A 69,168-nucleotide genomic window follows, 5' to 3' on the forward strand; every position below is an offset into this window, starting at 1 on the left:
AAAAGGATATATAATTCAATAGCATATTTGAGCATGCATGACCCGGGGTACTACAATGCAATAATGATGATGATGATGATGATGATGAAGAACATGCATAAACAGACTCACAGTTGCTATAGTGATCATTATAACTCGTTCGTCTTAACAGTGGAAGCCGCTTTCTCTCCAAACCTCAACCTAAGCGCTGGGATTCCTTTTAGCTCTTTATAGTAGATGCTTGATTTTGCAACCACATCAGGGATTTGTTAGAATATGCAAATGACCTCTTCTACAGATAACATCAAGAAAGACAATAACCATAAAACAAAAGTTAAAAAAAAGGAAGGAATTTATGATGATCTTTAAAACAAGTCAGTAAATGTATAATATTTCTCAAAACTACTGTGGCATATTTTGTGTCACAGAAAAATGGATACAAAGTGGGATTTTTTTTTTTTTTTTTTTTAATGGGCAGCGTTAAATTTTCAGATGCTTCCAAACTTTTGCCGTGGGCTTGTTTCCGATCCTGTGTGCTTCACTCTGCCTCATTAAGGAGCACTATTGTTCTTTCCACTCGCCATTTCCAGGACCTTTGAGTGTGATGTGAATATCAAGTGGTCCTCTAAGGCAGAGCCCCTGAAAAGCTGTTTTAACATTTTAAATCTATGCTTGTGCTCCAGTAACTGCTGGATCTGTGCCTGTTTTATGGAGTGCAGATAAAGTGTAGTCAAATCTATTATACTGTGGTTGTATATCATCTGGGTTATTACATGCATCATCACGCGTCCATACTCGCAAAAAGACATTTTATTTGATTTGATTTTTTTTGGGTAATCCACGTTCAAAGGGCTGCGTGAGACCTACATAGGCATATTAGACAACTGACATAAACCTGCATAAGCAATTAGAAAGGAATGCACTCATCATTTATGATGTCAAGTTGATTTAACCATCAAATCGATTCTTTTTGACAAAAATCAAGACAACTGACAGCGTAGCTCAGTGCACATAACGATCACAAAATGGATCTCAAAACCAAACGTACTCTAACTTCGAGTCTAAGAAAACATACATCCCTCTGTCATTACTGTGTCACTGAAATCTTATAAGCAGATATACTGTATGAATCTCACTTTGCTAAAGGGAATGAGGAACAACAAGTACAAGAAACACTGCAGAATAAACCATACTCTACTCATTCATAGATTGTTGTGTATTTTGTATTTTCTACATTGTAGAAAACTAGTGAAATAACACCTGGAACATGTATAGAATTCAGGGTTCTAACTTGGCCTTTTCGGCGTATCGAGCCGATACGCAATGTTTCCTTAGCACTACGCCCACAATATTGCTGACACACCTGTAAAAGTTGCCGCTACACTCATAAAAAGACTTGTCAATCTTGAAAACGTAGTCTTTTGTTTAATATTTCTCTTGTTATCCCTATGCGGCAGCGATGGGGTGCTGCCATGCGAATGTTCTACATTTGGACATACTGCACTTCCCGTCCACGTAAGCACCTAGTACGTAGCTGCCCGAGTCGTTCCGTGTGGAGATCATGCTAGTCCGGTTTACCTCCTTCCTTATGCTGTGTTCGCGGTAAAGTGCCATCCGTGTGAAGAGGCGCTTACGTGTCATGTACGTAATACGTTCCGGTCCCCAAGTTAGATCTGGACAGTCATATAGTGTAATTGAATGGCTGAAGCTGAAAATAAAGCTGACACTTGGTGAACATCAACTGGTTGTTTTATTCTTATTCCATAAATATGTCACCAATCTCATCTCATCTCATTATCTCTAGCCACTTTATCCTGTTCTACAGGGTCGCAGGCGAGCTGGAGCCTATCCCAGCTGACTACGGGCGAAAGGCGGGGTACACCCTGGACAAGTCGCCAGGTCATCACAGGGCCGACACATAGACACAGACAACCATTCACACTCACATTCACACCTACGCTCAATTTAGAGTCACCAGTTAACCTAACCTGCATGTCTTTGGACTGTGGGGGAAACCGGAGCACCCGGATGAAACCCACGTGGACACGGGGAGAACATGCAAACTCCACACAGAAAGGCTCTCGTCGGCCACGGGGCTCGAACCCGGACCTTCTTGCTGTGAGGCGACAGCGCTAACCACTACACCACCGTGCCGCCATAATTATAATAAGTTTTCAATCAAAACAATCACAGCAACTTTTAATCTCATTAATATATTACCAAAAAAGAGTGACTTTCAGGGAGGCCTGCAAGTGCCAGGAAATGCACGAGAATGCATCTCCAAACATGTAGAACCCTGGCGGTTATGACTGGTGCCACTACGCTGATATTTTGCTCAAGTTAGAACCCTGAGAATTATGTGGTAGACAAAAAAATGTTAAAAAACAAATTATGTTTCGTATTTTAGATTCTTCAAAGTAGGGCGGCACGGTGGTGTAGTAGTGAGCACTGTCACCTCACAGCAAGAAGGTTCTGGTTTCAAGCCCAGTGGCCAATGGGGGCCTTTCTGTGTGGAGTTTGCATGTTCTCCCCATGTCTGTGTGGGTTTCCTCTGGGTGCTCCGGTTTCCCCCACAGTCCAAAGACTTGCAAGTTAGGCTAATTGGTGGCTCTAAATTGACCGTGAGTGTGAATGGTTGTTTGTCTCTATGTGTCAGCCCTGTGATGATCTGGCGGCTTGTCCAGGGTGTACCCCACCTCTTGCCCATAGTCATCTGGGATAAGCTCCAGCTTGCCTGCGACCCTGTACAGGATAAGCGGTTACAGATAATGGATGGATGGATTCTTCAAAGTATCCACTGTTAACCTTGATGACACTTTACACACTATTGGTGTTATCTTAACCAGCTTCATGAGGTAGTCACCTGGAATGCTTTTCAATTAACAGGTGTGCCTTGTCAAAAGGTAATTAGTGGATGAGTTTATTGCTTTCTTAATGTGTTTGAAATCATCAAACAGTAAATAGTAAATAATAAAAATACCCTATTATAAATAGCCCTATTCCAGAACTGTAGTAATCCATACAGTATTACTGTCAGTAAAGGTGTTGAGAACGACAGCTCTAACCGAACTACAAAGAGAGAGACTGGTGAAGGAATTGCCATAAGTGATAACAGGAACTAACCTGTTTCATGGATGTACTACAATATTTAATGTAGCTATAAATGGATAAAAAGTACCACGTGTGGTTCTTTAATAAATGAAAAAAGTAACTGTTGGCATGTTGATGATGTATAAGAGGAGTAAAACAGTTTTGGCATGTACTGTGATTGGAAATGTTATGTTACTGTACTGTACTGTACTGTACTGTTATTGGGGGGGAAGCCATGGCCAAATGGTTAGAGAAACAGCTTTGGGACCAAAAGGTCCCTGGTTCGATTCCCTGAACCAGCAGGATTGGCTCAAGTGCCCTTGAACAAGGCATCTAGCTCCCAGCTGATCTGGCAAGTGTGGTGGCATCCCATTATGTCTGATTAGCCAAAGGAAAACTGATGATGCAATTATCAGTTCGGGTAAGAACCCAGCCATAATAAAAAGTAGAAAAAAGGAAAATGCTCAACTTCAGGTCACCACACCACCTCATCATGATTTACTCCTTATGTAACTCTTACATACCTGCCATGTACTGAGCAACAAATTCACTTGCCAGTACATTCTCATGATGCGACAATGCGTTGACAAGAATCTACATCACTTTCTTTGGACATGATGACAAAATGACATCAAACATGACAAAAGCAATCTGTTATAAGTGATTCCAGTTATATTACATTACATGGCATTTAGCAGACGCTCTTATCCAGAGTGACGTACCACGAGTGCAAAAGTAAGGTACACAAAGTGGTGAACTTCTTGACAAGAAAGTTCTAGTGCCAACTGAACAAGTGCAGAATAACACAGTGTAATATTCGGTTGAAGTACCAACAGTCAGCAAACAGCCAAGGAAACAAACCAACCATACAAGGTACAACTAAATAGAGAACTCAAACAGTTAACCCCAGACTAGACCTTACACAGCCTGGGTTGCTCAAGACCGATGTGCAGTTACACTCTGAGCAGGGAAGAAGGGGAGAGGTGCAGCCTGAAGAGCTTAGTCTACAGTCTGTGCTTGAAGGTGGTCAGGGAGTCGGCAGTTCTGACCTCAATGGGAAGGTCATTCCACCAATGGGGAACCAGGACCGACAACAGTCTTGAGTGGAAAGGAGGAGGGGCCAGGCGACCAGTAGTAGCAGAGCATAGGGATCTGGCTGGCGTGTAGGGGGCAGATCAGACTCTGGAAGTATACTAGCCCTAACCCTTTGACAGCCTGGTAAACTTGCACCAATGTCTTCAATTTGATACGAGCTGCGAGAGGTAGTCAGTGCAGCTCAGCAAGCAGAGGGGTGACATGGGAAGAATGAGGGAGGTTGCAGACCAGGCGAGCTGCATTGTTCTGGATGAACTGCAGGGGTCTGATGGCAGGTGCTGGAAGGCCAGCAAGGACACAGTTGCAGTAGTCCAAGTGGGACAGGATCAGTGCTTGGACCAAGAGCTGAGTTGAGTAGGTGGTGAGGAATGGGTAGATCCTTTGGATGTTGGAGAGGAGGAATCTACACATCTGGGTCACTGCAGTGATGTTTGCTGAGGAGGAGGCTTTGTTGTCGAACATGACCCCCTAAGTTCATCACACTGGGTGAAGGTGACCTAGAGATGTCTCCCAGGGAGATGATGATGTCCAGGGGTGGAGAGGATGGAGTGGGAATATAGATTAACTCTGTCTTGCCTGGGTTGAGTTTCAGGTGATTGTTGTCCATCCAGCTCTGGATGTCATGCAGGCAAGCAGAGATGCGAGCAGAGATCTGAGTGTCAGAAGGAGGAAAAGAGAGAAACAGTTGGGTGTCATCAGCATAACAGTGGTAGGATAGACCATGAGCAGAGATAATCGGGCCAAGAGACTGTAGAAGTGGAGCAGACTCTGAAGGTATGCTGGTCCTAACCCCTCAAGAGCCTGGTAAACTAGCACCAGTGTCTTAAATTTGATATGAGCTGCGATAGGTAGCCAGTGCAGGGCAGTAAGTAGAGGGGTAACATGGGAAGAACAAGGGAGGTTGTAGACCAGGCAAGCTGCATGGGTCTGATGGCAGAAGCTGGAAGGGCAGCAAGGAGAGAGTTGCAGTAGTCCAAGAAGGAGAGGATGAGTGCCAGGGGTTTTGGACCAGGAGCTTATTAAGCCTTTATACCTCTTTACGTAGGTTTATGTCAGTTGCCATGAAGCACTGATACACAGACAGGTGGCAAGTTAAACAAAAAAAACCCAACAAAGTGTGCTAGTAAGTTAAGTTTCTACAAATTTCTGGAACTCTCCTGGAGTGATGAACACCAAAAGATGGATGAAACATACACTGGTGTTGTGATGATGGTAATAAAGACCACTGTCTAACACACCACTCCAAAATCTCCCATAGGTGTTCAATTGTGTTGTCTCATTATCTCTAGCTGCTTTATCCTGTTCTACAGGGTCGCAGGCAAGCTGGAGCCTATCCCAGCTGACTACGGGTGAAAGGCGGGGTACACCCTGGACAAGTCGCCAGGTCATCACAGGCAATTGTGTAGTTATGTAGTGAATGTGAAGCTCAAAACAAAAAATGTACATAATTTTCATCCTCATCGGACCATTCAGTGAGCCCTCATGTGCTGTTGATGTCAATACGGGCAGAGTCGACCACACCCACCATTGACATGTTTCATCACAGGATAATTGAAGGTTATTAGAGACAGGAACATTGAAATTGATTTGGAGTGAGTCATCCTTCTAAGAGAAAAAGTGAATGTAAAGCATGAGAACAAAATAAATAAGTGCCCCTACTGTATTCGAAAACAGAGACACTATTTTTCACTTTGGCACCTGTTTGTTTGTATCCTGTGTTTCTTTTATGGATTTTTAAAAATCTAGATCCTTCTACTCATTAATTTATGTTTAAAGGAAGAAAGTCGTAGGTGACTGGGTTATTACTTTCACTGACATTGATATTAATTACTCTCTCTACAAATGAGTTTCTGCTTTTCATTATTTTTCACCAAGTTTGCTCAAAGTGCATCATTTCTTTCAATTTGGTTTAAGTCTGTAATTGTTTGTTTTCCCTCAAAATGAGCTTGAGTCCGACTGCACCCACTTCTCATTATACTCAATCCTGTTACATAATACTGTATCATTTTTCATGGAAAGGTTTTAAGGTACTTAATACGTTTTAGTACACTGTGTTACTTTACTTTTACCAGCTATATTTCAAAGCAACTAGTGGTGCCATGAATTTCGCTCTCTCAGCATTGAAATTTGCCCTCATGTCATTTAAAAAAAAAAAGAAGTCATATCTAAAGTTCACTTTGTGCTTTTGTTTCTGTTCTAGTCCTGTCATTGGTCTGTTATCTGACTGTGTTCACCTGTTTCGTGTTAGCTTGTTGATTAGCTGTCTGTATGTACCTTTCAATGTCTAGGCTTTGTATTCTGCGTAGCATTATAACTCCTCCTTCTAACCTTTGCTTGTTTTGATTATGGACTGTTCTTGTGTAACATTGTCAATTCGTGCTCTGACCCCTGTTGAAATGTTGACGATGATATGACACTTAGATTATCGCTAATAAATACAACACTCAGATCTGATCCTGCTTTTACATTACAGGCATTTAGCAGACACTCTGATCCAGAAGGACGTACCACATACCCAGAGCAGCCTGGGGAGCAGTTAGGGGTTAGGTGCCTTGCTCAAGGGCACTTCAGCCATTCCTGATGGACCAGGGAACTGAACCAGCAACCTTTTGATCACAAAGCTGCTACTCTAACCATTAGGCCATGGCTTTACCTTTTACATTCTTCTTGCCAAAGTCTGGTGTAGTGGTTAGCACTGTCGCCTCACAGCAAGAAGGTTCTGGGTTCGAGCCCAGTAGCCAACGGGAGCCTTTCTGCATGGAGTTTGCATGTTCTCCCTGTGTCTGCGTGGGTTTCCTCTGGGTGCTCTGGTTTTCCCGACAGTCCAAAGCCATGCTAGGTTAACTGGCGACTCTAAATTGCCCATAGGTGTGAATGGTTGTTTCCCAAGCCCGGAAATGGGAGGGTTGTGGCAAAAAGGGCATCCGATGTAAAACTATGCTCCAATTAAGATGACATGTCAAGGTCCACATTATCAAAGGTTCGACATTTTGAAACTTTGAAAATGAGTCCATGTCAGAAAATCAAAAGCTTACCATTTTTATTTATTTTGAGATGAATTTTCCAGCAAATGTAGAGTGAGGCAATTTAAATTATCATTTATTTTTGCATGAATGAAACACAGCTCTTTATTCCTTATCCATATTGTTTTTCTGTATCAGAAAAAACTCACTAGTGTTTACATGGCTGAGTCAGAATCTGTACTTTGACTCACACCCCTTGAATACTCCTCTGATTTTCAGTTAAAGCTGATAAGCAGTAGTTCTTCCATTTACAGGAAAATCAACTCGGTATCTTTTACCCCACTGTGAGTTGGCCTAGTGGTTAGCGTGTCCACCTCTCGACTGGGAGATCATGAGTTCTACTTGCAGTCGGGTCATACCAAAGACCATCATAAAAATGGTACCGACTACCATCTGGCAAGGTACGCTGCAATACAGATGCGAGTAGGGAAGTCAAACTCTTGTGGTTACCAGAGGACTAGCCCCCTGCTGTAACCCTAACTGTATAGACAAGAGGCCGAGGGCTATCGAAACGGAGATTGATGTTGCACCCATATGCCTAAAGAGTTGGTTAGTACTGGGACAGGAGACTGCCTGGGAAGACCAGATTCTGGCGTGAGAGGGACTTCGACTTTTTGATCTTTTACCCAAGCCTGGAAAATGGGAGGGTTGCAGCAGAAAGGGTATCTGGTATAAAACTATGCTCCAATTAATATGACGTCAAGGTTCACATGGGGGCGGCACGGTGGTGTAGTGGTTAGCGCTGTTGCCTCACAGCAAGAAGGTCCGGGTTCGAGCCCCGTGGCCGGCGAGGGCCTTTCTGTGCGGAGTTTGCATGTTCTCCCCGTGTCCGCGTGGGTTTCCTCCAGGTGCTCCGGTTTCCCCCACAGTCCAAAGACATGCAGGTTAGGTTAACTGGTGACTCTAAATTGACCGTAGGTGTGAATGTGAGTGTGAATGGTTGTCTGTGTCTATGTGTCAGCCCTGTGATGACCTGGCGACTTGCCCAGGGTGTACCCCGCCTTTCGCCCGTAGTCAGCTGGGATAGGCTCCAGCTTGCCTGCGACCCTGTAGAACAGGATAAAGCGGCTAGAGATGATGAGATGAGATGAGGTTCACATGGCAGCGACCCCACACACATAAGTGGGACAAGTTGGAAGAAGAAAAAGAAGAGGATTCTTCTTGTCAAAGTCTGGAAACACCCCCCCCCCAATTCACTACATGAAAAACAGTGTTGAATCATTACATGAGGTGTTCTCTCTTCAACTTATTTCTGCAACTTATTCAGAATCACAGGATTGCCTTGTTTTCTTGGTGTACCCTAATTAAAATAATCTGCAGTCTGATTAACAACAGAGATACATCAACCCGGGGTTTACTATATTTGCATGCACCATTGAGATCTCCACCACAGCGGGAGAGAGTGTGATTAATTAATAATCCTGCTGTCGCTGCAGTGTATTGTGAGTGCATTTCTGAGTGTATGGAGCTGTATAGGAGACTAATTTTCCTGCTATCCAATCACACTGTGCACTAATGTCATGCAACTCATTTAACATGGGTCTGATCGTTACACTTTTCGTTCTGGCTGTCATAGATCTTTAATTTTTAATAAACACTGTAGCTTTCCCTAGGTGTGGGTGGAGCACAGAGGACGGCAGGACAGAGATCAGGTTCAACAAATCGTTTTATTGCTTCCACTTTTCAGGGAACACAATCGGTCTAAACCAGACACACACACACACACACACATCCGATGTCTGGTTCGGGAGAGATCTCCTCTGCTCTCGCTCTCCCTCCCTAAATAGGGCGCGGTCCCTGGGAAGACACACAAACACAGGTTAATTGCTCTCAGGTGAAATGAATCTGCCACTTACCTTCCCTGACTCCGCCCTCCTGTCACAGACCGGTGCTTGACCACGCCCCCGCTGCCACATACCCCCACCGCCCGACTCAGGCCGGGCAGCCGTCCGGCCCGCAGCCGACTCCCCCCCCCCTTGACGGGAGAGGAAGTCCGCCACGACCATCTGCGCCCCCGGCCTGTGGACCACCTTGAAATTAAAGGGTTGGAGTGCCAGATACCAACGGGTGATCCGCGCGTTGGCATCTTTCATGCGGTGGAGCCATTGGAGGGGCGCGTGGTCCGAACAGAGGGTGAAAGAGCGCCCCAGCAGGTAGTACCGGAGGGCGAGGACCGCCCATTTGATCGCCAGGCACTCCTTTTCGATCGTGCTGTAGCGCCCCTCACGCACTGACAGCTTGCGGCTGATGTATAGGACTGGGCGATCCTCCCCCTCCACCTGCTGGGACAAAACGGCCCCCAGCCCTCTGTCCGACGCATCCGTCTGTAACATAAAAGGGAGAGAGAAGTCAGGGGAGTGTAAAAGTGGCCCCCCACACAGTGCAGCCTTTACCTCAGAGAAAGCCCGCTGGCACTGCTCCGTCCACTGGACCGGATCTGGCGCCCCCTTTTTAGTGAGGTCAGTCAGCGGGCTGGTGACGTCCGAATAATTAGGTATAAACCTACGATAGTAGCCAGCCAGCCCCAGGAACTGTCTCACCCCCTTTTTGGTCTTGGGCCTCGGGCAGGCCGCAATCGCTGCTGTCTTATTAATTTGGGGACGCACCTGCCCGTTGCCCAAGTGGAAGCCCAGATACCGTACTTCCACCCGCCCAATCGCACACTTCTTTGGGTTGGCTGTTAGTCCCGCCCGTCTCAGCGACCTAAGGACGGCCCTCAGGTGTTGCAGGTGCCGCTGCCAGTCGTTACTATAAACGATAATGTCGTCCAGGTAGGCGGCCGCATAGGTGGCGTGGGGCCGGAGGACCCGGTCCATCAGCCGCTGAAACGTAGCGGGCGCCCCAAACAGCCCAAACGGAAGTGTGACGAACTGGTGTAAGCCGAACGGTGTGGAAAAGGCCGTTTTCTCCCGGGATAATGGAGTCAAGGGGATCTGCCAATATCCCTTCGTTAAATCCAGTGTCGAGTAAAAGCGAGCCGTGCCTAGTCGATCGAGCAGCTCATCAATACGAGGCATCGGGTACGCGTCGAATTTAGACACCGCGTTGACTTTTCTATAGTCCACACAGAACCGGACCGAGCCGTCGGCCTTGGGAACCAAGACCACCGGGCTGCTCCAGTCACTGTGGGACTCCTCGACGATGCCCATTTCGAGCATGGCCTGAAGTTCTTCCCGAACCACCTTTTTTTTGTGTTCGGGTAGTCTATAAGGGCGGCTACGCACTACCACCCCCGGGGGTGTCTCTATGTGGTGTTCTATGAGGTTAGTGCGACCGGGCAGGGGCGAGAACACATCCGAAAACTCGGCCTGCAACTGGGCGACCTCCGTGAGTTGGGTCGGGGAGAGGTGGTCTCCACAGGGGACCGGAGAGGTACGTGATGCCAAATCCCCTTTTTGAACCTCCGGCCCCAGCTCCGCCTTCTCCGGAACTACCGACACCAACGCCACGGGGACCTCCTCGTTCCAGAGTTTGAGCAGATTGAGGTGGTAAATCTGTAGCGCCCCACCCCTGTCTGTTCGCCTCACCTCATAGTCGACGTCCCCGACTCGCCGTGTGACCTCAAAGGGTCCTTGCCACTTGGCGATTAATTTGGAGCTCGACGTGGGCAAGAGTACGAGTACTTTATCTCCCGGTGTGAACTCTCTAAGGCGCGTACCCTTGTTGTACAGGCGGGCTTGCCGTTCCTGGGCCTGCCGCAAATTCTCCTGAGTTAGGTGGGTGAGCGTGTGGAGTTTTGCGCGCAGGTCCATAACGTACTGAATTTCATTCTTACTTTGTGAAGGTCCCTCCTCCCAATTTTCCCGCAGCACGTCCAGGATGCCGCGCGGCTTACGCCCATATAATAATTCGAACGGGGAGAACCCCGTGGAGGCTTGAGGGACCTCTCGCACTGAGAACAGCAAGGGTTCGAGCCACTTATCCCAATTACGTGCGTCCTCACTTACGAATTTCTTAATGATATTTTTGAGGGTGCGGTTGAACCGTTCTACTAAACCGTCCGTTTGTGGGTGATACACACTGGTGCGGATCGGCTTAATCCCCAATAACCCATACAGTTCGCGTAGTGTTCGTGACATAAACGTAGTGCCTTGATCAGTCAGAATCTCTTTCGGGATTCCAACTCGGGAGATGACGCGGAAGAGTGCCTCTGCAATACTGCGTGCTGAGATATTGCGCAGAGGCACTGCTTCCGGGTATCGCGTTGCATAGTCCACTAGAACTAATATAAAGCGGTACCCTCGTGCTGACCGATCTAATGGCCCGACGAGATCCATCCCAATTCTTTCAAACGGGGTCTCGATTAACGGTAGAGGGCGCAATGGCGCTTTTGGAATGGCCGCTGGATTTACTAACTGGCATTCGCGGCATGCCGTACACCACCTACGGACATCGCCGCGAATCCCCGGCCAATAGAATCGGGCCATTATTCGGGCTAGTGTTTTATCCTGCCCTAAGTGTCCAGCCATGGGATTAAAGTGAGCCGCCTGGAATACCAATTCCCGGCGGCTCTTTGGAATCAAAAGCTGCGTGACTCGCTCTTTAGTTTGAGTGTCCTGCGTCACTCGGTATAACCTATCCTTCATAATCGCGAAGTAGGGGAAGGACGGGGTGGCGTTCGGCTGGAGCGTTTGACCATCGATTACTCTCACTTGGTCAAACGCATGCCGCAGAGTCTCGTCTCGCGACTGCTCCAATGGGAAATCCGCGAGGGATTCCCCAATAGAGAGAGGAGGAGCCGGTGGCTCCTCACCCTGACGCGGAGATGACGTAGACGGCTCTGCGACAGCTGCTCCCGCCAAAACGACACCGGGACCTCCCCCTGTCAACTGGCAGGACCCACTCTCTACTAGGCGCGTCATTAAACCCCGAAATCCCGGCCAATCAGTCCCCAAAATTAACGAGTGGGTAAGGCGAGGATTAACCGCCGCCTTCACTATAAATTTTTCCCCTCTGAAAATAATATGGACCGACACCAAAGGGTAGCTGTGAACATCCCCGTGCACACACAAAACCTTCACCCCTTGTGCTCCCCCCAATGCCTCGTTTTGAACCAGGCTTTGGCGAATTGAGGTCTGATTACAACCAGAATCCACCAATGCCTGATATGTAGCCCCTTGGATACTCACCGGTATGCGATACGCTCCGGCCCGATCGAGGGCGGCCTCTGGCGCGTCGGGGATCCGAACCACCGCGCCCACTTCCATTGCTGTGCACTGCTGTTGAAGGTGGTCCGGTTCCCCGCAGCGCCAGCAAACCGGCCCGGGCTTTCCCTCTGCACCGGTGCTCTGGGGCTCACTCACCTGAGGTGGGGGAGAGACAGACACAGAAGGGAGAAACGGGAGGGCACCGCGGGTGCGGCGGGCCGGCAGGGGTGGTGCCGGCCCCCGCCTCCGCGGTGGGGGAATGGGGCGAGGACGGGACACAGAAGGAGGGGAGAAAGGGAGAGAAAGAGAAGAGGAGAGAAGAGATGTCGACATCTGCTGTCCTGCCGCCGAGACAGCCGCCAGATGATCCTCCGCCAGCTCGACTGCCTGATCCAGCGACGCCGGGCGGTGGCACTGGACCCACTCCGCGGCTCCTGCTGGTAAGCGGGCGATGAACTGTTCCAGTACCACCTGATCGACGATTCCCTCGGCGTCGCGATCTTCGGCCCTCAGCCACCGCCAGCAGGCGTCCCGGAGCTGCTGGCCGAACGCGAACGGGCTGCCGACTTCCTCCATCCGCAGCGCGCGGAAGCGCTGGCGCTGCTGCTCCGGCGTGCGCCCCACGCGCTGAAGGACAGCCCGGCGAAGGTCGGCGTAGGCCAGCCGGCGATCGGCGGGGAGCTGTAGTGCCGCCAGCTGCGCCTCTCCCGTCAGGAGGGGGAGGAGGCGCGCCGCGCGCTGCTCCATCGGCCACCCCGAGGCTTCAGCGACCTGCTCGAATAACGTGAAGAAAGCCTCGGGGTCATCCTGCGGGCCCATCTTAGTTAAGGTGAGGGGAGACGGGCCCGCGGCCGGAGCGCTGGTGGGCCCCGCCGACGCGAGGAGACGCCGGAACGCCTTGCGATCTTCTTGCTGGGCCAGCACCAGGGCATCGAAGCGCCGCTCTTGTTCCTTTCGGAGTGTGACGAGCGCCTGGTGCTGGCTTTGCTGAGCCGTGGCGAGGGCGTGGACCAGGTCGGTGAACGGGGAGGATTCCATGGGGCTGCTGGGTTGGTGCTCCATTTTCCCGGGTTTCGGCACCACTGTAGCTTTCCCTAGGTGTGGGTGGAGCACAGAGGACGGCAGGACAGAGATCAGGTTCAACAAATCGTTTTATTGCTTCCACTTTTCAGGGAACACAATCGGTCTAAACCAGACACACACACACACACACACATCCGATGTCTGGTTCGGGAGAGATCTCCTCTGCTCTCGCTCTCCCTCCCTAAATAGGGCGCGGTCCCTGGGAAGACACACAAACACAGGTTAATTGCTCTCAGGTGAAATGAATCTGCCACTTACCTTCCCTGACTCCGCCCTCCTGTCACAGACCGGTGCTTGACCACGCCCCCGCTGCCACAAACACATATCCAAACGCTTCTAAGGAAACAGCAGATTGCTCTCATAAAATTCATAGAATGTTATAAAAGTATTTTATTACAATCATCATAAGATATTAAAGATATTTGGGACGACGACAACATCTGCTCTAACAGAGTTACTGGGTATTCTTCTTTTGAAAGAGCAACCATATGACCCAGTAGCATGAAAAATATCCTTATAAGGTTTAAACCACAACAGGGCATGCTGTTCTAGGGAAATAATCAATGCCATGCTGGCGTGATACGATCCTGATGTAGATAATTTTCCTATCTGAATGTGTTTGATTCCGCTTATACCACAGCAATTTGCCAACAATTATCGTACAATGTTTAATTTATTAATGAATGACACATTGTGCTTTTTAACGGTTTATAGTTACATTGAATGCAGTTCATGTTATCACAGACACTGTAGCATTAAAACAGTCATCTTTTCACCAGGCTCTTTATCTTTCTCTCTGAAAGTTGAGAAGAGAAAACAATGCAGATTGTCTTGTTACTGAGAAAACCTCACATCTGTAATCTTGCATATCAAGAATCTAATAGTGTGAAGACACGAATGGGGACATTTGTTCAAATCATAAGATGCGGTGAATAAAATAAAAATAGACTAGATCCTTTTTAAGGCTCTATTTAAATGATGTTTGAGGAGCCAAGCTCTTAACTGACCTGCCTGATCCATCCTCATGCCCTACTTCTTGCTGGAGTCTCATCACATCGTTCCTGTGAAGGATGGCTCCATATGGACAGTTGAAAGATATACTTAGAAGATGGATCTGGACACTTACAGTTTTGCTATGATGGTTTAAGACTACAATCACAATGATAACTCTAGGACTGCAGTTGTTATAAACAGTTTGCACTCAAGTCTCCATCAATGAACAGTTGATAACTTCAACAAAACAGACTTCATGTTAAAACTATAATGAATTTCCTGGTTATACAGTTGTACTTTGTGACTACATAGGACACACTTATAGAAGCGAGTTATTATAATAATCATCTCATCTCATTATCTGTAGCCACTTTATCCTGTTCTACAGGGTCACAGGCAAGCTGGAGCCTATCCCAGCTGACTACGGGCGAAAGGCGGGGTACACCCTGGACAAGTCGCCAGGTCATCACAGGGCTGACACATAGACACAGACAACCATTCACACTCACATTCACACCTACGGTCAATTTAGAGTCACCAGTTAACCTAACCTGCATGTCTTTGGACTGTGGGGGAAACCGGAGCACCCGGAGGAAACCCACGTGGACACGGGGAGAACATGCAAACTCCGCACAGAAAGGCCCTCGCCGGCCACGGGGCTCGAACCCGGACCTTCTTGCTGTGAGGCGACAGCGCTAACCACTACACCACCGTGCCGCCCCTCCTCAGGCTTTCTTATTAGGAATAAATTTATTAGTTCATATATTTAAAGTCTTTATTTTTCTCTAAAGCTGCTTTGTGACAATGTATTTTGTTAAAAGCGTGAGACAAATAAATTGACTTGACTTAGCATTAGAAATTAGAAACATCCTAGTAGTCCAACTGTCAAAACAAGTCAAAGTCCTTCCCATGCCAGGACCAAGTCTTCCCAGGCAGTCTCCCGTCCCAGTACTAACCAGGCCCTTAAGGCACATTGGGCAGCACAGATCTCTGCTTCTATAGTCCTCAACCTCTCACCTATACAACTAGCATTACAGTGGGGACTAGTCCTCAGGTAAGCACGAGAGTTTGAGTCTCCACTCGCATCTGTATTGAAGCGTGCCTTGCCAGATGGCAATAGGTACCATTTTTACGATGGTCTTTGGTATGACTCGACCATGTGTAGATCTCACGATCTCCTGGCTTAGAGACGGACATGTTAACCACTAGGCCAACTCGCGGTAGTCCAACTGCAATAGATAGATCGTAATATTAGGATGAATGATTATATCATGGTGGCACGGTGGTGTAGTGGTTAGCACTGTCGCCTCACAGCAAGAAGGTTCTGGGTTTGAGCCCAGCAGCCGACGGGGGTCTTTCTGTGTGGAGTTTGCATGTTCTCCCCATGTCTACGTGGGTTTCCTCTGGGTGCTCCGGTTTCCCCCACAGTCCAAAGACATGCAGGTTAGGTTAATCAGTGGCTCTAAATTGACCGTGAGTGTGAATGGTTGTTTGTCTCTATGTGTCAGCCCTGCGATGATCTGGCGGCTTGTCCAGGATGTACCCCGCCTCTTGCCCATAGTCAGCTGGGATAGGCTCCAGCTTGCTCATGACCCTGTACAGGATAAGCGGTTACGGATAATGGATGGATGGATGGATGGATGATTATATCATGCCATTATGTTTTTATATGGTATACTTAAGTTAAATGAACTTTGTAACCATGATGTTCTTCCCTTCTCAGGTTATGTGCAGTGGCTGAGCTGTGATATGGCTGAACGGGCCAAGCAGGCCCAGAATTCCCTACTGCAGTGCTGTGTCCACCTCCACCTCTGCTCCCTGTGGCCCACTGCGAGTGCCTGATCCTGTCCGGTCCCCCTGCGCCCTCCCTGGGCTTCCCAGTCACCAGGCCTCCTGGCTTCACCGTGGGCCCACCATGGGAGGATGCCTCTCCAAACCCAAACCAGGTGACTCTCTCTCTCTCTCTTTCTCCCGTACACCCCCACCTACCCTACCCACACCCTCAAATCCTGTAATAATTGGCACTTGTTTCTCCGCCTATATATAGGTCAGTCTAACCTGCCCCCCTTGCCCCCCCGTGTGGCGTGGCTTTCTTTTGGTGCTGCAGGAATTTTAATACTCTCAATTGCTCTCTGTGTTTCATGAGGATTAAACAGAAATCTGAGTGGCAAGTGTTTGAATGTTGCACAATGTATCGCTGTACTGTTTTTTTATATCTTGAGTTGCTGAAGGGCAGAAATATGATTTCATCTGTCAATAGGCTCACTTTTTTAAACTGCGAGTGAGAACGTAGGTGCAGGATTTTTACAAAGCACCGAGATCAAACACAGAGTGAACCTACGCTACGCTACGATGCCTTATGCTTTTTATTATCATGATAAAAAACAAACAAACAACAACAATTTGATATTTCAGTGTACAAAAAGACTTCCAGTTCTTGTTTCTCACTTAGGATAAATGTATTGGAGAGGATACATGTATTCATGGGCGATATATAAATCTTTATAGATGGTATACTTGCGTCAAAGAACATTTTGAAGGCTACGGAAGAAATGTAATTATCGTCCACACCAATTCCAGCTTTCTGGCAAAATTTGACCCTCAAACATAATTAACATTAGAGCATTCTGTTACACTGTAAAGTTTTTCTCCTTTAAAAAAAAAAATACAGATAACAGTAAGTCACATTGTCTTCAAGAGCACTGGCAAATTTGAAAGACATCCCTGAAAAACTGTACATGCTTTGAGGCAGAAAAGATATTGACAGAGACAGACTTCTACCGTTACCTCATTATACCACATCGCTGTTGAATTCTCCAATCTGATTAGTCAGAAGGTGTTGATTAATTTTCCATAACAGCAGCTCTGCTCTGACAGTATAATTGGAATCGAAATACAATTTAAATCCAGGCGCTCGTTCAAATACGTTATCGGTTCTGTACTCACAGGGACTTACGCAGGGTATCATATGATGGACGCTCAACATAATCTAAGCCTTATATTAAACAGACGAAAGTATAATCGTTATTAGTATAAATACGCAGGTGATTATAGGAGATCGTGCGCACTGATTGGTCGACAAATTCTGACTATTTCTCGATAGTCACCTCGAGCGACTCGGCAAAATGGCGGCCGATCGCTTTGTTACCGCAAGTGAGGAAGAATTACAAATGATGAAAGAAAATGCTGTTCCTCAAAGCACTAAAGATGCTACGAAGTTTGGTCTAAAACTCTTCAAACGTAAGGTGGAATTGTGATTTTTCAATTTTATCAATTTCTAAACAAAAGTATTTTATGTGACGCGGCGTAGATAAGTGACAAGTCTGTGCCGCGGTGGTGTTACATTTGCATGCTGCTTTTGAAGTTTGAAATAATTTTTTTTTAAATGTGATTTTTAAAAATAATCACCTGTGTATTTATCCTAAAACAATTATCCGCCTCAGGCTCAGTGATTATTATACACACAAGGCACTTTTCCGATGGAATAAAAATATATGTGTTCTATTCCCTTCTAGCGGGTTTTGTTCATTTGGTTCGATAGCATGTAATACTGTTAGCATATCGCTTATCCTACGTGAATTACATCACTCTACCCGATGAAGAATGAGCGTTGAATATGGTTTACGATATTGCATGGTTGTCAAGACAACAAGACGTCACGCATCGGTGACGTAAAGCTTCCGTTCTAACAAGTGACTGGGACAATTTGTAAACGAACATGGCCGCCAGGTTTGCTTTATTAGATACGGAAGCTTTTGAGAGAATTTTGAAAAAGAAAGATGCGTTGAACATCAGAAAGAAATGTGTATAATAATAATAATAATAATAATATTGCTGGCTTTTTTTCGTGGTCTATCAGATATATTCCATTCAGTTACTCGTCTTCGACTTGTTCAGTATCATGCTAGCTGAATGGAATATATCTGATATACACTACCGTTCAAAAGTTTGGGGTCACCCAGACAATTTTGTGTTTTCCATGAAAAGTCACACTTTTATTTACCACCATAAGTTGTAAAATGAATAGAAAATATAGTCAAGACATTTTTCTGGCCATTTTGAGCATTTAATCGACCCCACAAATGCGATGCTCCAGAAACTCAATCTGCTCAAAGGAAGGTCAGTTTTATAGCTTCTCTAAAGAGCTCAACTGTTTTCAGCTGTGCTAACATGATTGTACAAGGGTTTTCTAATCCTCCATTAGCCTTCTGAGGCAATGAGCAAACACATTGTACCATTAGAACACTGGAGTGAGAGTTGCTGGAAATGGGCCTCTATACGCCTATGGAGATATTGCACCAAAAACCAGACATTTGCAGCTAGAATAGTCATTTACCACATTAGCAATGTATAGAGTGGATTTCTGATTAGTTTAAAGTGATCTTCATTGAAAAGAACAGTGCTTTTCTTTCAAAAATAAGGACATTTCAAAGTGACCCCAAACTTTTGAACGGTAGTGTACCACTCAAAGCCAGCCAGCATTATTGAAATAATATCCTCGACTGTCTCAGTTATTATTCACCAATATTCACTTTGCCTTCAGGGAATAATTGTTAAATATGCTGCTGAAGTTCTCTGTAAGGAGATCTGTGAATTTTTTTGGAAGGAGTCTCCAGTGTCAGTGCTTTGTAACAGTCAGAACTGTTTGTCTCCAGGACAAAGGATTTTCTTGGGAACGATGGGAAAATTGTTTAAAGTCGATTTTACTTGGAAAGATATCTGAGAACTCTCTGGAAGATGTTACTCAAATTTTAAGTTTACATTACATGATCTACGAAATGAGATCATTCACTTATTCACTTTAACACTGTATGCGACACATGAATGTGTGATGGTAGAAAAAGAGTACGGAAAGAGACAAATGAAAAGAGAGAGAGAGAAGCTTTACTGCTTAGCAAGACATGAATAATGGTTTCGAAGTCGTATCCATATGGCACTGCCTTTTTTAACCCAAATTGTACATATATTTATCATCCTACAGCTGGATGTTCACTTCCTCTGCACTGTGACTGCACTGATTTTTGATTTGATTTCTGCATTGCAAGTAAATTTTACACCGTGCATTTCAAGCAAAACTACAAACACACTCCGTATAGCGTATACAGACTGAAGTTGCCACAGTGTCACTAATTATGAAGCATTCTTTCTTCTCCACCGCCGACTTTTGTCGTCTCTTATGATTTTCCATTGGCTTTAATTAAGCTTCGCTCAGCAGGTGTGAATTCTCCCGGAGATTAAAGCGTAAGACCTGGGTTCTCAGCACATTTTTCCAGCCGGTGAGAGAGAAATCAGGTTCCGTCCAGGCTGCGGTGGAACCATGTTACACAATCGATTTTTTTCACGGAATAAAACATCATGAGGCGTGCTGTTATAGGCATATAATCAATGTCATGAAGTGTTTTATTTGATCCTCTCATACTGGAGCAGTACTATTTGACAGTTCTGACATTTTTACTTATTAAAGAATGACTTTTGATCAGATTCATGGTTAGGTTTACTGCGAAATAAGTTATCCCTTACATCACGAATAGTAATACACAATCGTTTCCTTTTAAAATGTGCCGTTTAAAGATCCAGTACGTTGTTACTACTGTAGATTTTTTTTTTAAGAATTAAAATAATCTATCTATCTGTGCGGCAGTCGCTATGCTTTGTCATGTACAGTATGTTTTAAACAAAATCAGATGATGTTCAGTGTTTCATACCTGATGCTTTGATGCTTTTATATTTGTGATGTCTTGGCGTCTTGGCAGTAGAGGTCAAAGTTGAACTCACTCTCCTGGAGAAGGAGAAGGAAGCCGACCTGATGTCTCCGAACGGTAAGGCGAGTCCGTTCTCAGAGTGTCGTCCGAACGGTTCTCTGGGTCACTGCTCGGATGACGACTCGTCCGTTCTGCGTCCCTCACAAAAACACAGAGAATACATCGAGGCCACGGTGTGCCACGTCAAAGACCTGGAGAATGGACAGTAAGAAGCTTGCTTTATTTACGCCCTTTGTGCTTCCAGTGTCGTGTGAAAATGTTATGTTCTGTGCACGATTTGGGTGGATGAGGGTCCAAACGTGGAGTGTGACGAAATTTGTGATCGATTTAAACATCATCATTGTATCAGTGTATGAAAATGATTTATGGTGTTCTGTTTCATCTAGGAAATTAGCAATAAAGGACTAGATCAGGGATTTTTAATCAAATCTGCATCTGTAGTGTAGGTGTGATTACCACAGTGAAGAACTTTAACACAGCTCCTTGTACAGAACAGAACCGAAAACGTTTTTTTTTAATTGGAAGAGTCAATATTTAGAGGAATTAACCTCAAAATTTGTGTAATTTGTGATTTCAGAGATTAGTTCTTTCTTTCCAGGAGATAGAAATTCTTGCTTTGATGTTAACAACCTTTGGGAAAACATACGTCAAACAAAATGGTGATAAGTTTGGCTTTATTGTTATTACATTACATTACATTACAGGCATTTAGCAGATGATCTTATCCAGAGCGATGCACAACATACCCAGAGCAGCCTGCGGAGCAGTTAGGGGTTAGGTACCTTGCTCAAGGGCACTTCAGCCATTACTGCTGGTTCAGGGAATTGAACTGGCAACCTTTTGGTCCCAAAGCTATTTTAAATGTTTTGTAGTTTAAAAAAAAAAAACATCAGTTCCCTTAGACTTCCCTTAGATTATAAGTGAATTTTGAGGAAACAAGTTGTTGGGGCGGCACGGTGGTGTAGTGGTTAGCGCTGTCGCCTCACAGCAAGAAGGTCCGGGTTCGAGCCCCATGGCCAGCGAGGGCCTTTCTGTGTGGAGTTTGCATGTTCTCCCCGTGTCCGCGTGGGTTTCCTCCGGGTGCTCTGGTTTCCCCCACAGTCCAAAGACATGCAGGTTAGGTTAACTGGCGACTCTAAATTGACCGTAGGTGTAAATGTGAGTGTGAATGGTTGTCTGTGTCTATGTGTCAGCCCTGTGATGACCTGGCGACTTGTCCAGGGTGTACCCCGCCTTTCGCCCGTAGTCAGCTGGGATAGGCTCCAGCTTGCCTGCGACCCTGTAGAAGGATAAAGCGGCTAGAGATAATGAGATGAGATAAATGAAGTTTTTTTTTTTGTCTTACAGTGTCTTGCAAAAGTTTTAAACCCCTCCCCCCCCCAACTTTTCCACATTTGTAGTGTTACGAGAAATAATAATAATTTAATTTAAAGAATTCCTGGCAATTTTAGTCATGAGCAGGTCAGTCTTTTTTTAAATCCATCACCCATAACCACTTATCCTGTACAGAGTTGCGGGCAAGCTGGAGCCTATCCCAGCTGACTATGGGTGAGAGGCGGGGTACACCCTGGACAAGTCGCCAGATCATTGCAGGGCTGACACATGGAGACAAACAACCATTCACACACCTTCACATTCACACCTACGGTCGGTTTAGAGCCACCAATTAGCCTAACCTGCATGTCTTTGGACTGTGGGGGAAACCAGAGCACTCGGAGGAAACCCACGCAGACACAGGGAGAACATGCAAACTCCACACAGAAAGGCCCCTATCGACCACTGGGCTCGAACCCGGACCTTCTTGCTGTGAGGCGACAGTATTAAGCACTACACCACTGTGTCGCCCAGTCTTTTAAATAGACTGAAGGAAATTACTGTCATTACAGATAGGGAAGAACCAGTCAATTTGCGATGTTTTGATCAAGTGAAATTAGGAACTCATAAATTTGATTAAGTGTTGAAGTACATCCCAATGTACAAACGACAGCATGATAAGGTATGCCTTAATCTCCATTGGCTTCTATGTAGATGATATGGGTATGAGGTAGGTGAGAAGTGGTATGAGTACACACCAGAGGAAGTGATGGATGATGATGGTAATGCGAAGATTCTTTGTGATTTCGATTTTCAGACAGAATGAGAACTTGAACACCATAGGCCTGACTTGATGCTTTAAAAGAACAAGCAGCAAGAATGTCTGATTATAGCTGTAGCTATCCCAAGTGATCATAATATCGCAGCCAAGCAGATTGAGAAAATAACGAAGTATGCAGATCTCACGGCTTTGGGGGTTACCAGAGTTGAAGGTTAAGGTCATCCCTGTAATCACTGAGGCTTTGGGATCAGTTCCAAAGAAATTGAAGACCTATCTTGACATGCTTGATGTTAAATATGATATTAAAACCTTGCAAAAGTCAGCACTGCTTGGAACAGCATACATATTGCGGAAAGTGCTGTCTGTCTGAGGTCCTTGTTGCGACTTGACAGACGGCAGAAAATACCAGTACAAACTGACTAATCCAAAAAATTATGTACTGTGCGATGTACAAATGATAATAATAATAATAAGAAGAAGAAGAAGAAGAAGAAGAATTAGGATTATTTCATGAATATACACAAAACAGCTCTATAAAGAAATGTCCAGGAAAAAAAACAACCACCACCAAGATAGTTTGCAAAATGATTTACAAATTCAAAAAATATAAAAAGTATTGATTGCATACGTATTCACACCTCTTGCTGTGAAATCTCTAAATTAGTTCTGGTGAGACCAGTTGCCATCAGAAGTCATAATTATTTGAATGGAGTCAAAACTCAAAACCATTTGTCCAAGACAACATTTTGGAAGGGGCGGCACAGTGGTGTAGTGGTTAGCGCTCTCGCCTCACAGCAAGAAGGTCCGGGTTTGAGCCCCGTGGCCGGCGAGGGCCTTTCTGTGTGGAGTTTGCATGTTCTCCCCATGTCCGCGTGGGTTTCCTCCGGGTGCTCCGGTTTCCCCCACAGTCCAAAGACATGCAGGTTAGGTTAACTGGTGACTCTAAATTGACCGTAGGTGTGAATGTGAATGGCTGTCTGTGTCTATGTATCAGCCCTGTGATGACCTGGCGACTTGTCCAGGGTGTACCCCGCCTTTCACCCGTAGTCAGCTGGGATAGGCTCCAGCTTGCCTGCGACCCTGTAGAACAGGATAAAGCAGCTAGAGATAATGAGATGCGATGAGATATTTTGCTGCGGGCGGCACGGTGGTGTAGTGGTTAGCACTGTCGCCTCACAGCAAGAAGATCCGGGTTCGAGCCCCGTGGCCGGCGAGGGCCTTTCTGTGCGGAGTTTGCATGTTCTCCCCGTGTCCGCGTGGGTTTCCTCCGGGTGCTCCGGTTTCCCCCAAAGACATGCAGGTTAGGTTAACTGGTGACTCTAAATTGACCGTAGGTGTGAATGGTTGTCTGTGTCTATGTGTCAGCCCTGTGATGACCTGGCGACTTGTCCAGGTTGTACCCCGCCTTTTGCCCGTAGTCAGCTGGGATAGGCTCCAGCTTGCCTGCGACCCTGTAGAACAGGATAAAGCAGCTACAGATGATGAGAGAGAGAGAGAACATTTTGGAAGAGTCTCAATTAAGGCTTGGTGTATACATACTGGTATACATAAAAAGTTCAAGGGGATGAATATTTATGCAACAACCTGCGGTACAAGGAAATGTGCCGAAATTCTTTGTTCATGGTAATCACACAGGTGTTATGGATGTAATGGATATAGATGAGGTTGAGAGTGTTGGAGTATTTCTTGAAATGGTGTGTGTGGTGGATCTTGCAGGATGCGTGAGGTGGACTTGGGACCAGGTAGAGCTCTTCTCATTAAGGAACACGGGGAATTCTCTGCCATGGGGCACAAATGTCCACACTACGGGGCACCACTGGTAAAGGGTGAGGAAGGTCTTCCATAATTTCTTCTTAGCAATGGTGCATAAAGAGCTCTGAACAGGAAGTCGACTATACAGAGTGTTTTAACATGCAGAAATTGAGTTGTAAATCATCAGGTTGTTATTGTAGTAGTGTTTAATAGAGCTGAACGTTTGCTGTATCCTGTGCCAGGAGTTTTATCTAAAGGACATGTCCGGTGTCCATGGCATGGAGCCTGTTTCAACATTGCAACCGGAGACATCGAGGACTTCCCAGGTCTGGACAGCCTTCCCACTTTTCAGGTGATACTTCAAGTTTATCTGTTCGTCCCATGCTGCAGCTCATATACCATTCTTACGCAATACTGATTTCCACTTAAAGGAATACTTTGTCAAAAGAAACAAAACAACAAAAACAGAAATGTACACAATTTTGTCTTGACCCGAAATCAGCCAGAACTCATTGGTGTTCAACAGAACTCTGTTGGTGTTAGCAAAACTGGCAGCTATTAGTTTCCTTTAAACAGTATGTTAGCAACTTGTTGTTTGATTCTTTACTTGCGAGAGCGGTATAGAACTGAGGCCACAAAGTTAATGAGAGAGAAAAGAGAAACACACTGACAGGTCACCAACATTTAACCTCTTATTGCCATAGGTCAGAGTTGAAAAGGAGAAGGTGATCATACGGGCAAACAAACAGGTAAAACAGTCTTTTAGTCCGATGCGTGAGATGCAAGTGTGTGAAGCAAAGGAGTTACAAGCATCAGTTATTGTTCTAAATGTGTGATATGATAGGCTCTACAGACACAAAGGAGGACAAAGGCCATGGCCAAGTGCTCAGCCGTCATCAACTCCAGTACAAGCTTCAGCCACGTTCTCATCATCGGATCAGGTTAGAATCCTACACACGTACTCAAACAAAAACAATACCTTAGCTGTGACAAGTGACTGTATCAAAATGATTTGGAGAACATAGTGTACATGCATGATAAATGTCTCAAACTATATCAAATGGTTCAATATAGTGAGCTCAAGTGTTGACAAAACACCTTTTCTACCCAACACTGAACTTCAAAAGTTTAAAAGACAAGAAGAATATATATTTGCTCATCATAGATGTCTACCCAGCCTGGGATTTGCCCAAATAGGGGCTTCTGCCAAACATGGGACATCAGCTAGGAGGAGACTTCAGCCCAACCAGAAGCTTCTGCACAACACTGGGGCCTTGCCAGTGAGACCAGGAGCTTTGACCAGAAGAAGGCCTCTGCTCTACATGGGGCATTGACCAGCAGGACGCTTCTGCCCAAACAAAGACTTCCATCCTCTGTCCAACCTGAAGCTTTGCTCCAATGGAGATTTCTGCCTGACTTGGGGCGTCTACCAAACACGGGGCTTTGACCAAAAGGAGACTTCAGTCCAACTAGAAGCTTTTGCACAACACTGGGGCCTTGCCAGCGAGACCAGGTGCTTTGACCAGAAGAAGGGCTCTGCCCTACATGGGGCTTTGACCAGCAGGATGCTTCTGCCCAAACAAAGGCTTCCATCCAGTCGGGGTCCTCTGTCCAACCTGAGGCTTTGCCCCATTGGAGATTTCTGCCTGATCAGGGGCATCTTTGACCAAAAGGAGGCTTCTGCTCAACAAGGAGCTTCTGCCCACTATGTGGCTTCACCCAGCAGGAAGCTCCTACCCAAACAGTGGCTTCTGCCCAACAAGGATTTGATCAGCAGGAGGTGTCTGCCCAAGCAGGGGCTTCAACCATCAGAAGGCTTCTCCCAACCATAGGGTCTAGCCAGAGACCTCTGCCCAATTTGGGACTTCTGCCCAAAAAGGGGCTTTGCCCAAATAGTGGCTTCTGATCAATTAATTGATTTGACAGTAGAGGGCTTCTGCCGAGCCAGGGGCTTCTGACTAATAGGGGGCACTGTTCAGCAGGAGGCTTCTGCCAAAAATAGGGCTTTGCCCAGCAGGAAATTTGGGTCCAACATGGAGCTTTGCCAAGGAGGAGGCTTCTGTCCAGTTAAATGATTTGCCCAGCAGGAAGCTTCTGTCTGACATCACCAGACATATTTTCACATGTGAGAGTCCAAAAAAACATGATTTTCTTTTTTTTTCTGTTAGAATTCTCACTTGGCTTGTATTAATTCTTGTCTGGGCCAGAGTGACACTCTGTCACTATCTCACACTTCCCACACTCACTGCTATTGAACTTTCTCTCTCAGGTCCTGCTGCGTTGGTGTGTGCAGAGACGCTGAGACAGGAAGGCTTCACTGACCGCATTGTGATGTGCAGCATGGACAAGCACCCTCCGTACGACAGGCCTAAACTGAGTAAGGTTTGTACAGAGTCACTGCAACACACAGTGCAGTGGAGGAGAGCCGCATGTCCCTCGGGCTCTGATTCACCTGCAGTGCAGAAGTGTCTTTAATCTATAACCTGATTTTACACCCGACTGTTTTTTCTATAATACAGTTCCCAGATAAAGTAGTTTCTTGTGTGGACTTGGATTTCATTTATATACAAGTCCAAGTGATTGATCTAACTGTATATATGCTTCTTTGTCTTTATAGTCATTAGAAAGCACAGCTGAGCAGCTACAACTGCGCTCAACCGAGTTCTTCCAGAGTCACGATATCGAGCTGCTGTTGGAGAAAGAGGTGCAGTTTATCCATGATTGCTTCTAAACGTCAAAAAAATGCATGTATAATACTCAATAGTTAAACAATATTTTTGCTTACTTTTTTTATTTGATATTACTTTTATGCAAACAGTTCTATAAACAAGAAATTAATATCAAGTAAGTGACATTTCAGTCACAATATGGCCAAATGTTCTGTTTATTTTTGCTCCGCTAGCAGAAATACTGTAGATCCCGAACAAGCCCCACACACTTTACAGCACGTCGGCTAGCTAACTCACTCACAATGATTTGTCCATTGCCGTTAAAAGTGCTTCTGTCAGAATTGCTGTTCATTCTTCCTTTTCATCTTCATCTGACAAGCTTTAATATTTTAAGTCAAGAGTTATATTTCTGAAAAGTATCGTTTGTCATGTCCGCTAATGATGTCGCTAGCACTACTGTAATAACAGTTTTGAATGAGTGGAGAACAAATGGAGTGATGCACACTGTGAGATGTTCCAGTGTGGTTTTAGGAAATATCAGCATTCTGCTCGTCCAATCAAATTATCAGACCAGAACTAACTAACTTACTAACTATCGTATGATAAAGGAAAAAACACTTGGGGGCATGCTGTTATAGGAAAATAATCAATGAGGCTATGGTGTGAAGTGGATTGGTGCAAAGCAGAGTTACTGTTACCATCCTGAAGTTAATGAAAATAAAATAATACATATTATTCTATCCACGTTCACTGGATATGAGCAACCACATGCTCTGATTGGCTACTCTACTACTAGGATATCAGCTCATATACCGTTGGTAGAGAAAACCAAAATGACGGCGCATGTTGCTGAACCAAGCAAGGACGAAATACAACCCCGATTCCAAAAAAGTTGGGACAAAGTGCAAATTGTAAATAAAAACGGAATGCAATGATGTGGAAGTTTCAAAATTCCATATTTTATTCAGAACAGAACATAGATGACATATCAAATGTTTAAACTGAGAAAATGTATCATTTAAAGAGAAAAATTAGGTGATTTTTAAATTTCATGACAACAACACATCTCAAAAAAGTTGGGACAAGGCCATGTTTACCACTGTGAGACATCCCCTTTTCTCTTTACAACAGTCTGTAAACGTCTGGGGACTGAGGAGACAAGTTGCTCAAGTTTAGGGATAGGAATGTTAACCCATTCTTGTCTAATGTAGGATTCTAGTTGCTCAACTGTCTTAGGTCTTTTTTGTCGTATCTTCCATTTTATGATGCGCCAAATGTTTTCTATGGGTGAAAGATCTGGACTGCAGGCTGGCCAGTTCAGTACCCGGACCCTTCTTCTACGCAGCCAGGATGCTGTAATTGATGCAGTATGTGGTTTGGCATTGTCATGTTGGAAAATGCAAGGTCTTCCCTGAAAGAGACGTCGTCTGGATGGGAGCATATGTTGCTCTAGAACCTGGATATACCTTTCAGCATTGATGGTGTCTTTCCAGATGTGTAAGCTGCCCATGCCACACGCACTAATGCAACCCCATACCATCAGAGATGCAGGCTTCTGAACTGAGCGCCGATAACAACTTGGGTCGTCCTTCTCCTCTTTAGTCCGAATGACACGGCGTCCCTGATTTCCATAAAGAACTTCAAATTTTGATTCGTCTGACCACAGAACAGTTTTCCACTTTGCCACAGTCCATTTTAAATGAGCCTTGGCCCAGAGAAGACGTCTGCGCTTCTGTATCATGTTTAGATACGGCTTCTTCTTTGAACTATAGAGTTTCAGCTGGCAACGGCGGATTGCACGGTGAATTGTGTTCACAGATAATGTTCTCTGGAAATATTCCTGAGCCCATTTTGTGATTTCCAATACAGAAGCATGCCTGTATGTGATGCAGTGCCGTCTAAGGGCCCGAAGATCACGGGCACCCAGTATGGTTTTCCGGCCTTGACCCTTACGCACAGAGATTCTTCCAGATTCTCTGAATCTTTTGATGATATTATGCACTGTAGATGATGATATGTTCAAACTCCTTGCAATTTTACACTGTCGAACTCCTTTCTGATATTGCTCCACTATTTGTCGGCGCAGAATTAGGGGGATTGGTGATCCTCTTCCCATCTTTACTTCTGAGAGCTGCTGCCACTCCAAGATGCTCTTTTTATACCCAGTCATGTTAATGACCTATTGCCAATTGACCTAATGAGTTGCAATTTGGTCCTCCAGCTGTTCCTTTTTTGTACCTTTAACTTTTCCAGCCTCTTATTGCCCCTGTCCCAACTTTTTTGAGATGTGTTGCTGTCATGAAATTTCAAATGAGCCAATATTTGGCATGAAATTTCAAAATGTCTCACTTTCGACATTTGATATGTTGTCTATGTTCTACTGTGAATACAATATCAGTTTTTGAGATTTGTAAATTATTGCATTCCGTTTTTATTTACAATTTGTACTTTGTCCCAACTTTTTTGGAATCGGGGTTGTAAAAACTCTGCTTGAAAACAAAACTCCTAAAAAATACAAAAAACCCACAAAATATGGAATAAAAGTATTTGATGGTAAGAACGTATCTTTTTTAATTTTATTTTTCAAGAATTATTATTATTATTATTATTATTATTATTATTATAGCATTTTTCACAAATTGCTCCTGTCATTTCACCCAGTTTGTTTATGTTCTAAGTGGAAATTATTTTGCCAGACATTTTGTACAAAGTTTTTATTTATTGAATTTGCAAAAAATAAAAATAAAAATGCTCCGTTTCTCAAAATCCAGTGAATGTGGATAGAATAAAAGAGTTATTCCACTCAATCTCGTCGTACACGGCTTATAGACAACTCAGTGCTACGCGCCTCGTCAGCTATCAGATCATGTACGACTCGATTTCGTGGAATAACTGTTAAATATATAATATATTACACCCATCCACCCAGTTGGTCCACTAAAAAATGTAAGTATAAAGTAAAACTAAATCTAGTACATAAATATGCTTTATTAAAAAAAAAAATTAAAAAGAAAAAAAAAAAAACAGCAATGGCCCATCACTTGTACTGCAGTACAAGATTTTTCAAACAAGTTATGAAATTTAAAAAGTTTAATTTAAATACTGAAACATGAATTTAAGTTAGAAAGTCTGTCTAGTTGCACTAAACAGTAAGCAATTTCTAGCAGTTCTATTTTTCATTTTCCGTCTTTCTCTTAACAATCCATGATTTCACCTCCTCAGGTTGTGTCGGTCGATGTAAAAACAAAGACCATAATGTTTCAGGATGGCTATAAGATGGAGTACAAGAAGCTTTTCATTGCAACAGGAAGCAGGTAAGAACAATTTGTCTTCGTAATGCAATAATACATTATTGTATTGCATTTGCAGGCCTGTGTCTGAATGAAAGCATCTTATTAGGATGTATGTGAACTAAGTAAGCATTGTGGCCTCAGTGAAACATCACAATATATTTATATATACACCGATCAGCCACATTATAACCACTGACAGGTGAAGAAGAGAATAACGTTGATGATCTCATTCCAGTGGCACCTGTCAAGGGGTGGGATATATTAGGCAGCAAGAAAGAGAACAGTCAGTTCTTGAACTTGATGTGTTGGAAGCAGGAAAAATTAGTAAGCATAAGGATCTGAGCGACTTTGACAAGGGCCAAGTTGTGATGGTGAGATGACTGGGTCTGAGGATCTCCAAAATGGCACATCTTGTGGGGTGTTCCCGGGATGCGGTGGTTAGTACCTACAAAAAGTGGTCCAAGGATCCAAAGGACAACCGGTGAACCGGCGACAGGGTCATGGGTGTTGAAGACTCACTGATTCACATGGCGCACGAAGGCAAGCCCATATGGTCCAATCCCACAGAACAGCTACTGAGTGCGTTTACATGCACATAGAGAAAATCGAATTTCTGCCGTAGCTCAACTGAAGTCAAAGTTCTAAATGCCATGGATACACCTTAGCTAGGCTGAAATTGAACCGAACTTGATTTCTCGTAATCAAGCTACACAAACTAGATTATGCGATTTTTGCCGAGCTACTTAGTGCTTGTAAACCCTATCGAGCTACGTAGTCGAGCTACTTACTTCAGCACTGCCCCTTCCAGAAGTGACGAGTGATGAGACCACAAGCGGGAAACACAACAGCCTCGGTCGGCATGACAACAGTAGTAGTAGCGAGCAGCAGAAGAGCTCAGGAGGAACAAACGAAGAAGAGAAAATGGCGAGCAGAAACGTGCACTTCTGGAGCAATGAGGAGACAGAGTTCATGCTCATTCAGCTTAAGGAGTTGAATATATTAAAATTCATGGACGGGAGAAAAACGCGCAATGGAGAACACGGAACTGATAACTTCGTTTACACTCTTGAATAGCTCTTCTTCATGACGACAACCGGAAGTGTACCAACACGATGGGGCGTGTAGCGCCACCTGTGGCTCGGGTGCACAATGTACCTCACACAATAGCTCGATTTCCTTGTGTGCATGTAGGATTGGATTTCTCTGGCACCCCTGCTGGGACCCTTAGCTCGATTACCGACAGCAGCTCGATTTGGATGTGCATGTAAACGTACTGACTGTTGCACAAACTGCTGAAAAGTTAAAGCTGATGCCTTACTGTTTTAACCAGCATTAACTTTTTCAGCAGTTCGTGCTACAGGAGCTCTTCTGTGGGATTGGACCATATGGGCTAGCCTTCGTGGCCCATGTGAATCAAGTAGCCTTCAACACCCATGACCCTGTCGCCGGTTCACCCAATCCAAAAACCATGAAAGATGAACATTAACCTCTTAGAAACTTGACAATGTCACCAGAATTGGATGCAAAGCAAGTTCTTGGAATATCTGTCTAAACTTCTGAAACTTAACAACAATAGTCAAAAACTGGAGAAAAAAAAAACTCTCAAAAAATCTTATGTAATTGGGAGAGCTGTCTAGTGGGCGGGGCTTAGCCATGACTAAATTAGGGAGAAAATCAGGCGAGAAAAGGCAGTATATTATTTTCATAACGACACTGAACGTGACGGGGAAGGTGTGTAGATACAAAAGTGATGAATGTAAAACGTCTGCTGGAATTTTAGGGGTTAAAGCATCTTCTTGAGGGTGAATATACCAGGGGCGATTTCTCAGAGACAACAAGGGAAGCCGAGCTTCCCCTAAAATTCTCTCCCAAAACTGCGGCATCTATGACGTCGAATTCTCATTAAAACAATAACTTGCATAACATAATATATGCCCAAGATTGTATTTACGTTCATAACTATCCTGTAACTTATTTGAGTGATGTCTGACGAACTTGCAGTTCGTACGAGAATCACCTTTGCTGCCAGGCTGTAACCAGCGTTGCCAGATACTGCTGACGTTTTCCAGCCAAAATATGTTCAAAACCCGCTAAAATGCACTTAAAACAGCCCAATCTGGCAACACGCTGTAACCTTTCTTATTTCAATGGGCTCTATGGCTGGCAGCCGGGTTTCCGTTGCAGTCTATGAGACGGCTCTGAACAGCCAATTTCGGCTAGTTGTTATTGGTTAAAATCGACAAAATCGTCACTTCCAGGGAAGCCGGGCTTCTCTGGGACTAAACGAGACAGTGGGAGGGGAAAGAAGCCGGGCTGATGAAGGATTATTGGAGGTAGTGAGGAGGGCGGGCTCTGTACTTCGGCGTCGGCGAGGAACACGGAAGCATGATCAGTCAGTCCCTAGCGGATGTTGAGAAAGTGTAGTCGTGTGCCAAAGTGCTGTCCGAATTTCTTTTCATATAAACGTTTCTTCTCATTGATGTCTCTGTACATTACTCTGTAAATAAATGTAAATATTACTCGTTGTGCTCCATTAACTTTCATCCATTCTATCAGTTTGATCATTCGTGAATTCACTCGTTTATTTCATTTGTAGTTCAATCTGGTTGTAGGCTAGCTTGAGCCTTATTGGGATCTGCAGTGCTAGCTGCTAACAGAAATTGGTGAAGTCTCTGGAAAGCACAACCAGCTGGTATGACAGGGTCACAGACCATTTTCTGGAAAAGGAGCGGAGGGCAGAATTTGTGTATAAATAGTGTTCATGTTCATGAATCTGAAGTGTGTATATTGTTCAGTAATGTTAAGAGAATGGTGGGCTCTGTGTTATAGGTTATACCTGGGTATAATATTCAAGGTTCTGTGTGTTGCATAGCCTACCTGGTTATGAATTTCCAGACTGTGTTGCAGAAGATGTTCAAGGATGTGTTGCACAGCTGGGTGTTGTGTTAAAGACTGTGTTGCATATCAGGGTATGATGTTCAAGGCTCTTCGTTGAATAGCCAGTGATTTTTGGATGTTTGATATTTTTGATTAAGGATATGAGGCACTAGCCTGGCAAGCCAGACTATAACATGAAATGTACAAGCACAAATACTTTCTGCCACTAGGTAGGGTTGTCTAGTTCACTGTGCTAATGGGGCACACCTTTCTATGCTTTGATATCCGGCCTACAGGTTTTATGATGAATGCATAAAATGGGCTTCCCCTGTTTTAAAAACCAGCAGCCGCCACTGGAATATACTGTACAAGCATGAGAAAGTTAAATAACCCATACTAGAGCGGCGGGTACAATTAATTATCGACAGTCCATAATTAGACACCTTTTCAGATTTATCAATAAAAAACAATTATACAAAGGTGAATTTCAATTACAACAGTTATTATTGGTTAATTAATCAACCAGAAGATCCGCCTCGCCCTTGGCTCTTGTCATCTTCTTGTCCTCTTCTCGTTATCCGAGAAGGAATTTTTTCAGCACGATCAGCAATTTGATGAAAACCTGGACGTGATCATCGCAGGTAAGCATGGTGGAAAGATCATGGACATGTTTTTACTGATCAAATTCACCGATATTTCATGATCTCCTTGTCGAAACCTACTTTGTTTCTTACTCTTTCATTTGACAGTCGCCATTTTGTATCTAAACGCGCGTTTGAGAAGTCACGTGTGTGAGGTGTCGATAATAGTGATCACTTTCACCGGCATCCACCATTATCGACACGCTGTGGAATTAAGTGATATTTACAACTGTTATGGATCGATCTTTGTGTAACATTGCTGAAGTAGACGAAAAAATAAGTGCGCTGTGATTTATTATAATTTTTTTTCTGATTCATAACAGAATGGAATGTTTATAGAGCATTTGGAATCCTATTGCAATAAATAGAATTAAACCAGAATTAAATTCCTAGCATATAAAAAAAATTACACGCTTGAAATATTCAGATGTTTCTATTCCATTCAGAATTTTTTTTTTTGCAGTTTGTTGTAAATATCTACCACATATTACAATATCAGTAGACATTTTATATTTTAGATGTAAATTTAAAATCTCAATAATAATGATGATAAAAAAAAATCGACCTTTGAACTGGATTTTCATGTGGTTATAATGTCAATTGCCTGTTGATATTTATTGGTAAACTACAAAACTAGAAATTAATACAAACAGCAACGAATGATGAACAAAATGTGATCCATGAAAATACTTAGGAAGCGGGTAGAAAGTGGAACAAAAAGATTTCCTGACACGGGTTCAACATTATCAGTTCATTTGTTTACAAACATTAGAATTACTTCCTTATTTACCTAAACACCGACATCGATATATTTATATAAAATATATTTTGGACTAAGGGCGGCATGGTGGTGTAGCGGTTAGCGCTGTTGCCTCACAGCAAGAAGGTCCGGGTTCGAGCCCCGTGGCCGGTGAAGACGTGCTGAACACCTGAAAGGCTACCAAAACTTCGTTAGATATTCTTCACGCATATTTAGAAGAGAGAAACATACCAACAGACATCGAAAAACTGGAAAAGAGACACATCGGAGATGTAAAACTTCCGTGCTAACGAGTGACTGACAGTTTGTGAAAAAACATGGCTACCAGGTTTGCTTCACTAAAAGCAGAAGATTTTGAGAGAATTTTGGCTGCCAGGTCGCTCCGTTGTGTGTCGTTGTTGATTTTAAAAAGTAACTAAGTAAATTATACAGGGAAAATAATAATATCCGGCTCGGGCGGCCCGGTGGTGTAGCGGTTAGCGCTGTCGCCTCACAGCAAGAAGGTCCGGGTTCGAGCCCCGTGGCCGGCGAGGGCCTTTCTGTGTGGAGTTTGCATGTTCTCCCCGTGTCCACGTGGGTTTCCTCCGAGTGCTCTGGTTTCCCCCACAGTCCAAAGACATGCAGGTTAGGTTAACTGGTGACTCTAAATTGACCGTAGGTGTGAATGTGAGTGTGAATGGTTGTCTGTGTCTATGTGTCAGCCCTGTGATGACCTGGCGACTTGTCCAGGGTGTACCCCGCCTTTCACCCGTAGTCAGCTGGGATAGGCTCCAGCTCGCCTGCGACCCTGTAGAACAGGATAAAGCGGCTACAGATAATGGAGATGAGATGAGATATTTTGCACTAAATACAAGTCTATGTAAAACAAATTTTAAATAAAAACTATATTTTGTTAACGTAAAACCACATATCGATTATTTTTTAAAATAAATAATCATCTGGGTGTCGATAATTGTGGAACGGTGTCGATAACTGTGGAACGGTGTCACATGATCTGATACGCTAAGTAATCAGGAATCAATTCGTTTTATTCCAGTGGAAGTTTGAGTAATTATTCATGCACAATTTACGTATTGAAAGTCTTTTCTACTTTTGCAACGGCCAAAAGATCATTAAGGTGTCGATAATTGTAGCGGCCGCTCGACTAAGTACAGGATGGTAATAGAAAACAATCATGATGTGTTTCCACTGCGACTTTCTAAATTTTTATTAATTAAAACGTACCGTATCAGTCATAAATTTGGACACACCTTCTAATTCAATGTTTTTTCTTTATTTTTTAATTAAAAGACACTTCTTCATGTCTTAAAGTGATGATGGATGTCGTTTCTCTTTACTTACTTGATCAGGACATGATACTGTATGGATTACTACAGTTGTGGAATAGGGTTATTTATTTATTTAGTATTTTTATCATTTACCATTTCCTGTTTGATCTCAAATGTATTAAGAAGGCAAGAAACTCGTCCACTAATTAACTTTCGACGAGGAACATATTTTAATTGAAAAGCATTCCAGGCACATTAATACAAACCTGTGGTTTACCTTGTTGCCAGAAGTACTGTCAAAGCTGCTGTTATAGATAATTAATTAACATTTTCTGATTAATCAGAATCAAGAAATCAACAGTGCTGTGATATAAAGTTCTGTAAGCAACTAAAAGACGAATATCATCCATGTTAGTGGCCCATGATAAGGATGAATATAATCAGAAATATAACTAATGTTTTTGGTAAAATGTTTGATATTGGACAAGAAAGTGTGCCATTCATTTATAAAGTTTCTTCATTCAACTAGTGCAGGGACGCCATTAATCATTCCGTCCTAGTTAGAGCTCAGCCAAGTCCTGAATAAATGAACGATCTGAAATTACAGAGAGAAAAATTTTGGCACTCTGAAGTGTTGACATGAACAGAAAATTTTCTGATTCATGAGTAAGTCGTTGCTTAGTCAGCTCTCATTCTCCCCTGCTGAACAGACTGTGAAGGTTGTGCAACGAGTGCGGTGTTATTCCCCAATTTACTGGATTTGTTAGCTTATTCATACATACAGGAAAATACCTGTAAAATAAAAACAGTGCTTATTTAGCAACAGTGTCCAATTACACGATTCCCATGGAGAAGGAAATATCTTGCTTATGTCAGCACTTAAAGTGCATCAGCATTTAAAATAGGCTCATTATCTCATTCGGGTGTTATCTGAGGACAAGCTGAAACATGAATAATTCTTTCTGTACAACAAACACGATCAAAAAATGTTCGAAAAGCAGATAATTCTGGGTTATAAGCTTCAGTTATGGCAATCGCAAATGTACCATGAGGAAACAGGTGGCCCATGAAAGGTGAGCTGCTATATTTAAAGTGGCAGTTTGTGATTTCTAGACCTGGAAACACTATCAATCCTTCCTCTTTCGCCCCACCTGGCGTACCTGGGGGTGGAGCTTATTTCCAGGCCAGAAAAAAATATAAATAGCCAAAAGCCTGAAACAAGAACAATAGCCAGATTCACAACAGGACAATATTCTAACTCACACTTCTTAGAAAGTTTACACCACTTCATGGTTCTCTAGGGGAAACCTTAACGGTTCTTAACAGTGCAGAACCCAAAAACAGACCGGAAACGGGAATTGGGTGCAAGTTGTTACTGTCATTTGACACGCTTTCATGTGACGTACAGAGTACCACGTATTTGACAACATATTAGACGTGTTCCCAATTTTTCCAGGCCAACTTTAACCATAAATCAAATGTATTTTCAGGGGAAAAAATAGTGTTTAAAAGGCAGAGAGGATAATATGTTATGCAGATATTTCACTCTTTCAGACATGTCATCATTTGTTATTATTAACAGAATACCATCTCTGGATATTCGGAATTATTCTATCCACACTCACTGGATATGAGTAATCACGTGCTCTGATTGGCTACTCTACTACTAGGCTATCAGCTCATATTGCTGGGTTTCACGTGACGTCACGTCCGCCTCATTAGTTATTCAAAACTTTAGCTGGTGGTCTAAAGCTCAGTCGACGAAGCGTTTGTACGGAGAAGGTGCATTGCTAGCATGAAAAATACCTTACGCTTGCGTTGTTTTAGGTTGTTTGAATTGAGCAAACCGTGAAACTGATAAAAGTTTCTTCAGGGTTCGTCGTGAACTAATAAAAAAGGGTGAACGAACACAGGATTTCACACAAAGACGTCGAGAAAGGTGGCTTTCGAACCTCTGACCGAAATCGAAGGGAGCCGAGTCGAAGCGTGCTCGGGTTTGCAGTGATCACTTGGTGAAAGGTTTGTATTTCCCTCTCAGCTCTGTCCTTAGTGTTTTCCAAGTACTTTTCTTGCTATGTGTCGTTATTTTAAGGTAATTTTTTTACTCACGAAGCGCTAAAGTCCCCAGCTGTTTCTTTGTCTCCTCCTCACAAAGTCCATATGCATGAAGGCCGCGACAAAATTCTTCCCCAGCCGTACAGTTACAATGCGCCGTGATCACTTCTCCGTCTTGTTTAACTAAGATCCAGGTCTTTATAGGGGTTTCTGATGATCTTTGTGAATGATTTACCTGAGAGATAAGAGCCAACACAACTGAGAATCAAGCCAACTGTTGTTTGCTTACACTTCAACTTGCAGCGCTTCGTTGTAAAGACGCGAACGAAAAGCTTAAAAAAAAACATACTTACACGGGTAAAAAAACAATACAGGATTCATTGGGCAGCGACTTGATAGCGAGGTCCTTTACCCAGCCGCATACAAAAAAAAGTCGTAAGCCTCCGTACTCTTCCACGCGTTCATCTGTTTTGCGGTGTAGAAGGACGTCTGCAACACCAGATAGTTCGAGATGTCGGGGAACTCGACTGAAGGGTAGTTTTCGAGATCGTATGACAAATCCTTCTTTCCCAGACTGTAGGGGTCGATTCCATTGCACATAGCAATCTTCTGAAGATATCTAAAGCTAGCAGTGGCTTCTAGATTACGAGCGTACTCTGATAACTTATCGCTAGTTGTTTGCACTCCGGCAGCCGTTTAGACCACCAGCTATTTCACTTCTGGTAAAATTTTCCACGAAGAAAAGTCCCGTGACTGAAACCCAGCAATACCATGAGTAGAGAAAAACAAAATGGCAGCACGTGTTGCTGAACCAACCGAGGATGAATTAAAAACTCTACTTGAAAACAAAACACAAAAAAAGCAACAAAATATGGAATGAAAAATATTTCATGGTAATAATGTATGCTTTTTTATTTTTCAAGAATTATTATTATTATTATTATTATTATCGCATTTTTCACAAATTGCTCCTGTCATTTCGCCAGTTTGTTTACATTCTAAGCGGAAATGATTTTGTCAGACGTTTGGTATAAAGTTTTTAGATATTGAATTTTCAAAAAATAAAATCACAAATGCTGTTTCTCAAAATCCAGTGAATGTGGATAGAATAAAACAGTTATTCCACTCAATCTCATCGTACATAGATTATAGCCAACCTGGTGCTACGCGCCTCGTCAGCTATCAGCTCATGTACGACTTGATTTCATGGAATAACTCTTAAATATAGTTAACAATTATACTCTTACCTTACAAAAAAAAAATACAAAAAAGCAACAAAATATGGAATGAAATTATTTGATGGTAAGAACATATCTTTTTTTTATTTTTCAAGAATTATCATCATTATCGCATTTTTCACAAATTTCTCCTATCATTTTGCCAGGTTGTTTACATTCTAAGCGGAAATTATTTTGTCGGATGTTTTGTATAAAGCTTTTATTGATCAAAATTGCAAAAAATAAAAATAAAAATGTTCCGTTTCTCAAAATCCAGTGAACGTGGATAGAATAAAACAGTTATTCCACTCAATCTCGTCGTACATGGCTTATAGCCGACTCGGTGCTATGCGCCTCGTCAGCTATCAGCTCATGTACGACTCGATTTCATGGAATAACTGTTAAATGTTCAAATACAAATAATATATACTTTTTTAAGTAAGGAATGAAACACCAGGGAGTGCGGCATTATAGAAAAATAATCAGCGATTATTAAGGTGGTGTGATGTAGACTGACACAGCATTAGACGTATTCTGATACATATTAAATGGTTTTTCGTACGAGTATCAACATACGTTATAGCCAAGACTACGGAAGCCGCGAGAGGCCCTTCATATAATCTTTTGTTTTTTATTCACCTTGTTATCCCGAAATAACGACATAATTAATTCAGGATCTTGAGAAAACAACACAACTAATTCGAGATCTCGAGAAAACAAAACCGTTATTTCGAGATCTCGAGTAAACAGCTGAGAAATGGTTCATTCAGGTGCGCCAAGAGACTTGTGATATGCTGACTTTGGGGCTATTTCTCATTCTGTATAGACGCAACTTTGGTCATTAGAATGTCTGGAATAATCGATCACCTAATAAGGCAATATTTTGATCAGGGGTCGACACAGGGAGAGATTGCATTAAGTCTTTTAATAAGGGATCATTTCAAAATTAGTCCGCGGCACCTCCGCAGAAGACTGGCCCGGCTTCGCCTCTACCGACGGAGATACAGTGATCCAGCTGAGATCATGAAATAATTGTTTTGTTTTCTCGAGATCACGGAATAATTGTTTTGTTTTCTCGAGATCCTGAATTAATTATGTCGTTATCTCGGGATAACAAGGTGAATAAAAAAAGATTATATGAAGGGCCTCTCGCTGCTTCCGTACAAGACAATGTTACAGGTTATTTTAAATTGATTATATAAACAGTTTAATAATGTTTATGCATTGAGGGGAAATAACATAAGTTTTCGTTGTTGTTTTTCTGGTGTGCTGTCTGTTCTTTAATTCTAGATAAATGGTCTGTCTCAGGCAGACTGGAGATATTTAAGACAGAGGACATTGATTTGCAGGCAAAATGAATGAATACTGCTCTCCATTTCTTTTTATTGCCAATTTATTTAAAAGCCTTAGTCACAGCTAGGAAATGAAGGATGGTCCAGCGCTGCCACTCATACTGACATGTAACGAATAGCAACATTCAAACTCATCTCAAACTCAGCTTACACTTGCGTCCATTTCATTCAGCTACGACTGGGATCATTTTGGTCTAGAGTTCGGATGAAATGAAAAGCTTAAGGGTGTTAAAGAATCTTGAAATCTGTTGCCAGCATACACTTTGGAAGGCACTACCTCAGAAAAGAGGGATTATTGGATAATTCAGGGTTCTTAATTACGACTTCTTTCTTTTAAGGAAACACTCATGTTCTAACATGATCTCCGTGTCCCGGAATCCAAACAACTACAAACCCGTTCACATGATCTGCTACCTTGTTTGAGTTTCTCAGACTTTTAACCACCACGAGACGTTTCCACTTCTCTCTATAACAGCTAGGGAAAGTGATGATGAAGGCGAGAGTATAATTGTTAACTATATTTAACAGTTATTCCATGAAATCAAGTTGTACATGAGCTGATAGCTGACGAGGTGCGTAGCACCGAGTCGGCTATAATCCATGTACGACAAGATTGAGTGGAATAACTGTTTTATTCTATCCACATTCACTGGATTTTGAGAAACGGAGCATTTTTATTTTTTACAATTTTGATAAATATAAGCTTTATACAAAACGTCCGACAAAATAATTTCTGCTTAGAATAGCGAAATGATAGGAGCAATTTGTGAAAAATGCGATAATAATAATAATAATTCTTGAAAAATAAAAAAAGATATGTTCTTACTATCAAATAATTTCATTCCATATTTTGTTGTGGGCGGCACGGTGGTGTAGCGGTTAGCGCTGTCGCCTCACAGCAAGAAGGTCCGGGTTCGAGCCCCGTGGCCGGCGAGGGCCTTTCTGTGTGGAGTTTGCATGTTCTCCCCGTGTCCACGTGGGTTTCCTCCGGGTGCTCCGGTTTCCCCCACAGTCCAAAGACATGCAGGTTAGGTTAACTGGTGACTCTAAATTGACCGTAGGTGTGAATGTGAGTGTGAATGGTTGTCTGTGTCTATGTGTCAGCCCTGTGATGACCTGGCGACTTGTCCAGGGTGTACCCCGCCTTTCGCCCGTAGTCAGCTGGGATAGGCTCCAGCTTGCCTGTGACCCTGTAGAACAGGATAAAGCGGCTAGAGATGATGAGATGAGAATTTTGGGGGTTTTGTTTTCGAGTAGAGTTTTTATTTCGTCCTCGGTTGGTTCAGCAACACGCCCTGTCATTTTGTTTTTATCCACTCATGGTATATGGGCTGATAGCTTAGTACTAGAGTAGCCAATCAGAGCATGTGATTGCTCATATCTAGTGAATGTGGATAGAATAAAAATACATATCCAATACTAGAAAGCACTTGGTAAAGTCCATACCTCCACATATGATCAACATCAAAATCAAGTCACTTGAACCGAGGATAATACTGAAGCTGTCCACCAAATTTCATCCAAATCTGCTTACTACTTTTTGAGTAACGTTAGGAACAGATTAAAAAATCCATATATATATCCGGATTTGTGCCAAAATCTTATCAATTGTTCCTTAGCCCATGAGCTGCCTTTCCTCAAAATTTCATCAAAATTTATTCACTACTTTTTGAGTTATGTTGGGAACAAACAAACAAACAAACAAACAAACATGTGAAAACATAACCTCCTCCAACAAAGTTGGTGGAGGTAATAATCAGACAATACCACAAAACTGAAGACATAAATATTGCTCTATTTATCAGACAGTATTTTGTGTATCAAATCAGGAAGCCAAAAAGTAATGTGATGATGACTGACAAACTTATCTCTCTCTCTCTCTCTCTCTCTCTCTCAAAGACCCAAGTCGATAAATTACAAAGGTAAAGACGTAACCAATGTGTTTCATCTGAGAACTCCTGAGGATGCGAACAGCATAGCCAGACTGGCCAGCAGCAAGAATGCTGTCATCGTGGGGACCTCATTTATTGGTGAGATATCTCACATGGGTCATGCTGGCGCTTTACATTTCACTGATTATGTAATATTCTCAGAAGTGCTGAAGTATATAATTTTATTTATGGCTCATGTGCATAAACCTAATCTAGCTACAGATGTGTGGAATATTCTCACCAGTACTAAGGTGCATTTAAGATGTACATAAATGTATTTTTGTCTACATTTGGTTGTTTGGTGGTTGGGTTGGCAAGCTTTCATGATTAGCCACAATAGTAGCCCAGCTCCAATGCAACACTAAAGAAGCTAACTTTAGATATCAAACATGTCTTGGCTTATTGACTACAATATTGGAAAATGTCATATTTTGGCCAAATTTTTTTTTTTCCTCTAATAAGTGCTTACCTGTGTTCAGGTATGGAGGTTGCAGCAGCTCTTACAGATAAAGCTCACTCGGTCTCTGTGATCAGCGTCGACGCGGTGCCTTTCCGTAAAGCTCTGGGGGAGAAAGTAGGGAAAGCGCTGATGAAGGTAAGAACACCGTCACCATCTCTATTTATCTATATTTAATGTCCAGAAACAGAACTGTACTTCCATTTAATTGAATTGAACGTTAGCTACATTAGCTACAAGCAAACAACCAATCATACCAGATGCTACACTCTCTGGCCACTTTGTTAGGAACTTGTTCTTGATTGTAAGATTCCTGTTCTTGTCTAGCAGGAGTGGAACCCATTGTGGTCTTCTGTTTTCTGTTGCATGCTGAGATGCTTTTCTGCTCAACACGGTTGTAAGGAGTGATTATATGAGTTACTATGTCCTTCCTGGCAAAAAAGCTCAAACCAATTTTGCTGTCCATTTTCCTCTGACCGGGGCGGCACGGTGGTGTAGTGGTTAGCGCTGTCGCCTCACAGCAAGAAGGTCTGGGTTCGAGCCCCGTGGCCGGCGAGGGCCTTTCTGTGCGGAGTTTGCATGTTCTCCCCGTGTCCGCATGGGTTTCCTCCGGGTGCTCCGGTTTCCCCCACAGTCCAAAGACATGCAGGTTAGGTTAACTGGTGACTCTAAATTGACCGTAGGTGTGAATGTGAGTGTGAATGGTTGTCTGTGTCTATGTGTCAGCCCTGTGATGACCTGGCGACTTGTCCAGGGTGTACCCCGCCTTTCGCCCGTAGTCAGCTGGGATAGGCTCCAGCTTGCCTGCGACCCTGTAGAAGGATAAAGCGGCTAGAGATGATGAGATGAGATGAGATTTTCCTCTGACCTCTCTTATCAACAAGACGTTTGTTTCCACGCACCGAACTGTCCCTCACTCAACTCAGTGTTTTTTGTTTTTCGCACCATCCTGTGTAAACTCAAGAGACTGTTGTGTGTGAAAACTCCAGGAGATCAGCAGCTTCTGAGATACTCAAACCAGTCCAAATCAAATTTTGATTGATGACCACTTGTCTTTTAAGGCACATATTCAGTATACTTTAAAGAAGCTGAAGCTTTTACTTGGATTTTATTTTAGAAATAAGTCTTGCTTTTCTTTTAGGGTGAAACAGAAACTGGTGGAGTCAACCTTTCTTCCAATTATTGATTACGGTGATGTGTTATATACAGTATGAATGCCTCTGCTCAATCCTTCCACAAACTGGACAGTGTGTATCATGGTGCTCTTAGGTTTATTACAAACTGTAGAGGTCTAACTCATCATTGTGTCTTATATAGCAAAGTAAACTGGCCATCTTTATGTGCATAGGCTCGGTTATTGGTATGTGCTAATTTACAAGGCTATTCTTGAGATGGGGCGGCACGGTGGTGAAGTGGTTAGCGCTGTCGCCTCACAGCAAGAAGGTCCGGGTTCGATCCCCGGGGCCGGCGAGGGCCTTTCTGTGCGGAGTTTGCATGTTCTCCCCGTGTCCACGTGGGTTTCCTCCGGGTGCTCCGGTTTCCCCCACAGTCCAAAGACATGCAGGTTAGGTTAACTGGTGACTCTAAATTGACCGTAGGTGTGAATGTGAGTGTGAATGGTTGTCTGTGTCTATGTGTCAGCCCTGTGATGACCTGGCGACTTGTCCAGGGTGTACCCCGCCTTTCGCCCGTAGTCAGCTGGGATAGGCTCCAGCTTGCCTGCGACCCTGTAGAACAGGATAAAGCGGCTAGAGATAATGAGATGAGATGAGATTCTTGAGATGACTCCATCTTACTTATCATCACTTTTAATCTTGAATAATAGGGCCTACAGTCTTCGCTCTCAGGACTTGTTTCATTTTACTGTTCCTAAGGTGAGAACAGAAATGGGAAAGAAAGCTTTTAGATTTTCTGCTCCAAGTACATGGAATAGTCTGCAGGCAGAGCTCAAACTTCAAAGTCTGGTATCTCTGAATGCATTCAAATCCATGATAAATTCCTTTACATCCAGGCTTCAGGAGTGCAAATGTTTTATTGGAGAGCAAATATCTGACTAAACCTTGTAAATTCATTAGTTTTGATTTTGAACTTCAGGTTTTGTCTGTTTTGATGTGACGATGTAATGATATTTTTGTTTGTGTTGATGTAGCGATGTGATGTTTTGTTGTGCTTGTCGTGATGATGTGATGGAACTTCATGTACTGCCATTCTTGGCCAGGTCTCCCTTGTAAAAGAGATCGTGATCTCAATGGGACAAACCTGGTTAAAATCAATAAAATAGAATTGAAAGTCCATCTGGCTCCAAGTGAAAGTCACATTTTGAGATCATAATTTTTCCCATTCTGATGTTTGAACATTGTGAACATTAACTGCAGCTCTTGATTCGTATCTGCATGATTCGATGCATTGTGCTGCTGTCAAGGGATCGGCTGATTTAGAGAACTGCATAAAACAGAACAACAGGTGGATGGGTGTTCTTAATAAACTGGCCGGTGAGTGTAGACCGATATAGAAAACACAAGTCTGTTTTAATAACCCAGACTGAATGTTCTGAAGGTTAAGAAAACATTCTTACTACACTAAGTAACTTTAAAAACGCACATTGATAAAACTTGCTGAATTCGTGCTGAGTTTATCTCAAGAAGAAAAGAAATATATCACAATGGAAAAATAACTTCGTTCCGCCCGAATAAGTTCCAAATCTGTGCTCAAATCAGAATTTAAGGGAGTTGTACTCAATAACGTATAATATGACTCGGGTAGTCAATGACATGGACAGGCTTTAATTTTCAAACAAATTTTGCATACACTGTACACACACAATCTTGCCTATAAATACCCGGGGGAAATGATGGGAAAATTGTCATTATTGAAGATGCCACGCCTAAGCCAAAATCAACGTGAACAGGCCATCGGGATGTTGCGTGCCGGAAGTACACAGACAGAGGTCGCCCGGCACTTCGGTGTTCATCATTCGACCATTTCCCGTTTGAGTCAGCGTTACAGACAGACAGGGAGCACCAGGGATCGTCCACGCCCTGGTCAGCCTCGAGTCACGACGCCAGTTCAGGATCAGCACATCAGGCTAGCTCACCTCCGTGACAGATTCCTGACCCCCTCAGTCACTGCTGCTGAGACCCCTGGACGACACAGACCCAGAATCTCCAGCATGACGGTCCAAACATGGACCAACTGTCACTTTGAATTTTTTTATTGTGAGTTAATTCTTGAGTTTGACAATAAATGTCCTTTATCGATGTTTCAAGATGTGTGTGCATTACATACAATATCATAAATTTCAAATATATGCATGGATCTAAAGTGATATCGTGTTGAATTCCATTGTGCGTTTTTAAAGTTACTTAATATACCATTTAAAATCACATTCTCAACAGAACAACAAATAGAACTAGGACATCATGATATTTATGTATTAAACCACATCAGGACCCAGTTATTGAGATCTAACCTACATTGCCAGACTGGGTGTAATTTCACAAGACCGATTGTTCACCTGCAGCAAAAACCTGAAAATGTTTGCGTCAGCGTTTCAGAATTGTCTGCGAGTGTAACATAAAACAGGACGTAAATGCTGAGGGGGTTTATTAAGGCGTTTCCAAGAGTCATAAAACAGTCAGTCAGTGGAGAATATGAGCAGAAAGAGTTTACAGAGTGAAATTTTAAGCGCAAATAAAGACAACAAAGATAGAAGAAAAAACGAGGGAAATTATCTCTGTCCCTGTCATCATCACTGCCTCAGTTGGCTATGTTCACTAAATAGACTGATCTATCTATACAGCGCATTATAATTATAATAGTGCTCGAGTTCTTTAATCTGATTGGTCAGAACGCGTTTATGTTAATGAGCTTGTTCGAATACATTATCAGTTCTATTATAATAATACTTTGTTCAAAGGGACTTGTTGGCATATAAACAGGCAGTGGCGGTTCTAGACCAAAATTACTAGGGGGGCCGAGGTGGGGCCAGTGTTTTTTTCAGGGGGGCACATATAAGGACAAAACATGGCAATATTTAAGCGTTCAAAATGTTTTGTTTAGTTTATTTAAAACCAAAACAAAATACATTGAGCATAAATACAATGAGAGAAACATTCTGTCTCAATAGCCTAAACATAAAATAAATTGTGCTCAATAAATCTTAAAACCATGTTTCTCTTTTTTGTAAAATAAGATTTCTATTTGGGCGGCACGGTGGTGTAGTGGTTAGCGCTGTCGCCTCACAGCAAGAAGGTCCAGGTTCGAGCCCCGTGGCCGGCGAGGGCCTTTCTGTGCGGAGTTTGCATGTTGTCCGCGTGGGTTTCCTCCGGGTGCTCCGGTTTCCCCCACAGTCCAAAGACATGCAGGTTAGGTTAACTGGTGACTCTAAATTGAGCGTAGGTGTGAATGCGAGTGTGAATGGTTGTCTGTGTCTATGTGTCAGCCCTGTGATGACCTGGCGACTTGTCCAGGGTGTACCCCGCCTTTCGCCCGTAGTCAGCTGGGATAGGCTCCAGCTTGCCTGCAACCTTGTAGAACAGGATAAAGCGGCTAGAGATAATGAGATGAGATGAGAAGATTTCTATTTTTGCATCCAATGAATCTTTTATCTGTACAATGACACTTTTTAAATTCACAGCATGAATGAATTTTCTTTTTCACAGCATGAGACTTGAATGTACAATCACTATCTAAATCACACTGTCATCATCTCACTCTTTCTTTATGTACAGTCGGGGGGAAAAATAGAAAGAAAAAAATAAATTCACAAACAGTGGTCTCAGAATCACCCTATAGCATTCACAGCAGGCTGAAACACTACAACAACAACATTCTGCGATTGTGACTCCTTGAGAAACGGTCTACAAATGCATCAAGGTTCAAAGCCTTGGACCTTCTGGATTCAATGCTGAGCACACCAAGATTGCTTAAACGCTCCTCACTAATGGTGGATCGGAGGTAGGTCTTCACCAGTTTCAAAGTGGAGAAACGCCGCTCACAAGAGGCAGAGCTCACTGGGAGTGCCACAGCTATTTTGCATAGTCTAAAGAGCTCAAAAAATACTTCTTTATATGGCTCAGTGAAATGTGTCAACGCTACTGTATCTGATGGCTTTTCAATCAAAAAACTTCCGACGTGACAGCTGTTATCTCTCACGTCCGAAGTTTACAATTCGCGCTGCTGCTGGTCTTTCTGCTGCAGGTAACAGTGCGCGTGTAGCGTTTAAGGAGTCCGTGTAGAACACTCTGTCATGTCAGTTCCGATCTTCGAGCCAGAGCACGCTGAAATTAATAAATCTTATTATCTGTTCAGCACAGGGGCCACAACAGGGGCCAGGAGCAATTTTACAGGGGCACTGGCCCCCCCTGGCCCCCGTTTAAAACCGCCTATGTAAACAGGAGATGTTCGGAAGGAGTCTCCAGTGTTAGTGCTTTGTCAGAGAACTGTCAGTCAAAGAACACAGAAAAACACAGAAAAGTGTGTTCAGGATCGAGGAGTTTGTGTTTTTAATCAGGTTAACGCAAACACAGTTTATACGATGCTACACTGGTAGCGATGTCAAGTGTAAAACACTTCAACACAGTGATGCAGGTGGTGTGATGCGTCTAGACATGAAGCAAAGTTCCTGATGCTAACCCGAAGTCTTTTATTCCTCTTATATTAGGCGTATGAGACGCTCGCTGGCCGTGCTGTGAAAATTCCCCATGCAGACGCTCATCTAAGTTTCCAAATCTGTCATTGGTTAACTCTTGAATATTTTCTATCATTAAAAAGCTTATAATCTCTGCTTTCCAAAGAAATGTACTGGTTAAGATCTGTTCAGTATTTTGGGAGTAACGGCAGGTTGAAGTTGCTACAACAGAGTAAAAACTCTGCTCGCGTGACGTCGGGAAACTGCCGGTGCTTTTCTTTTTGAGTCACGGGAAAGCGCTCAGGCGCTCTCTCTCTCTCTCTCTTTTCAGATCGGTTTCTGACTGGATTCCTCATCAATATCAGTCAGATAACTTTTATAGGGATGTTCTTTCGCTCTCACTGTTTCTGATGAAGGATTCGGCAAAATTTTCCGTCTGCTAGTTTTGATGTTATGATTCACGGGAGACTTTGAAGTGAGTTTTCATCGCTTTACCTACTTATTTTTTCAAATCAAACTGATTACTGTAAATAAATATTTTATAATATAACTGGAATTGTTTTGATGAACAATATTGAGATCTTAGTGGTCGGAATGAGATTTAAAAAAAACGGAAGTCAGAAACACGAGTGTCAATTTCAGATCAGTTCATGTGAATTGTTTATTGGATGTGGATCACACAGTTTTTTCGAGGTTCGCCTTGAAAGCTGTGAATATTAATTGAAATAATTATTTATATTCTTTAATGTAAACACTAGTAGGCCCTACTTTGGAGAAATACAAAGGCCTACAGAGCACAAAGAGGGGATTAGAAATAATCTTTTATTACTTTTTTTTACTGAGTTCACCAATTTAACGTTTTTACCTATTTAGCATATTTAATACTAATTCAATCCTAATTTGCATCATTTGTTTTTTACTAATTTTTCAAACCTTGTATTCAGTATACAACCGTCTATGTGCCTGCCAATTTCCATGTAAATATCTTGAAAAATAAAAAAAAAGGTTTTGAAGAAAAAACATTTGATCTCATTGGTTAATGAGGCCCATTTGGGACCATGTGATCCTCATACAGAATATTACGGCAGGTTTCGAAAATTTAAGCCATTTTTTAAATCTTTGATTTGTAATATCTTAAGAACAGATAAACATTTTAATTCTGTAAAAAGTATATGTTGTTCTGCATTCAATTCTGAATTCAATGAGAGCAGTTTCAAGCAATTTGGCCTGAATTTGAATTTTCACCTGATATGCCCGTTTATACCACAGCAGTTTGGCAAACAACGATACAGTATTTTGTTGTTAATTAAAATACAATGAGAACCGTATACCTTTAATGTTGCGGAAAGTCCACGAAACACGCTAGTTCTTCTTCTTGCTTATTTTATACACTCACCTCCTGTTTGATGCAGTTCTCTAATCCAGCGTTTCTCAACCTTTTTTCAATCACTTCAGAAGTATGCAAATTCTCAAGGCACCCCCATATAAAATATACACAGTCATGCTGACCATACGCTGACCTCGGCAGTGACGTTGTGACATGGGAAAGGGGGCCGTGAGACAAATTTTGATGATGCATGAGGCGGCATTAGTGTGACTATCGTTTTTTGGAATTTTAATTCATTTTATTTATTTCAACGTTAGAATATATAATTTTTTGACGGCACCCTTAACGAAGCCAGATGGCACCCCGGTTGAGAAAGGCTGCTCTAATCAGCCGATCCCTTGATGCATCAAATCATGCAGATACAAATCAAGAGCTTCAGTTAACGTTCACAATGTTCAAACATCTCATCTCATTATCTCTAGCCGCTTTATCCTGTTCTACAGGGTCGCAGGCAAGCTGGAGCCTATCCAGCTTGCCTGGGCGAAAGGCGGGGTACACCCTGGACAAGTCGCCAGGTCATCACAGGGCTGACACATAGACACAGACAACCATTCACACTCACATTCACACCTACGGTCAATTTAGAGTCACCAGTTAACCTAACCTGCATGTCTTTGGACTGTGGGGGAAACCGGAGCACCCGGAGGAAACCCACGCGGACACGGGGAGAACATGCAAACTCCGCACAGAAAGGCCCTCGCCGGCCACGGGGCTCGAACCCGGACCTTCTTGCTGTGAGGTGACAGCACTAACCACTGCACCACTGTGCCGCCCTGTTCAAACATCAGAACGGGAAAAAAATCTCAAAGTGTGACTTTCTTTCACTGTGCCATGGGTATTGGTTTGAGCTACCGTAGATGGACCGGTTTGAGTATTTCCGAAGCTGCTGATCTTCTGGGGTTTTCACACACAACAACAGCAGTCTCTATAGTTACACAGAATGGTGCGAAAAACATAAAACTATTGAGTTGAATGAGCGACAGTTCTGTGAGTGGAAACAAACGCCTTGTTGATAAGAGAGGTCAGAGGAAAAGGGACAGATTGGATTGAGTTTTTTGCCAGGAAGGGTATAGCAACTCTTTACAACTGTGGTGAGCTGAAAAGCATCTCAACATGCAACAGAAAACAGAACACATTGGGTTCCAGTCCTGCAGCCAAGAACAGGGATCTTATACTCAAGATCAAGTTCCTATTGAAGTGGCCTGTGAGTCTATGATGATAAACCACAAAAAACTTTTTCTCAGACTGTAACAAAGCGCTGACGCTGGACCCACTGGAGACTCCTTCCATAAAAACAAACGAAAATCTGTTTAAAGAAAACATCATATCAACAGTTTTGTTTGCGCAGAGCACCTGTCGTACAACAATGATCTGTTACCATAGAAACGATAGCATCTTAGATATTAGAACGGGTGTATTAACACGAGGTTGTGATTTTCTTTAATCGCAGCCGCAAATATTCTCATAGACAGTTAATTAAATAAACACCTTGCGACCAATCAGGTTCGAGAATCCAACAGCATAATAGCTTCATTACTCGTTAGCCCGCTATAGTTCGAGACTTATGAGTGGAGGTTTTCTCTTGAGTGATCTATCCTGTATGCGCTGTCTTCTTACAGGTGTTCGAGATGAACAGGGTGAAGTTCTACATGCTGAACGAGGTGTCTGAGATGAGAGGCCATCATGGACAGGTATCCAGAAAGTGAGAGAAACTCTGCTGGAGAAGGGCTCTGATAGATGGATTCTGTTTTCATCTGTCCATTTCCACTCCTTCCTCGTTTTCTACCTTTCTATAACTCCTTGTGTTCCTTCATTCTTTCTGCCTGTGTGTCTGTTTTTTGTGTAAATAAGCAGTAGGTGATAACGTGATTATGGTCTAGTGCTCGTCTCAGATGGACAGCACCACTGTTAGCCGTGAAACAAAAACACAGCATAAACAGAATAATATTAAAAGCCTCTTTTGGGTAAGCGTAGATATATTATCCATCCATCCATTATCTATAGTTGCTTATCCTGTGCAGGGTCGCGGGCAAGCTGGAGCCTATCCCAGCTGACTACGGGCGAAAGGCGGGGTACACCCTGGACAAGTCGCCAGGTCATCACAGGGCTGACACATAAAGACAAACAACCATTCACACACCTTCACATTCACACTTAGTCAATTTAGAGATACCAATTAACTTAACTGCATGTCTTTGGACTGTGGGGGAAACCGGAGCACCCGGAGGAAACCCACGCGGACACGGGGAGAACATGCAAACTCTGCACAGAAAGGCCCTCGCCGGCCACGGGGCTCAAACCCGGACCTTCTTGCTGTGAGGCGACAGTACTAACCACTACACCACCGTGCCGCCCTGTAAGTATATAAAAAATGACAGAAAAAGTGAACCCTGAAGGCCAGAATATGTGACAAGCTGAGAAACTAATGTTGGGGTAAGTCAAGTCAAGTCAAAGTCCCTCTCACGCCAGGATCTGGTCTTCCCAGGCAGTCTTCTGTCCCAGTACTAAACAACTTTTTAAGGTGTATGGGTGCCATGCCAATCCCCATTTCGATAGCCCTTGGCCTCTCGACTATACAGTTAGGGTTACAGTGGGGGGCTAGTCCTCTGGTAACCGTGAGATTTTGACTCCTCGCTCACATCTGTATTGCAGTGTCTCACCAGATGGTAGTACAGTAGGTACCATTTTTATGATGGTCTTTGGTATGACCTGACCATGAGTAGAACTCACGATCTCCTGATTGAGAGGTGGACACACTAACCACTAGGCCAACTCCTACAACTACAGTGGTGCTTGAAAGTTTGTGAACCTTTTAGAACTTTCTATATTTCTGCATAAATATGACCTAAAACATCATCAGATTTTCACACAAGTCCTAAAAGTGGACAAAGACAACCCAGTTAAACAAATGACACAAAAATATTATACTCGGTCATTTATTTACTGAGGAAAATGATCCAATATTACATATCTGAGTGGCAAAAGTATGTGAACCTCTAGGATTAGCAGTTAATTTGAAGGTGAAATTCGAGTCAGGTGTTTTCAATCAATGGGATGACAATCAGGTGTGAGTGGGCACCCTGTTTTATTTAACCTCCTAAGGCCCAAGCTGGTTTTTTTACATGCATTTTTTATTTCTCTTTGCTATTTGGGCTTATTAGAACCTGATTAGAATAAAAACTAAGCATCATCTTTTGATAAGATGTACTTTTAGAGAAAAAGTATGTCCACATATGTGGATTCTTGTTCCGAATTTCTAAAAAGTGCTGTCCACGCATGTGACCACTAAGCCCTAGGAGGTTAAAGAACAGGGATCTATCAAGGCCTGATCTTCACAACACATGTTTGTGGAAGTATATCATGGCACGAACAAAGGAGATTTCTGAGGACCTCAGAAAAAGCATTGTTGATGCTCATCAGGCTGGAAAAGATTACAAAACCATCTCTAAAGAGTTTGGACCCCATTAATCCACAGTCAGACAGATTGTGTACGAATGGAGGAAATTCAAGACCATTGTTACCCTCCCCAGGAGTGGTCGACCAACAAAGATCACTCCAAGAGCAAGGTGTGTAATAGTCAGCGAGGTCACAAAGGACCCCAGGGTAACTTCTAAGCAACTGAAGGCCTCTCTCATATTGGCTAATGTTAATGTTCATGAGTCCACCATCAGGAGAGCACTGAACAACAATGGTGTGCATGGCAGGGTTGCAAGGAGAAAGCCACTGCTCTCCAAAAAGAACATTGCTGCTCGTCTGCAGTTTGCTAAAGATCACGTGGACAAGCCAGAAGGCTATTGGAAAAATGGTTTGTGGACGGATGAGACCAAAATAGAACTTTTTGGTTTAAATGAGAAGTGTTATGTTTGGAGAAAGGAAAACACTGCATTCCAGCATAAGAACCTTATCCCATCTGTGAAACATGGTGGTGGTAGTATCATGGTTTGGGCCTGTTTTACTGCATCTGGGCCAGGGTGGCTTGCCATCATTGATGGAACAATGAATTCTGAATTATACCAGCAAACTCTAAAGGAAAATGTCAGGACATCTGTCCATGAACTGAATCTCAAGAGAAGATGGGTCATGCAGCAAGACAACGACCCTAAGCACACAAGTCGTTCTACCAAAGAATGGTTAAAGAAGAATAAAGTTAATGTTTTGGAATGGCCAAGTCAAAGTCCTGACCTTAATCCAATGGAAATGTTGTGGAAGGACCTGAAGTGAGCAGTTCATGTGAGGAAACCCACCAACATCCCAGAGTTGAAGCTGTTCTGTACGGAGGAACGGGCTAAAATTCCTCCAAGCCGGTGTGCAGGACTGATCAACAGTTACCGGAAACGGTTAGTCGCAGTTATTACTGCACAAGGGGGTCACACCAGATACTGAAAGCAAAGGTTCACATACTTTCGCTACTCACAGATATGTAATATTGGATCATTTTCCTCAATAAATAAATGACCAAGTATAATATTTTTGTCTCATTTGTTTAACTGGGTTCTCTTTATCAACTTTTAGGACTTGTGTGAAAATCTGATGATGTTTTAGGTCATATTTATGCAGAAATATAGAAAATTCTAAAGGGTTCACAAACGTCCAAGCACCATTGTACCCTGATCGTGAATCAACCCGTACAGTACTGATATATAACAATTTCGCAATGATTAACTGATAGATATAGAAGAACTCTCAATCTTCTTTCTCTTGTTTTTTGTCAGTTAAAAGAAGTAGTACTGAAAAGCGGGAAGGTCTTAAGAGCAGATGTGTGTGTTATTGGCACAGGTGAGTCTCACACTCGTACGCATACGTGTTCTTCACATACATGGCCAGTCACTTCAATATTCCCTTCTTTTTTTTTAAATGTTAAATCTGCTTTAAATTGATTTAAAAAAAAAAAGTAAGAATTTGTGAATCTGTGCTGTGAATCCTCAGGTGCAACTCCTGCTACTGCATTTCTCAAACAAAGTGGCTTGCACATGGACTCCAAGGGATTCATAACTGTGAACAAGGTACAAATAACCACCAATAGCACTTTATTTTAGACAAATCTTATTTGATAAATAGGAACGTCATTGTTAGAAATGAATCTGGAACATACAGTATTTAGCATATTACATTTTTAACTACGTGATGTTTAAATAATATTATATTGGCTGGTGTTGAGTGGTATATCAGATATATTCCATTCAGCTAGCATGATACTGAACAAGTCAAAGATGAGGAGCTGAATGGAATATATCTGATATACCACAAAAAAAGCCAGCCAATATTATTATTATTATACATACACATTCCTTTCGAGTGTTCACCGCGTCTTTCTCTTTCAAAATTCTCTCAAAATCTTCCATATTTAATGAAGCAAACCTGGCAGCCATGTTCGTTTACAAATTGTCCCAGTCGCTCGCTAGCGCGGAAGTTTTACGTCTCTGACATGTGACGTCATGTTGTCTTGACAGCCATGCAATATTGTAAACCATATTCAAAGCTCATTCTCCATTGGGTAGAGTGATGTAATACATGTAGGATAAGCGATACGCTAACAATATTGCATGCTATCAAATGAAATGAATGAAACCTGCTAGAAAGGAATAGAACACATGTTTTTATACCATCAAAAAAGTGTCCTGTATGGATAATAATGATAAATAATACACTGAATGAACCATTTCTGTGTGTTATCATTACACACTAAAATTCTTAATTCTGATTGGTCAGGAGGTGTTGATTTATTTTCTATAACAGCAGCTCTGACAGTAATTCTCTCCGCAAGTCAGTCAATTCACAACTTTATGAATTGCACTTGGGATACGTTGTACGGTAGTTTTGATAGTTATGGTTATTTCACAGCTTCTGATAATACGCAAATTAAAATGTGTTGCTATTTAAGAAAGAAAAAATAAATAAAATCGGTCATAAAAGTGTGTGGGTTTTTTTTTCTGAAAGAGTAATCCATTTTATTTTGGATTTTCTGGAAGCTCCAGTGTTAACAGCTTTGATTTGCAATTTGGTAGTAACAAGCTGCATGCTGTTGTTTTTTTTATTAACTTCAAGAGACGAATGTCTTAATGCAAGTGATAACTATTTAACAGTTATTCCACGAAATCGAGTCGTACATGAGCTGATAGCCGATGAGGCGCGTGGCACCAAGATTGAGTGGAATAATTGTTTTATTCTATCCACATTCACTGGATTTTGAGAAACGGAGCATTTTTATTTTTTGCAAATTTGATAAATAAAAGCCAAACAAAATCCGACAAAAATCATTGCCGCTTAGAATTTAAACAAACCGGCGAAATGACAGTAGCAGTTCGTGAAAAATGCGATAATTCTTGAAAAAAAAAAAAAAAGATACGTTCTTACCATCAAATACTTTCATTCCATATTTTGTTGCTTTTTTTTCTGGGGGTTTTGTTTTCAAGTAAAGTTTTTATTTCGTCCTCAGTTGGTTCAGCAACACGCGCCGCCATTTTGTTTTTCTCTACTCATGGTATATGAGCTGATATCCTAGTAGTAGAGTAGCCAATCAGAGCACGTGATTTCTCATATCCAGTCAATGTGGATAGAATAAAATATAATGCTTAATTATGATTGTAAGTAATAATTTTTTGTTTTTACTTAATTTTTTTTCGAAATACTTAGATTTTAAATAAAATGTCTAAAATGACTTGTTGTCTGGTTTCTATTATTACACATCTAGATTTTTATTAAATTAGGGATGTAACTGAATATGAATCCATTATTCAGATTGAACAGAATTTGTTCCAAACAAATACAAACACAGATATGAATAGTAGGTGCAGTATTTGAGTTTTGTTGTTTTTAGAAATACAGTCTACAGTCCATTAGGACTGGAATCTCATACAAAAAAAAAAAAGTCATGTGAGTGAGTAAGGGCATGAGTAAGGGCATGAGTAAGGGCATTAGTGTCAAGCTTTTGGAACAAGGACAGCATTTATTTCAGGGGTTGACCAATATGTTTTTTTCTGAGCCGATACCATTATCGATTATTAGTAATCATGGACACCAATAACCGATATCCAGGGCTGATATTCATTTACCGTTTTACAAGAATTCAGCTCTTACTCTGAACTTTAAAAAAAAGGTGCTGTACTTTGAGCAAAAGTACGCTGATCACAGTCGTCATCTCAAGGAGTGTTTGCGAATGTGAGTGAATGAAATTAAAGACTGAGTACATTCTGCTTTACGTCAACCGTGTTGTCCAACCTCGACATGTTCTTACCTTTCCTCTCACTGTGGAAGCGAATGCAGGTGCTGCTTCATTCCTGTGTTTCTTACATGCACTGAAAAGCATGTTTGATTGGCTTTACCCGACACATGGTCCACATTTCTACCAATCCAACAGCAATGTGGGCAGGACATAGAGACATACTCAAGATGATGTGGTGTTTGTACTTGATGCATCCACAATTCAAGCAATCCAGTAATGCTGTGGGTGGGAAAACTGGGCCAGACTACAGGAAGTACACCTGGCTGCAGCCTGGAGAATGAGGCGGGGTACATGTAGCTCCGCCCAAGGGTTAGGATTAAGGATAGGGTTAGGGATGGGGCTACACATGTAGCCATGTCCCTTTATAAGGATAGCTGCACGTGTAGCCACACCCCTTGGGTTATGGTTAAGGTTAGGGTCCGGGCTCTACATGCCCCGCCTTATTCTCGGGGCTGCAGCCCGGGCCTTCTCGGTTACAGAAATGTGTCGTGTTGGGTGGTTTTTTTTTTTTTTTTTGCATTTTTTATCAGCAAGAAAACAAGTTTAAGCTCCAATTCTGATCATCGATAAATGTTGTATATTGGTTGGCTAATAATTGGTCAAGCCTTAATTTATTTACAAATACAAGGCACGCAATTCCTTTTTTGTCTATCGTCTGAGGTTTGCTCCAGTAGCATGACCACAAATATGTATAATATGGGCTTTATTCCAAAATAAAACCATATTACTACAATATTTCTAGCCAAAATAATAAAAAAAAAAATCTCGTCTGGACCATTCCTACTTCCAGTTCGAGTCCAACCAGAGACAGAGATCAATATAAATATTAGCCACTAATTAGCTGATCCAGCCGTAGTTCAGGCTGGATGAGTTTATGCGATCACGCGTCATCCGTTGTTATCGTCCGTCCACAATTTACAAAAATCGCGACTCCTCCTACAGGGTTGATCGAATTTCGATCAAACTCACATACACTATTCCCCAGGTGGGTGTGCTGAAAAACTGTCAAGATAGTGCTGCCACCCATCATATTTACGATTTTATGGGCGTCTGAAAATTTTGGGTGACTCGTCACATTAAACACTACTCTTTGTAAACTGCTGGGACGTTTTCACTGAAACTAACCCAGAAGACTGTAAAGACATATTCCAACAAGAGTTGTTCACCAGGTGGTGCCACTTACCATGGATGAGGCTACAGAGGGGTCAAGTACAATTTCACAAAAATCATTACTCCTCCTACAGGAGTGATCAGATTTTGATCAAATTCACAGGGAATGTTCCCCAGGTTGGTATGTATGAAAGTTGTTAAGGTGGTGGCGCCACCTATCATACTTATGATTTTATGGGCATCTGAACTTTTTGAGTGACTCGTCACATGCACCAAACACTACTCTTCATAAACTGCTGGGACGTTTTCACTGAAACTCACCCAGAAGACTCTAAAGACATATTCAAACAAGAATTGTTCACCAGGTGGTGCCACCTGCCATGCATGCAGCTACACAGGGGTCAGATGCAATTTCACAAAAATCGCTACTCGTCCTACAGGATTGATCGGATTTCAAACTCGCACACAACAGCAGCAGCCGGTACGAGCTACAGCCTCATTGAGGCCATTTTTTAAACTTTAGGCCCTAAACAAATACAAATACAGCTAATGTACTGCGTTATACCCTTAGAGTAATTATAATGGACAAAATGGAAGCGTGATGGATAAACTGACACTTTCGAACCATAGTGTACAGTATTGTTGTATGTTCCTTCACCTCTGAATGACACACTCAAAGTGATCTCAACACCTCTCTGTTTTTCTCAGATGATGCAGACAAATGTGGACGGAGTGTTTGCTGGTGGGGATGTCGTGACGTTCCCGCTGGCTCTCCGTGGCAATAAGAAGGTGAACATCCCTCACTGGCAGATGGCTCATGTCCACGGTAAGCACCAGGAACAATAAATAAATAAAGTCTCTTTTTCCTCCAGATATGTGATGATTATTCAGTACAGCGTCCTGATTTTACCATTAAATATCTTCACTGGACAGATTTAGTACATAATTAATTCAGTCTAAAAGCAAAACTTTATTTTTTTTTGTCTGCAGGAAGGGTAGCTGCTCTGGGAATGATGGGAAAAGCCTCAGATATTCGAACGGTGCCTTACTTCTGGACTGCTATGTTCGGAAAAAGCATACGCTATGCAGGTGAAGACGATTCCATGTGTAATGTGCACATAAATCAACACACTGCCGTTCTTTAAGCATCTTTTCTTTTCTTTTTACCATGTTTACACTATATTACGCTCATTCCCAACAATCTTACACGTTCATAATTGTTTCTCGATAAAGGTTACGGGGACGGTTTTGATGATGTCATCATCCAGGGAGACTTGGACGAGCTGAAGTTTGTGGCGTTCTACACAAAGTAAGTCAATAACCACAATGTAGTAGTATCTCTTTACCCTGTACAAGTGGTTCTAATATGCACCTCTTATACCAAAGCACTCTTTAATATTAATTTTCTGACCAATCAGATTCAAGCATTAATTTGCCCCAGGCTGAAAAACTGCTTATCGCCACTTTAACATAATACTCAGAGGAACTTGTTTTGCAGATGTTCCATAATGGGAAATGTAACTACAGTATCAATGGACCAAATGTATAACACATCTTTATTTAATAAATAAACAATGCTATAGTAGAAGACTCTTATTTCATCTTTACATGAGACTATGCTTCAGGATATTAATACAGAACCAGACCAAACAATATTTGGTCCTATGGTGCTTGTGTTATATACAGTAGACTGAATATGAATACAGAAATGACACTGCTATGGAGGATATACTAAAGTAGAGCTCATGTGCTGTTTCTGGTGCTTTCTCTGACTCCACCATCTCTAGGAGTGAGGAGGTGATCGCCGTGGCCAGTATGAACTATGACCCCATTGTGTCTCGGGTCGCAGAAGTCTTCGGTTCCGGAAAGACGATTAAGAAGCGTGATGTGGAGTGAGTACACTTTTCTGTCTAATCTCTGGAACTCCAGGGCTGTTCATAGGTCCACACTTCCTTCCTTCCTTCACTTTCATAACTACACACATTTACTATTAATATCATCTGCATGAACTGTAAGAGGTTATGCTCTATGATAAATATTCAGATAAATATCTAAATAATTAGCGAAGATTTTACAGAGTTGATGACTTGAACAATGCCATGGCAGTCAAGTCTGTCCACTTGCTGTAGGCCCTTTTGTATCCTTAAACACCTAACGCAGACCTGCCAGCCTCGAAGAGGAATAAGGCGTGGCCCTCCAGGACAATTTATTTCCTCCTAGTGTCTCCATCTCATCTAAAACAGAAGTGTGGCAGTACGGAGACACATCCCAGTTTCTACTCTCTACATTCTACTGTCAGTATCAGTATTATTAGAAGTATTTGTAAAGTACTAGATTTGACAATCTTTTTTTCTGTCAAAACTTTCAACATTTTTCTCTTTTGGTACTGTTTTTAAACATTTTGAGGCTAAAATTTTAGATGCCATGACGACAGTGTATCAGGGCCATTGCAGGTTAAAGAAATGTACAGAGCTGAGGGAAGGGGTAATATTCCAAGAAAATAAACTGAGATTTCTATAGTTTTTAAATTCTGAAGTTTATGATGAGAAAATAAAAAACTCAGATATTCTCTGAGATTATAAAGTGATAAAGAAAGAAACCTCAGAAATTCCAAGATTAAAGAAAATCACAAATTTATGAGGAAAACAACCTCAGAAATTCTGAGATTTAAAAAAAAAGTCACAAATTTATGAGAATATTTTTTCAGAAATTCTGAGATTAAAGTAACAAATTTATGAGGAAAAAACTGAGAAATTCTGAGATTAAAAAAAAAAAAAAAGTCACAAATTTTTTTGAGGGGGGAAAAAACAAAACCCCTCAAATTCCGAGATGAAAAAAGTCATAAATTTGAGAGAAAAACCTCAGAAATTCTGAAATAAAAAAAAGTCATAAAGTTGAGAAAAACTTAAATCCTGAGATTAAAAAAAGTCACAAATTTATGAGAAACTCAGCAATTCTGAGATTAAAGTCATAAATTGGAAAAAAACAAATTCTGAAATTTAAAAAGTCATAAATTTGAGTCAATTTGAGATTAATAAAGTCACAAATTTATGAGAAAAAGTGTCAAATTTATGAGAGAAAAACCTCAGCAATTCTGAGATTAAAGTCGTAAATTTAAGAGGAAAAGTTCAGAAATTCTGAGATTAAAAAAAGTCACAAATTTATGAGAAAAAAAACTCAAATTGAGATTAAAAAGTCATAAATTTATGGGAAAAAACTAAAATCCCAAGATAAAAAAAAAAGTCATAAATTTATGAGGGGGGAAAAAAAACCTTCAGCAATTCTGAGATTAAACTCAAACTTATGAGAAAAAACTCTGAAATTCTGAGATTTAAAAAGTCATAAATTCATGAGGGAAAAAACCTCAGAAATTCCAGTATTAAAATCATAAATTTATGAGAAATAAGTTAAATTATGAGGTTCAAAAATGTCACAAATTTGAGGAAAAAAAATCTGCAATTCTGAAATGAAAAACACAAGTTACGAGGAAAAAAAATATATTTTTTGGCAAGGAACTAGATTGCTTCACTTTGCAAGGTTGGATCAACATCATGCCACACATGCCACGGTTGAGCCGAGAGTTACAAGAAATGTAGTCTTTACTCCTCAATTGGACAATATAAAAAATAAAACGCTAAGATTTTTTGACTACATTTCCCAGAATGCACTGCAGCCAGGAATCCAGGAAACATGAGGTTTTTTTTAATGGAAATTTGTAACTTTTTAATGTTAATATTGCTAAAAAAATTCTAGCAAATTTATGACCATGTTATTGAATATTCGAGTTTTTTCTTGTAAATGAATGACTTTAATCTTGGAAATTCTGTTTTTTTCTCTGAATATTACCCCCAACCTCAGCTCCATTTTTGTTTACTTACAGTGGCCCTAGTCTGCCTTCATATGCCAATCCTAATAAATATAGTTAACTGATGTTATGTACTTTGTAAGTCAAACATACAGTACATTGATAGATTTTACTTCACATGAATGCACTCAGAACATTCTCACTTTAGCTTGAAAGAAATCAAAATGAGTGCTGCCTGTTTTGAGAAACGTTGCACGGTATCCTGGAATCTGCTTGAAATAAGTCGTGTGTGTTTACTACAGAGTGGGAAAATCTTAGTAAAGCAGTAAAATCTTCGTTTGTTGTACGTAAACTAAGAGTGTAAAAATCAACCAAACAAATGTTCTTGTCCTGTTATGTTCTGTTTTCTGTTGTGCTTTCATGAAACGAAGGATGTTCACCCACGGCAAGTACGGATGCATACATCTGTCAATAATAATAATAATAATAATAATGGGGCAGCACGGTGGTGTAGTGGTTAGCGCTGTCGCCTCACAGCAAGAAGGTCCGGGTTCGAGCCCCGTGGCTGGCGAGGGCCTTTCTGTGTGGAGTTTGCATATGTTCTCCCCGTGTCCGCGTGGGTTTCCTCCGGGTGCTCCGGTTTCCCCCACAGTCCAAAAGACATGCAGGTTAGGTTAACTGGTGACTCTAAATTGACCGTAGGTGTGAATGTGAGTGTGAATGGTTGTCTGTGTCTATGTGTCAGCCCTGTGATGACCTGGCGACTTGTCCAGGGTGTACCCCGCCTTTCACCCGTAGTCAGCTGGGATAGGCTCCAGCTTGCCTGCGACCCTGTAGAACAGGATAAGTGGCTAGAGATAATGAGATAATAATAATAATAATAATAATAATAATAATAATGTTGCCAGGTAAAACAAACCTGGGTCCATGTGGCTACTGCTTATAAATAAAATAGTTTTCTGATCCCATGTCCATACAGTAAATACAGCATATATATTTACTGTATGAGGCAGTAGCCACAAAAATGAAGCATAATCCAAAAATGAACTATTTAAAAAAAAAAAAAAAAAAAAAATCACAGAATTAAAATATACCAAGTGTCTGTACTTTATATTATTCTACTCCTATCTCTTACAGTTTTCGAAACTGAAACCTCCGAACCGAGGCTGCCACACACACACGCTGTCGCCATGACCCAAACTCTTATTTCCCAGAAATGGCCCGGTGCTAGAGCTCAGTGGAACACACTTTCCCTCTGTAATAAGCATAAACATGTCTGAAAGTGATTACTTTAGTCTAGTCCATTTATTTCGAACAGTGAACCGAATTGTATACACTCACCGGCCATTTTAATCAGAACACGTGTATGCGCATGCACAGTGCGCGACTGTTATACTCTTACATTCTTACAGCACGATGACGTAGTGACTAGTGCCTCTATATGAGGCAGTAGCTACAACAAAAACGATTTTGACCTTTTGGGTGACCTTGACCAGATGATCCTCAAAATGTTGGAGGTTCTATTTGAGACCAATGTCCATCTATCCTGAAAGTTTCATGAAGATTGGTCCAGCCATTTTCCCGTAATATCGTTAACAAAAAAAAAAGAAACCCGACCGAAAACAATACCTCGCCCCCTGGTGGACTCCGTCCCGGGTGAGGTAATAATATTCCCTATATACCACAGCGCTGATGAATTCTTGACCGGTTGATTCAACAGATTAATCGGTTTTACGAACAGCATCACAGATTTATATTAATGCGCTCGTTCTGATATGCTATCATTTCTATAGTAACAACTCATTCACATGAACTTGTAAGATGGACGCTCCTTATAATTTCAGTCTAATAAATGGTTAAATTTTTATTTTTACAACAAACAACTATTATATTGTTGATATGGTGGATGCCTGTTCAGAGATGTGTATGTAACATTTCGATAGACAGATTTATTAAGGGAAAATTACATGCAAGTAGGACAATATAGCCATCCATCCATCCATCCATCCATCCATCACCGCTTATAATGTGCAGGGTCGCAGGCAAGCTGGAGCCCATCTCAGCTGACTACGGGTGAAAGGCGGGGTACACCCTGGACAAGTCGCCAGGTCACCACAGGGCTGACACATAGACACAGACAACCATTCACACTCACATTCACACCTACGGTCAATTTAGAGTCACCAGTTAACCTAACCTGCATGTCTTTGGACTGTGGGGGAAACCGGAGCACCCGGAGGAAACCCACGCGGACACGGGGAGAACATGCAAACTCCACACAGAAAGGCCCTCGCCGGCCACGGGGCTTGAACCCAGAACCTTCTTGCTGTCAGGCGACAGTACCAACCACTACACCACCGTGCCGCTCCAATTCGACGGTTCATTCATGGTGCTATAATAATATTATTCTATTCAAATTGATTTTGCGCCCTTGCAAATATTTTGCTTATACACTCATCAGGATCGCCATTTTTAGGCACTGTGTAAATATCTATATTAGCTTTATTAACTTCAAGATTGAGAAATGAAAGCAGTTAGCAGTTAGTTTGCAGTTAGCAAAAACAGTTCTGTAGACATTCCATCAGATTAAATGTAACTTCAATTTGTTAAAAAAAGCATAATGTTCATTAATAAATGAAAAATTTGAATCAAATGTCAAATCGCTGTGTTATAATAAGAAGAATAAAACATTTTAGAACATGCGGATATGGGGAAATAATCCATTACACTTTGTTAAAGGTAGACTGCCTTTCAGATTTTTCAAGTGTAGGTCAGAAAAAGAATTTTCCCCGACACCTAATTACAGGTAGTCGTCGACTTATGACTGCGTTTGGTTACGACTGACCGGTCATAAACCGATCTGGTCATAAGTCGGCCTATGTTAAATGAACGTAAGTATATTGTGATGTGTAATGATATTGTAATCATCTTAAAGCCTTATTTTATCAACATTTTCATTACCTTGGCTCATTATTTGGTTTAAGTCAAACACTGCATACTCAGGGGTGAAAGTAACTTTTATTTCTTGCCTGTATATTATTTTGAGTCATGCGCGTGCGCCGAAAAATACACCTAATTATTTATTATTGTCTACTTATCAAGCATTCACTAGGACTTCTTATCACTCAGTAGTACTAGTATAGTACTTTATCACACTATCACTCTTTCATCCACCTGTATCAGTTTTTGATTATAAATAAATTGCAAACATTTCAACAACACAATCGTTTTAATTAAATTTTTTTTAGCTGAACAGTTCAAAACTAACTTTTCATTTTGGACACAGAACCGTGTAACAGAACAGAAAAGTGAAAGTTACTTTGATTACCAGCTGCGCATGTTATAGCACAAGATCTGGTTAAGCCGAACGTGCGCTGTAGCTCGCTCGTTGTTTGTCCAGCGAAACACTGCACACATAATAGAAGAGGCTGGATGCAGCATTGCCAGATTTGGCGGTTTTTGAACATATTTTGGGCTGGAAACCATCAGCAGTATCTGGCAACACTGGCTGGATGCTGGGCGCTGCCGGGAGCTGAGGCGGAAACTGTCGTACGCTCAGCTAGCTCAGCTGGGAAACACTTGCCAGTCATAACCAGACGGTCGTAAAGTCGATCAGTCGTAAGTCGCATAGGTCGTAAGTCAACGACTACCTGTATTTTTGTTTAGTGGAATCAAAGCTACTGAATTTGAATCACAGACTTCCACTTTTATTAGTTTTTTTTTTTTTAACTAGAATAATGAATTTAGAGCCACGTGGCTCAAAATTCTCCGCTATTTTTTCCTGCTTCACCATGATGCAATACAAGATCATGCATGACGTGGTGGGCTTTCCCCGTTTGTGCAAGGCATTGTGGGATACAAATTTGAAACAGGAGAGAAAAATGGAGGACACGAGTGTGCGAATGAAACGTGAAAGACCGACTACAGTAACGGAAAGCGAGAAGAAAAGACATTGTTATTTGCAAAGGAAAGGAAACGCAGGACCAAACTAATAAATATCGGTGCTCAGCGAGCACCTCGGTGTGATCAGCTGTTCGTTTAGTGACAGAATGATGGAACTGTCAGTGCACGCTCAAAGGTAAACCTATAGATGGCAGTAATGCGACACTGTGGATGCCAGCTGCTGTAAAACCCAAAAGAAGAAGGAGGTAAACCTGCGCATGTGGACACGCACGGACTCCCTCCGTCTATTTGACTGCGCAAAGTGAGCGATTTCATGCACATCATTTGCTTTAATCCGCTCAAATTAAATAACTTCCCAGCCACAGAATGGCCTGATGTTTTGTGAGATATTACAGAAATAAACATGTCACAATGACCACATTTCAGAAGGAACCAAGTTTCACTGATTTTATGAACTCGAAAGGCCGTCTAGCTTTATTTTCTTTGTTAAATCTTTGTACACACTGAATGAATATCGAACACGTGCTGATTGTGATTATTGTTTGTATTTGCAGGACAGGAGATATCTCATGGTTGATCGATAAAGGTTTGCAGTGAGAATCCAGCAGACTTTAATTCGGAGCTGTTGAACGTCAGTGCTGCTGATTTGGGACCCTGCATGCGGGATGAGTAGCTGAAGAATCCCCTGCACATATACACGGCGTAAACGCCAAACCTGGGCTCATACATGGCATGAAGCGGTTTCCTGGAAACCCAGGAACTCTATACCGAGCTGTGAATCCACCTAGACTCAACACTAACCTTTAAAATAAACCAGAGCTGCTTTGTAACGACAGAACGGTTGGCTTTTGGATGCTGACATGACGCTGAGCTTGGCCTTTTCTGCTTGTGCACGAAGCAACTTCCTGTATGCAGTGTTTATAAAGGGGCAGTGTTTGTTTGTACATGCAACATTGTAAATAATTCTTACCTGGAAATGCATTGTAACATTACATGATGGTTTTGTTTCGTTTCTCCTAAACCTTTGCAAGATTGTAAAGCTAGCGATTAGCTACAGCGTTAAAGATCACATCCACATACCTGGCCTTTGTACAGATCTGCAGCTTTCATGGTTCTAAGCCCATTTTGGTACGACGTTTGCGCTTCGTTTCGGGGGAGAACGCGCCTTTGAGAAAATCACACTCGATATTTAGAAAGGCTAACCAGCCATGATGATTAGCACACATACGTACTGTACGTCTTGCTTGAAGTGGGATCGAGTTCAGGTTTCAGGCTGTTTAGTAGACATCTGATCGTCCCACAGGTCTTTAATAATAATAATATAAGCGAGCCTGGTTTATTTTAATAAATTAAGGAGTTTGAAACATAGCCTGGTATCAGAGTCGAAATAAATTTGATGTAATAAAATCAAATCAGTACCTTGAAAAACCCTTTTAATGGGGGGGGGGAAGCATGTTCATGTCTCATCAGGCCCAAAATACTGACTAACAGCTCTTTAATATGATGTACAATGTACTTCTTATGGTAACTTTGGTTGCCTTGCTGGTTAATTGCACAAAAAAAAGTAATAAGTACATATTTAAAGCTATACCTCTATAATAATAATAATAATAATTATAAACAATGCTAGCGATATAAAACTCTAAGCTTGTATTTGCCGTTTTCTTTTATTGATTGACCGATTGTTTGATTCATTCATTGACTGATGAATAATTCTATTTTTAGATAGTAATGCAATAATTCTGAATGCTCAACTGGTAGTTTTGACCTCCTGAAGCTCCTTTTTGTTACTAACTCAGGGATAGGAGGCTCATCTAAAAGGGGTTTGTGCTGTTCAAAACAAAAATAATAAAATTTGTTGCTTTTACATTCTTGTTTCTGTAATTTATTTGTTTTTTTCCCCTCCAGGCTGAACATGCAAGTCTGAAAATACCCATTTAAAACTGCACCATGTTGCTATTTAACTGAATTCTCAACTCAGATTGGTCAGAAGGTGCTAATTAAAAAGGTAGACTGCCTTTCAGATTTCTCAAGCGTAGGTCATTTAAAATAAATAAACAAAAAATGTCCCCACCCGACACCCTGACTGATTTTTGTTTAGTGGACTGAAATCTACTGAATTCGAAATCACAGCCTTCCAATTTTATAACTTTAAAAAAAAAAAAAAAAAGAACAATTAATGGGTGGCACGGTGGTGTAGTGGTTAGCGGTGTACCCCGCCTTTCGCCCATAGTCAGCTGGGACAGGCTCCAGCTTGCCTGTGACCCTGAAGAACAGGATAAAGCGGCTAGAGATAATGAGATGAGATATTTTGCTGCGGGCGGCACGGTGGTGTAGTGGTTAGCGCTGTCGCCTCACAGCAAGAAGGTCCGGGTTCGAGCCCCGTGGCCGGCGAGGGCCTTTCTGTGCGGAGTTTGCATGTTCTCCCCGTGGGTTTCCTCCGGGTGCTCCGGTTTCCCCCACAGTCCAAAGACATGCAGGTTAGGTTAACTGGTGACTCTAAATTGAGCGTAGGTGTGAATGTGAGTGTGAATGGTTGTCTGTGTCTATGTGTCAGCCCTGTGATGACCTGGCGACTTGTCCAGGGTGTACCCCGCCTTTCACCTGTAGTCAGCTGGGATAGGCTCCAGCTTGCCTGCGACCCTGCAGAACAGGATAAGCGGCTAGAGATAATGAGATGAGACAGACATTCTCAAATCGTTATGAGCTGGATTGTGCCTTTTTACATTTTAAGTAATTAAAAAAAAAAAAAACCTATAAAAATGTACGTTTTTAAATTATTTATGAATGAAATGGTTAAACTAACATTACACGTTTTATCAAAAGAAATTTGATCACCTCGAGTTGGCAGCCCAAACTCTCATGTACATTGCTTATTTCTATAAATCAACCAAGAAACAAATTCAAAAAAAAAAAAAAAAAAAAAAAAAAGTCCCAAATTATTTATACCGCTTTTAAAAAAAAAAAAATTCTCAATATTCATATCCACACATTTTATACACACTAAAAGAAAATCAGTGGTATCACATCTCCAATCAAGAGAGAGGCAGAAAGATAGAAAGGCTAGTGAGAGAGCTTTATGTTTATAGCTGCTGGAACATGATGGCTTGTTTCATGGACGTACCAATCTGTTAAATACAACTATAAAGGGATAAAAATGATGTATTGTTCATTAATCAAGAAAAGTCTCTAATTGTTGGCAAGCCGTCCTAGTGTGAGAAATATAACACTTACACATTCTGGAAAGTAAGGAAATAAATGAGACCATCAATGACAGCGTAGCTCTCTCTGGCCCCGTCTAGTCCAGAAGGAACGATCTAAAAGTGGGACACCTTGCACAATAAATGTTTCAAGCTATAGACAAGCGATATACACCATCTACAAGCTCTATCCACCCTAGGAATGTCGACCTATTTGCCAGAAAGAACCCAAAACAGCAAGGAATTGACGGAGAAGAAGCGATTTTTGTGGAATTGCTCATTAAAGGCTTAATTAGTCCATAACTTCATTAATAATTGTAATGAAGCAAATCTGGGTAGAAGTTACAGTGGCATACAAAAGTTTGGGCACCCT

General features: G+C 42.1%; 1 protein-coding gene across 1 annotated transcript; it reads left to right on the top strand.

Annotated features, from left to right (window-relative positions):
* Positions 1–16,164: 16,164 nt before the first annotated feature.
* Positions 16,165–59,783, top strand: LOC132872373 (apoptosis-inducing factor 3). The gene is made up of 18 exons (XM_060907140.1): positions 16,165–16,356; positions 20,167–20,377; positions 23,984–24,093; positions 24,262–24,371; positions 24,724–24,768; positions 24,864–24,960; positions 26,289–26,401; positions 26,637–26,723; positions 29,911–30,002; positions 42,051–42,181; positions 42,562–42,677; positions 51,175–51,246; positions 54,268–54,331; positions 54,482–54,558; positions 58,596–58,713; positions 58,878–58,976; positions 59,121–59,196; positions 59,675–59,783. The coding sequence occupies exons 1-18, from the start codon at positions 16,326–16,328 to the stop codon at positions 59,781–59,783; spliced, it is 1,758 nt and encodes a 585-aa protein (XP_060763123.1). The 5' UTR covers positions 16,165–16,325.
* Positions 59,784–69,168: the final 9,385 nt, after the last annotated feature.

This window comes from Neoarius graeffei, chromosome 24, assembly GCF_027579695.1.
Source record: "Neoarius graeffei isolate fNeoGra1 chromosome 24, fNeoGra1.pri, whole genome shotgun sequence".
NCBI classification, from domain to species: domain Eukaryota; kingdom Metazoa; phylum Chordata; class Actinopteri; order Siluriformes; family Ariidae; genus Neoarius; species Neoarius graeffei.

Excerpts from the sequence above, each read along its gene's own strand:
- LOC132872373 (XM_060907140.1), top strand. The coding sequence starts at position 16,326 with ATGGGAGGATGCCTCTCCAAACCCAAACCAG. Across the intron at positions 24,372-24,723 it reads ACAGCCTTCCCACTTTTCAG|GTCAGAGTTGAAAAGGAGAA; the intron begins GTGATACTTCAA and ends TTATTGCCATAG. Across the intron at positions 24,769-24,863 it reads TCATACGGGCAAACAAACAG|GCTCTACAGACACAAAGGAG; the intron begins GTAAAACAGTCT and ends GTGATATGATAG.